Source organism: Coenobita brevimanus, chromosome 7 (genome assembly GCF_032717465.1).
Source record: "Coenobita brevimanus isolate Jiangsu-jjx chromosome 7, ASM3271746v2, whole genome shotgun sequence".
Classification (NCBI taxonomy): Eukaryota; Metazoa; Arthropoda; class Malacostraca; order Decapoda; family Coenobitidae; genus Coenobita; species Coenobita brevimanus.
The window spans coordinates 37108348-37171352 of record NC_136960.1 but is presented as its reverse complement, the minus strand read 5'-3'; the positions used below and the strand labels follow the sequence as shown (position 1 = coordinate 37171352).

General features: G+C 41.4%; 1 protein-coding gene across 2 annotated transcripts; it reads left to right on the top strand.

Moving 5' to 3' along the window:
* The first annotated feature begins 15333 nt into the window (after positions 1-15333).
* PRL-1 (protein-tyrosine phosphatase 4A family member PRL-1) lies at positions 15334-42925 on the top strand. 2 transcript variants are annotated; one of them, XM_080276095.1, is made up of 5 exons: positions 15334-15541; positions 23955-25015; positions 30543-30674; positions 31714-31880; positions 39696-42925. In XM_080276095.1, exons 2-5 carry the CDS (start codon positions 24887-24889, stop codon positions 39808-39810), a joined length of 543 nt encoding a protein of 180 aa, XP_080132221.1. In that variant the 5' UTR covers positions 15334-15541; positions 23955-24886; the 3' UTR covers positions 39811-42925. The 2 variants fall into 2 exon arrangements, with proteins under 2 accessions (XP_080132221.1, XP_080132212.1); XM_080276086.1 differs by lacking the exon at positions 15334-15541 and adding an exon at positions 21000-21164.
* The last annotated feature ends 20080 nt before the right edge of the window (positions 42926-63005 follow it).

Genomic DNA, 63005 nt, shown 5'->3' with positions numbered 1-63005 from the left:
TGTGTGTATGTATGTGTGTGTGTGAAAGTACTAACCTGTGTGTGTGTATGTATGTGTATGCGTGTGTGTGCAAGTAATAGCCTGTGTGTGTGTGTGTGTGTGTGTGTGTGTGTATGTGCAAGTAATAGCCTGTGTGTGTGTGTGTGTGTGTGTGTGTGTGTGTGTGTGTGTGTGTGTGTGTGTGTGTGTGCAAGTACTAACCTGTGTGTGTATGTGTGTGTGTGCAAGTACTAACCTGTGTGTGTATGTATGTGTATGCGTGTGTGTGCAAGTAATAGCCTGTGTGTGTGTGTGTGTGTGTGTGTGTGTGTGTGTGTGTGTGTGTGTGTGTGTGTGTGTGTGTGTGTGTGTGTGTGTGTGTGTGTGTGCAAGTACTAACCTGTGTGTGTATGTGTGTGTGTGCAAGTACTAACCTGTGTGTGTATGTATGTGTATGCGTGTGTGTGCAAGTAATAGCCTGTGTGTGTGTGTGTGTGTGTGTGTGTGTGTGTGTGTGTGTGTGTGTGTGTGTGTGTGTGTGTGTATGCGTGTGTGTGCAAGTAATAGCCTGTGTGTGTGTGTGTGTGTGTGTGTGTGTGTGTGTGTGTGTGTGTGTGTGTGTGTGTGTGCTTGTTTATTCCTTCGTATTTCATTATTTTTTTCTCAATTTCTTTGTGTTTAGTGGCTTGTTGTCGTCTCTTATGCCATTTTAGATTTTGATTGGAGTCTCTCTCTCTCTCTCTCTCTCTCTCTCTCTCTCTCTGCCAACTCGTGATGTAAGCCGGAATATCAGCACATAATCCAACACAAGTAAATCGTTTCGTAAGCATTTTTAACATGCCTTGAAAAATTGTAGTAGTTGTAGTGGTGGTGGTGGTGGTGGTGGTGGTGGTGGTGGTGGATAGTTGTTGTTTTGGTGGTAGTAGAGTATGTACAGTAGTAGTAGTAATAGTAGTAGTAGTAGTAGTAGTGGTGGTATGCAAGAAGGGAGGCTTTGTTTGCATCCGACACGATGAAGTACGCGACCTCACTGCCAAAATGCTGCAGGAAATATGCCATGATGTCACGACTGAGCCAGCTCTGCTACCCCTGGACGGCGAGCACTTCACCCACAGAACAGCAAACACATCAAATGATGCCAGAGTGGATGTCAGTGCTCGAGGTTTCTGGACACGTGGGCAGAGGGCGTTCTTCGACATCAGGATATTCGATCCCATGGCAGCATGTCATCGTGAACTGTCTCTCGAAGCTGCACACAAAAGGAATGAACAAGAAAAAAATAGAAATTATCAAGAAAGGATCCAACATGTGGACCACGGTCGATTCACTGCCCTTGTGTTCACGACATCAGGCGGGATGGGTCCAGAGGCAGTGAGGTTCTGCTCGAGACTGGCAGAGGTTCTTTCTGAGAAAAATCGTCAACCGCAGAGTTCTGTTATGGCCTGGATGAGATGTCGACTCTCATTCTCCCTCGTGAGGTCTGCTCTGCTTTGTTTCAGGGGCACAAGATCATCAGCCCTCAGGCGGGTGTGGATTACGAAGCTACAGTGGTCGAGAGTAGCGGTGGTGGTGGTGGTAGTAGTAGTAGTGGTGGTAGTAGTAGTAGTGGTGGTGATTGTGGAGGTAGTAGTAGTGGTGGTGGTGGTGGTAGTAGTAGTAGTAGTGGTTGTAGTAGTAGTAGTGGTGGTGGTTGTGATTGTGAAAGCAGTAGTAGCGGTGGTGGTGGTGATGGTGGTGGTAGTAGTATTAGTAGTAGTGATTGAAGTTGTAGTAGTAGTAGTAACAGTAGTAGTAGTTGAAGTACTAGTAGTGGTAGTAGTTTCTGTTATTATCCTAGGTTCATCTAAACGTCAACCAGTGGACTGCAGGCTTACAGTCCACCATCATCCTTTCGGGGGATAGGGAGGGGGTTGAGGGACGTGTGTATAACCAGGCAATGGCGCCGACCAGTTATGTAATGCCACGACGTGAAGGCGAAATAAACACCTAATCCTGGGTGAGCGAATTTTCTAGTTTGGTCTGGTTCTCTCTCTCTCTCTCTCTCTCTCTCTGTTGTGTGTGTGTGTGTGTGTGTGTGTAAGGATATATATATATATATGTGTGTGTATGTGTGTGTGTGTGTGTGAGTGATAATCTGAGTGTGCTTTCATGCCAGTATATATTTATAACACCTCTACTCGTTGACCCTGTTTGCTCTCTCTCTCTCTCTCTCTCTCATCTCGGAATACCTTTAAATAATGATACAGACAGACAGACAGACAGAGATGAGGAGGGAGAAGAAGTAAGGAGGAAAGTGATGAGGAAAAGTTTTAATTGATAGGAGAGAGAGAGAGAGAGAGTGAGAGAGAGAGAGAGAGAGAGAGAGAGAGCAAGAATAATATCGACATGATCATATTGGGGAGTGTGCAACCGCTTCCTACACTCTGTTTACTCTGACTTGGCCTAAAATCACCATCCCTCCATCTTCATTGCGACATGTAGCGGTAGATTAACGCTGGAATTTTATGGTGATCAGGAGGATGTGTTTAGCAAAGAATTTAGAACCACAACATGCGTCTTTCCGCCACTGGTTCAGGTGGAATTAGCGGCAAACACGAAATCTGGGACAAGTTAAGATGAAGGACCTGCAGTGTCTTCCGTGATGTTATTTTCTGTTTTTGTTACTCTGAGTCGCGTTGACGATGTGCCAACACGTGGTGGCGTTGTGCACACTGGGTGGAGCAGCTGCGGCGTCCACGCAGGAGCCAAACATCCTTATATTTCCCTGCACCTCGCCGTGGGAAGGACCCTGGTCTGACCCTGGTGAAGCTCTGTCTACCACAAGGGGGCACCGGATCCCTACACGGTGTATGTACTGTATTGTACCTGAAGGACGACCCCACAGAAGTAGTTGCTTACCTGTGGTTGACTGGTCTGCTTGGTCAGACGTTGGGGTTAAGCAGCAAATACAACTGCAACTATTTTTTTTTTTTTTTTACCCGTTTGGCACTGACCAGACTATTATATGAAGTCCTCGACTGTTATAATCACCACCACCACCACCACCACCATCATCATCATCGTATTTCTCGGGTTATGCTAATCTTCTCAGGTCTTGTAATCAGAATAAAATCATCAGTAGAGCAAACAGCGTCATTAAAATGGAGAAGGTTTAAAATAAAAGTCGTGTGCGACCCCCAAAGCATTGTGTTAGTCTGGTGTTTCCCAGTGCATCGGCAGCCAAACCTCTTGTCGGCAAAGCGGCACCTCGTGACTGTAAACAAACCCCTTGAAGCGGTTGGCATAGCGAACGTGTTTGTGCGCCACCAAAGTGACCCCGCGCGCCAAATCCCGTGGAGCCACAATGCGTTTCGAGATTGAGTTCTTTTTCATGTGATTTTAATGCGATTTCACTTTAATGTGAGAATTTGATCCCTTCTGTGATGATATTATGTAGATGTCCAGATTAATCTTTCGCGGTGATGTATCCAGAATGCGGTATTGAGAAATTTTCTTATATTCATCACTAGGATTACGGTTTTGTGGGCGACCAAATTGATCTCCCGCGCCGAATCCCTGTGTATCCAGAATACGTTTTTGAGAATGCGTTCAAACTGGATTCGAAAATGTGGTTATGTAAGAAATTGATAGGCGACTGTACGTGTTAAAGTGAACCTGTTCACTGCGATGCCATTCTGTGTTCCACCAGAGCGATCTTGTGTGCCAAATCCAGTTTCATCGAGAATGCGTTTTTGAGAGTGCGTTCAAAATCGCTTGTAAAATGTGATTGTATGAAAAATTAGTCCTGAGCGTTTATTTGATGAGGTGGATTGCAATGGCCGACGGATTTATTTATTTATTTTTATTTATTTATTTTTTGTGGTAAGTGGGGGAGCTCATCATCCACTCACTCGATGTAGTGCAGCCTGTGACTCTACACCGAATGGCAAGCCGAATAATTTCTTGTAACCCAGGAAACCATTTACTACGCTGAGTGGTAATCATATAACCCAATGACGCCTGGTGATCTAGTGGTTTAAGGTGGTCCCTCCTAACTCGCTGAAAGGAGATGGTGAACGAGAATGCGTCAGTCTGCAGTCCACCGGGTTCACTTTCAGATGAGCCTGGGGTTGCACCTACTACTACTGCTACTACTATTAATGATAATACCACCACCACCACCACCACCACCACTACTACTACTACTACTACTACTACTACTACTACTACTACTACCATTACTACTACTACTACTCTTATTATTACTACTACTACTACTACTACTACTACCACTACCACTACCACCACCCTCTGCTGTCTTACTGGAGTCAGCCATGTCGATATTGAAGGAGTTAATAATTACACGAGATGACAAAGGTGCAGTATATAAAATGAATCGCACAGGGAAATGCGTTGAGAAGCTTGGGATGTGTAAATGAGATTTGCATTCAATGTACCTCATGTTCTCTCTCTCTCTCTCTCTCTCTCTCTCTCTCTCTCTCTCTCTCTCTCTCTCTCTCTCTCTCTCTCTCTCGTTATTAAACCCGTGTTGGGTAGTTGATTTTGGCACTATGCTCCCTACCTCCCTACCCTCCCTCCCTCCCTCCTTCCCTACCCTCCCTACCTACCTTCCTCCCTCCCTCCCTTCCTTTCCCTCCTTCCCTCCCTCCTTACCTCTGTCCCTCCCTCTCTTCCTCCCCACCTTACCTTCCCCTCTACCATTCTTCCTAACTACGTCCCTCCCTTCCTGTCCCCTCCCTTCTTCCCCTCCTCCCTCCCAGCCTTTCTTCCCATCTATCTGCTTATCTCTCTCTCTCTCTCTCTCTCTGCCTCCTTTCCTCCCTCCCTACGTATCTCCATCTCTTTCTCCTTCCCTCCCTGTCTCTCTCCCTACCTCCTTCCTTCCTTCCTTCCTTCCTTCCTTCCTTCCTTCCTTTCCCTCTTCTCTCTTTCCCTCCCTCCCTTCCTCCCTTTCCCTCCCTCCCTTCCTCCCTTTCCCTCCCCCTCCCTCTCCCTCTCTCTTTCTCTCTCACTTATAAGTATTGCGTCTTGGCATATTTCTCCGGTACACCCTTTACAGCCGGAGGTCCCTGTCTTCCTCTCTGTCTTTCCCTCTGCCTATGACCTCCACTCTCCTAAATACCAGTGGGTGGGTGGGTGGGAGGGTGGGTGGTGTGTAGGTGGGTGGATGGGTGTGTGTGTGTGGGTGGGTGGATGGGTGTGTGTGTAGGTGTTTAGGTAGGTGTGTGTTTGTGGGGGGGGGTGGATGAGTGTGTGTGTGTGGGTGTTGGGTGGATGTCTGTAGATTGTTCCTGTACTTGGTTTTATTTCGTTCAGGTATCAGTGAAGGAAAAAATGTAATTCAACTTGATAATTGTGTGTTGACGTGGACAGGATGGGAAGGTGTAGTGTAGCGGCCGCCATGACACCTTCTATTACACCTACACTGATAGATAGATAGATAGATAGATAGATGGATAGATAGATAGCTAGGTAGGTAGGTAGATGGCTTTGATAATTTCTCGATCATCATCATCATCATCATCATCATCATCATCATCATCATCATTATCTTTATCATCATCACTGACTTCTTTCCCGGTGTGCTTAAGGGGACGTGTGTGTGTGTGTGTGTGTGTGTGTGTGTGTTTGGCAGGGTGAGGATGCAGGTGGGTGATGGGAGGGCGTGAAAAATGTGTGTGTGTGGGGGGGAAGGTGTATTGTTGGAGTGGGTGGGTGGGTGCATGAATGTATAAATGGATGGATATATAGATAGAATATTTAGGTGGGTGGGTGTGTAGGTGGGTGGGTGTGTAGATGAGTAGCTGTGTAGGTAGGGAGGTGAGTAGGTGGGTGGGTGGATGTGTAGGTAGGTGGATGGGTGTGTAGGTAGGTGGGTGTGTAGGTAGGTGGGTGTGTAGGTAGGTGGGTGGGTTTGTAGGTAGGTGGGTGTGTAGGTGGGTGGGTGGGTTTGTAGGTAGGTGGGTGTGTAGGTGGGTGGGTAGGTAGGTGGGTGTGGGTAGGTGGTAGATGAGTTAACGGCAGAAAAATGCATATTAGTAAAGTGCCAAGGCGAGACACACACCTGATAATGGACGGAAGCGAGAGAGGATGTGAATGTAAACAATAGGTGATACGGACATTGATTACAGGTGGTAATTGGAGCGAACAGGTGGCCGGGAAGGTGAGATTGGTTTGGTTAGATTGTAGTTGATTTGGGCAGTTTAGATGAAGGGATAGGTTAGGTTAGGTAGGTAGGTAGGTAGGTAGGTAGGTAGGTTAGGTTAGGTAGGTAGGTAGGTTAGGTAAGTTAGGTAAGTAGGTTAGGTAGGTAGGTTAGGGTAGGTAAGTAGGTAGGTTAGGTTAGGTCTAGTTTGATGATGGTTTAGCGTTGTAAGTGTGTAAGTGTAGTGTGGGTGTGGGGTGTGAGGTGGTGTAGGGGTGGGGAGGTGGGGATGGGGGAGGGATAGCCATGGGGGTGAGTGGGGAAGGTGTGGTGGTGAGGGTGTGGGTAGGGGGAGGGGCAGGGGTGTTTGGGGAGATATATAGGGGTTGTGTGTCGTGTTGTGGGTGTGGGGAAGGGAGTAAGGTGGATGGGGGAGGGGAGATAGGGGGTTATGGGTGAGGGAGGGTGGATGGGATGGATGGATGATGGTTGTGGATGAGAGAGAGAGAGAGGGGGGGGGATAGTGGTAGGGGGTTGAATAGAAGAAAGTGATGGTGACAAAATGAGAGAGAGGTGAACAGTGAGAGGGAAGGGGGTGAGGTAGGGGGGGAAAGGAGGGGGGGAGGGGGAAACCAGTGGCATCGGGCCCATTCTCTCTCCCCTCCCTCCTCCCTTCCCCTCCCCCTGGATCCAATAGAGTGCCAACCCGTCTCCCTGGTCACTACCCCCTCCCCCGCACCCTGATATATCCCTACTCAGTAACGCACGTGTGGTTGAGTCAGCTGCACCAAACAGGCAAGCAGAGAAATAAAGCCAAACAAGATTGCCAGATTATAAGCAAGAAAGATGATGATGATGATGATGATGATGATGATAGTAGTAGTAGTAGTAGTAGCAGTAGTCGTAGTAGTAGTAGCAGTAGTCATAGTAGTAGTAGCAGTAGTCGTCGTAGTAGTAGTGGTAGTAGTAGTAGTAGTATCTATAAAGTAGAATTATTTTGGTGGAAGCAAGAAAAAAACAATAACAAAAAATCGAGAAGTATCCTTATGAATTTTGGTGTGTGTGTGTGTGTGTGTGAGAGAGAGAGAGAGAGAGAGAGAGAGAGAGAGAGAGAGAGAGAGAGACCCTTTAAAAATAGTAGATATATGTGTGTTTACGTAAATATTAAAGAGACAAGAGAAGTGCCATTTAAATCTATTAATATTCCTGCCTCAACATTTAAGTCGCTGAGGCATATTTACGTCTCTCTCTCTCTCTCTCTCTCTCTCTCTCTCTCTCTCTCTCTCTCTCTCTCTCTCTCTCTCATAAATTTACAAGTGATAAAAGTAGCATTTTATTGATGTTTACATGGAAGATTAGAACATCCTCCTCCTCCTCCCCCTCATCATCATCATCATCATCATCATCCAAGATTTTCACACCTTGTCAGATAACGATTAGGTTTATCTCTCTTGCTAAATCATTATCAGCAAACTCTCTCTCTCTCTCTCTCTCTCTCTCTCTCTCTCTCTCTCTCTCTCTCTCTCACACACACACACACACACACACACACACACACACACACACACACACACACACACGAGCGTGCAGTAAATGAAGACATGTGTGGGAGCAGATAAAGTAAAAGGTAAATGTGTGTGTGTGTGTGTGTGTGTGTGTGTGTGTGTGTGTGTGTGAAGCAGTGTGCGTGAGGTGGATGTAAGGTAGTTCTGCGCAGTGTCTGTGTGTATGTATGTGTGTATGTACGGTATATATGTATGTATGTATGTCTGAATGTATGTATGTATATATGTATCAGTATGTATGTATATATGTATGTATGTATGTGTACGTATGTATATATGTATGTATGTATGTAGGTATGTGTGTATGTATGTATGTATGTTTAGCGTTAGAAATAGTTGAAAAAAATCAATAAAATAGTCAATAATCTTTGTCTTACCTGCTGATAATATAGGCTATGCTCTCTCTCTCTCTCTCTCTCTCTCTCTCTCTCTCTCTCTCTCTCTCTCTCTCTCTCTCTCTCGTTAAATTATGGTTATTGAAAGTTTAATATTGGGTGTAGGTGTAGTGAGGGTAGTGTAGGTGTAGTGAGGGTAGTGTAGGTGTAGTGAGGGTAGTGTTGGTGTAGTGAGGGTAGTGTAGGTGTAGTGAGGGTAGTGTTGGTGTAGTGAGGGTAGTGTTGGTGTAGTGAGGGTAGTGTTGGTGTAGTGAGGGTAGTGTAGGTGTAGTGAGGGTAGTGTAGGTGTAGTGAGGGTAGTGTAGGTGTAGTGAGGGTAGTGTAGGTGTAGTGAGGGTAGTGTAGGTGTAGTGAGGGTAGTGTAGGTGTAGTGAGGGTAGTGTTGGTGTAGTGAGGGTAGTGTTGGTGTAGTGAGGGTAGTGTTGGTGTAGTGAGGGTAGTGTAGGTGTAGTGAGGGTAGTGTAGGTGTAGTGAGGGTAGTGTAGGTGTAGTGAGGGTAGTGTAGGTGTAGTGAGGGTAGTGTAGGTGTAGTGAGGGTAGTGTAGGTGTAGTGAGGGTAGTGTTGGTGTAGTGAGGGTAGTGTAGGTGTAGTGAGGGTAGTGTAGGTGTAGTGAGGGTAGTGTAGGTGTAGTGAGGGTAGTGTTGGTGTAGTGAGGGTAGTGTAGGTGTAGTGAGGGTAGTGTAGGTGTAGTGAGGGTAGTGTAGGTGTAGTGAGGGTAGTGTAGGTGTAGTGAGGGTAGTGTAGGTGTAGTGAGGGTAGTGTTGGTGTAGTGAGGGTAGTGTAGGTGTAGTGAGGGTAGTGTAGGTGTAGTGAGGGTAGTGTAGGTGTAGTGAGGGTAGTGTAGGTGTAGTGAGGGTAGTGTAGGTGTAGTGAGGGTAGTGTTGGTGTAGTGAGGGTAGTGTAGGTGTAGTGAGGGTAGTGTAGGTGTAGTGAGGGTAGTGTTGGTGTAGTGAGGGTAGTGTTGGTGTAGTGAGGGTAGTGTAGGTGTAGTGAGGGTAGTGTTGGTGTAGTGAGGGTAGTGTTGGTGTAGTGAGGGTAGTGTAGGTGTAGTGAGGGTAGTGTAGGTGTAGTGAGGGTAGTGTTGGTGTAGTGAGGGTAGTGTAGGTGTAGTGAGGGTAGTGTAGGTGTAGTGAGGGTAGTGTTGGTGTAGTGAGGGTAGTGTTGGTGTAGTGAGGGTAGTGTTGGTGTAGTGAGGGTAGTGTAGGTGTAGTGAGGGTAGTGTTGGTGTAGTGAGGGTAGTGTTGGTGTAGTGAGGGTAGTGTAGGTGTAGTGAGGGTAGTGTAGGTGTAGTGAGGGTAGTGTAGGTGTAGTGAGGGTAGTGTAGGTGTAGTGAGGGTAGTGTAGGTGTAGTGAGGGTAGTGTAGGTGTAGTGAGGGTAGTGTTGGTGTAGTGAGGGTAGTGTAGGTGTAGTGAGGGTAGTGTAGGTGTAGTGAGGGTAGTGTTGGTGTAGTGAGGGTAGTGTTGGTGTAGTGAGGGTAGTGTAGGTGTAGTGAGGGTAGTGTAGGTGTAGTGAGGGTAGTGTAGGTGTAGTGAGGGTAGTGTAGGTGTAGTGAGGGTAGTGTAGGTGTAGTGAGGGTAGTGTAGGTGTAGTGGGGGTAGTGTAGGTGTAGTGAGGGTAGTGTAGGTGTAGTGAGGGTAGTGTAGGTGTAGTGAGGGTAGTATGGTTCACGACCCCTACAGGATGTTGTCATTACACATCAAGTGAATGACGGATGAGACACCACTGTTTTCTTAACCCTGGCCTACCGTCACGGTGTGGTGGTTGTGGCAGTAGTGTGGTAGTAGTAGTGGTGGTAGTAGTTGTAATAGTAGTGGTAGTAGTAGTAGTAGTAGTAATAGTAGCGGTAGTAGTAGTGGTGGTAGTTGTAATAGTAGTAGTAGTGGTAGTAGTTGTAATAGTAGTAGCAGCAGCAGCAGCAGTAGTAGTAGTAGTAGTAGCAGTAGTAGCAATAGTAGCTGTGGTGGCATTATTATTATTGTTATTTTTTTTCTTGTTATTACTATGAGTTACTTGAGAGGAGCATGTGGAGTGACATGGAGGGACAGGTTGACGAATGAAGAAGTGAAGGAACGTTGTGGGATGGATGTGGATGTGGTTGAGAAGATTAGGAGAAATACACTGAGGTGGTTTGGACATGTGAAGAGGTGGAGGGAAGGAGAGGGAGGAGTAGACCGAGGATGAGTTGGAGGGATGGAGTTGAGAGGTGTACAGTATTAGGGAGGGGGGAGTGAGTCGGGGGGACGGCAGTCAAATGGTGGGTGAGAGAGCGACTTGGAGGCGTTTTGTCTGTGCCTACCCTTTGCGGGATTAGGGCGTCGGGCTATAGATAGACAGATAGGTAATTAATGTTATTGTTGTTGTTATTATTATTATTATTATTATTATTATTATTATTATTATGAAAGCAGACATACAAAATCAGCGTCAAAGATGGCTGTCCTAAATAATAATAAATAATAATAAATAAATAGCAAATAAATAAATAATAATAATAATAAATTGTAAATAATAATAAAAATACAAAAAATAAAAATAATCTCTCGTCCGTAAGATGACAAGGATTCGAATGACGTCATGACAGTTTATTTTGAGATGAGAGAGAGAGAGAGAGAGAGAGAGAGAGAGAGAGAGAGAGAGAGAGAGAGAGAGAGAGAGAGAGAGAACCAAAGCACGCCATCAACAGATTTGTGTGAGAATTGAGAGAGAGAGAGAGAGAGAGAGAAAATAAAAGTACTACTACTGCTACTACTACTACCAATAATAATAATAATAATAATAATAATAATAATAATAATAATAAACCAGTTGAAGCCAAACAAATTTCGCATAATAATTAATCTGAGAGAGAGAGAGAGAGGGGGGGGGGTTGCGTGAGGATGTGTAACCCGTAGTGGGAATTGATCTGAGCCAAGGTAACTATGACGTGTGTGTGTGTGTGTGTTATGTATGTATGTGTGTGTGTGTGTGTGTGTGTGTTATGTATGTATGTGTGTGTGTGTGTGTGTGTGTGTGTGTGTGTGTGTTATGTATGTATGTGTGTGTGTGTGTTATGTATGTATGTGTGTGTGTGTGTGTGTGTGTTATGTATGTATGTATGTGTGTGTGTGTTATGTATGTATGTATGTATGTATCTGCATGTGTGTGTGTGTGTGTGTGTGTGTGTGTGTGTGTGTGTGTGTGTGTATGTATGTATGTGTGTGTGCATATATGTGTGTGTATGTATGTATGTATGTATGTATGTATGTGTGTGCATAATGTGTGTGTGTATGTGTGTATGTGTGTGTGTGTGTGTGTACATATACTTAGCGTTCATAAATAGTACAGTTAAAAATATAGATTATGACTGAGTTAATAATATTTCTTTCGTGACTGTTAAATTTAGGGTGACCACAGCTGCTCTCTCTCTCTCTCTCTCTCTCTCTCTCTCTCTCTCCCCACACTCACCTTCCTACCTACCTACCCACCTACCTACCTACCTATTTACCTATCTATCTATCTATCTATCTATCTATCTTTCCATCTGTCTATCTATCTACCATTGTCAATCCATCTATATCTGTCTATTAGTCTGTCTGTTCATCTGTCAATTTGTCTATCTATCTGTCTATCTATCTATCTATCTATCTAATCTCCTTCACATGGCCCAGATTTTCGTCCGTATGTCATTATTTCACGTAGCTCAGTGGAAGAAGACGTGCTATGGCTTTATTCCTTTCCGTAGCACTTCTTCGTGACTAGCATCGTGTTCTAGTGTTAATTTCGTGTTACGAGTCAGCATTCATGATGGAGAGATGGCAATTTTAGGCCAAGTTAGAGTTAAATGAGTTCATGTTATTATTATTATAATTATTATTATTATTATTATTGTTATTGTTATTATTATTATTATTATTATTATTATTATTATTATTATTATTACTGCTACTACTACTACTACTACTACTACTACTACTACTACTACTACTACTGTGACTTATTGCTTTCATTATTATTATGACTTATTATTATTGCTATTATTATTATTATTATTATTATTATTATTATTATTACATTACTACTACTACTACTACTGTGACTTATTGCTTTCATTATTATTATTATTATTATTGTTATTATTATTATTATTATTACTACTACTACTACTACTACTACTACTACTACTACTACTACTACTACTACTACTACGATACTACTAATACTACTGCTGTTATTATTATTATTATTATTATTATTATTATTATTATTATTATTATTATTATTATTATTATTATTATTATTATTCTTTCTTTCTAACTACTATATTCACTTCAACTTGGCCTAAAACTACCATCTCCATCTTGAATGCAGAGTTGTAACCACAGATTAACACTGGAATATGATGCTAGTCACGAAGAAGTGCTGTGGAAATGGGTTAGAGCCGTAATATTGTCCCTGCCACTAAATCCGTATGAAATAATATGCAAAAGGACGAAAATGAGATGGAGGGATGGAGTGGAGAGGTATATGAGAGAGAGGGCAGTGAAATGGCGGGGGACAGGGCGACGTGGGGGCGATTTGTTTGTGGGCAACCAGTACGGGATTGAGGCGATAGTCGAAAATCTGGGCCAAGTTAAAGTGAAAGGAGTACATAAATACGCGATATTTTCGTGGCTGGTGGAGTGGTGTGGAGATAGGGTGAAATTCTTAAGATAGTTGGTAAGAAGGTGAGCCAAGACTGCCCCGTGAGAGAGAGAGAGAGAGAGAGAGAGAGAGAGAGAGAGAGAGAGAGAGAGAGAGAGAATTACTGCCAACTCTAATCACCTCATCGCAGCAGACACCGTTGCTATCAGATATACACACAAATATTTACCTTCGAAAAATCAGTGTTCCCACCTTTCAAAATGTCTACATTGATCATTTTCGCAGTATCAGCGTAAATAGCGTTTTGAATAATTAAATATCGTGTGAAAATTACTTTGGCATAATATCCAGTAGTTTGCTGAATAATATTATTCTTCGATATAGCTGTAAATACGGAAAATAATAAGCCATCTTTCAAACTCTGTAAGTACGAAAAGTAAGATGCTATTTTTCAAACTCTGTAAAAAGATGGACGGTCTTCGCTGTCGTACTGTCCTTATTTACGGCGAAATTGAAGCTTAATATTGTTCATCAGAGGAAAAGATCGTAAGAGAGGAAAAGAGAGTGAAGAGGAAAAGATCGTAAGAGAAAAAAAGAGAGTGAAGAGGAAAAGATTGTAAGAGAGGAAGAGGAAAAGATCGTAAGAGAGGAAAAGAGAGTGAGGAGAGGGAAAGAATGGAGAGGAAAAGATCGTAAGAGAGGAAGAGAGTGAAGAGAGGAAAAGATCGTGAGAAGAAAAGATCGTAAGAGAGAAATAGATCGTAAAAGAAGAAAAGATCGTAAGAGGGAAAGCCAGTGGAGCAGCATCCTCTCCTGTATTTTGCGTAAGTTACAAGAGGAAAATTGTTAAGTTATCGCAGCGAGAGGACGTGACGGAGATAAGTGTGTGTGTGTGTGTGTGTGTGTGTGTGTGTGCCAACTAACCTACTTCACATCAATATTTGCCTTTTTTCCTTACTCGTCTGTTTTTTTATTATTACTATTGCCTCCGCCATCGAAGTTGGGGGAGGTTACGTATTCACCTATGTTTGTCTGTCTGTCTGTTTGTTCACACGATATCTCCAAATATTTTCAATGAATTTCAATTAAATTTTGTGGAAGGGTGGGCCACGGGACAAGGAAGAAGTGACAATTTTGGGGCGGGTCCGAATCCTGAGCCTTTTTAATGGCAACGGGATTTATTTATTTATTTGTTATTTATTATTATTATTATTATTATTATTATTATTATTATTATTATACACTCCCAGAATAGTCTGTTTGTTATTATCTGACGGTACAGGGCCCATCCCGAAACTTGCATGAATTTGTATGAGCTTTAGTTACGAGGCAGGAAAGCGTCTCCTTGGTTACTAGACACATACACCTTCCAGTCTGACTATACTTGGTCAACAACTTCTCTAAAAGGGACCAGGGAGTTATTTGTCAGGGTACAATAAACGTGCGTGTGTGTGTGTGTGTGTGTGTGTGTGTGTGTGTGTGTGTGTGTGTGTGTGTCAGTGTTCCACTTTGCATATGTATCCTGTAGTAGTAGTAGTAGCAGCAGCAGCAGCAGCAGCAGCAGCAGCAGCAGCAGCAGCAGCAGCAGCAGTAGTAGTAGTAGTAGTAATAGTTTTTCCCGGCCTGGTGCAGTTCACACCTTACCACGTACCATCACACCCACATTGCCTCCTGTTCACACCGCCGGAGTGTCCATAATTAGGTCAAGGCCATTCAGCGGACCAATCAGCCCTTCGTGACCAGTGCAAGTATCGGTGTAGGTGTCGCCGGCCATCATGGCGGCCACCCTCACTCCCTCACTTGGCGGTTTCGTGTTGTGTGTGAGTTTCGTCCCCTGACTAATTGCAGTGCTTTTATATCCCATTAAAGATTGCTGCACCACCAGCCAAAGCCATGAATATTGGCAGTAGGTGTATGTATATATATATATATATATATATATATATATATATATATATATATATATATATATATATATATATCACAAAATGTTTGCAAATATCATTATCTTAGTTTCCATACCGTTATTGAGCCCATAAAGACCAGTTCTGGCCAAAAAGCCGAATAAAAGAATTTCGCACACTTTCGCGTGTGGCGATTTCCGCCATTCCACGCCGTCGTGTTGCGTAGCGGATCGCTTTTTTTTTTTTTTTTTTTTTTTAAAATAAACCCTGGACTTATCCCGACCTAATGCCAAAAGAATTACGTCGATATCTATTACCGTTCCCTTGAAAAGAACGAACAAACACACAGACACAGGCACACAGCTTGACTTTGTGTATTATAATGTTGACATTATATGGGTTACGAAGGAATGCCGTATTTAACACTTTTTCTTTGAAATAAGTACCGTCCCTCTTCCAAAATCAAAGCAGCTATTTTTCTACACCAAAAATATTGTCATGTGGCGTCGTGGGGGCATAATTGTAGGGATGAGCCAAAAGCAAAGCAAGTGAGGCAAATAAGAGTGAGGACAGGCGAGGAAAGACACATTTTGGCAACATGCTCACAATGAGATCATGAAAGTGTGTGCAGCATTCCTCTCCCCCCCCCCCTCAGCCGCCATCCCAGCCAGTGGAGTGACCGCCAAACATTTCAACCGAACCCAGCAGTTACCGACAACCAGCCGAAGGTGATGGTCGTTGGTGTGTTTGGATGCATACGAGCCTAGTGCAATTCCTGTGTGAAAATAAATGCATAAATAAACAGTGAATAAATGCTTACACTTCAGTTTCATGTGGACAAAAATATAGTGGATTTGGATTTAAATGTGTATTTGAATCTCGTCTAAGGACGCGGTTTGAATAACGGCCAAAACGAGCGCCAATGTCTAAGGTTAGTGACTCTAAGAATATTTGAAGTTTCCAGTTTTGAACCTCTTCAGCCCGAGTACATTTTCTTTGTTCGTGCCACCAGCTTGCAGTCTTATTCATCTGCTGGCAGACAAAATGAAGTCTTTCCGAAATTTAAGAAATCATTTGGAAGTGGCAAGAATATACGAAGAAGGACGTAGTTTCTGGTAATACGGGTATTGTGTTACCTCCAGACTCATTCCTTCAGCTTCGGACGATGGGGTCTGTGAAGATCATATCTGATTTATTCAGTTTAAAAGCCTCAGCCACGATGCGTAAAACTGGTAACAATGTAAATAAAATTATGTATGTCATCAAAGTGAAAAGACAAGAAGCGGTGCCAAGGCGCAGCAAACCCGTCCCCGGCAGTCATAGTGTTGACGTATAAACACAACAGGATATCTAGCCAGTCAGATTTGGAGTAAATCGGGTGAAAAATGACGATTCTATGCCCATTTGAAATTTAGGCCCGACTCACCTGACATTGACCCTCCCCCACAGCTAACTGGGGGGTGACCCCTCCTGATGTAATTAGGCATGTCATAGGATGCAGATTTGAAAGATGCACCTTTAGGCTTTATTCATGTCGACATGACGATTTTGAAAAGGCAGAGGTGAGAAAAGATTTTTTTTTTTTTTTTGCCGTCGGCCTTGGCCTTGGCCCAGTTTGGCACAAAATTTAATCAGGTGTTTAGGTTGTAGCCCATCATCCCTGTAATTTTAGTCAAAATCGCACCAGAAGTTTTCGCGTAAAGTTGTTAACAGAGACAAACAAACAGACAAACCGAGTGAAAACAATAGCCTACCCGTCTCCGAGCCCCTCCGGGGCAGGGACGGGTAATAAATTACCACCACCACCACCGCCAATTCCCACCATTACCACCACCGCCACGAATCTACCGTTACCACCACCACCACCACCAATCACCACCATTATCACCACCACCACCACAACCAATCACCACCACCACCAATCACCACCACCACCAATCACCACCACCACCACCATCACCACCACCAATCACCACCACCACCAATCACCAATACCACCACCAATCACCAATACCACCACCATCACCACCACCATCACCACCACCACCACGACCACTACCACCACCACCGCCAATCACCAATACCACCACCATCACCACCACCACCACCACCAATTTCCACCATTACCATCACACCATCACCACCACCACCACCAATCACCACCACCACCACCACCACAACCACCATTACCACCAATCACCATCACCACCACCACCACCACCACCTCTACCACTAATCCCCACCATTACCACCACCACCTCTACCACTAATCCCCACCTTTACCACCACCACCACTACCACTAATCCCCACCATTACCACCACCACCACCACCAGTCACCACCATTACCACCACCACACCACCCCAGTAAAATCGTCTGCTCTGCTCTGAACTGGCACAGTACGCTAGAGCAGGCTGCAGCATGCAAGGGCTTGAAGTAGCTGTGCTCCAGTGTTCATAAACTTATACGAGTCACTTCTCTCTAAACAGTCGATTTTCTCCTCCTCGTCCTCCTTCACGTCCACCTCTTCCTTTTTACAGTTTCAGCTGCATGTTAAAACCCATTCACCAAGCGAACCCCTTTTCCTATACTATTCTTATATATATATATATATATATATATATATATATATATATATATATATATATATATATATATACCGGTATATATAAATTAGTATTTCTTCCAGACGATTTTAATCAGTTTTTTTGGGCACGTCTTGTTGTGATGGGTTAATGAAGGCTGCTGTCCTCTGTGATATTTTTGCCGCCACTATATTCACTGTAACTACACTCTGTTCACATTCACTTGGCCCAGTTTTTCGTCATTTTGCAGCTTATTTCACGTAACCTAGTGGTAGAAAAAGACAATAACACTGCACTACATCCTTTCCATAGCAGCTTTTCGTGACTAGCATCATATCCTGGTGTTAATCTCTTGCTATATCTCAGCATTCAAGATTGAGAGATGGCAATTTTAGGTCATGTCTAAGGAAAGAGGATGGGCGTAAACTTGCCAGCCCTCCCTATGTCTAATCATGAGATGTAAGAAGCGACTAGCACTAGAATATGTTGCTTGTCACGAGGAAGTGCTACAGAAATGATATTGAACAGTAGTATTGTCTTATTCTTCCACTGAGCTATGGGAAATAAGCTGCAAAAGGTCGAAAATCTCCGCCAAGCAAAAGTGAATAAACTCTAGACGATGTGTAGCTTCGCGGAAACATTCCTCCCCCCACACACACTTCGCGGTAAACATTCTCTCTCTCTCTCTCTCTCTCTCTTTTTCCTATAGATGGTGCAAGTGATATGACGTGCCGGTGTATATTATCTGTGTGCTGGTGTGTGAATGACTGATAATACCTACGTCACTAACCTACTTCATCCCCGTCACTTTTGTTTTCAGTAGGCTTCTTTGATCACACATATCAACACTAACGCTGCTCAAAGTGTAAGAATGGCCAGTCTGGACATTCTGAATGGCAATATTTGAATTTTGTTGATGTATCTCAAAGTACAATAGAAAGATAATTGTTTAACTTTCGAAAAATAACTCGTTCCAAAACATTTTTAAACATTTCTCGCAGTGTAAGATTGGTGCATCTCGAAGTTTAGAAAGGTAGTATTTAACTTTCGATTATATTTTCGAAATAAATTGGAACACTGGTGTTCGACATAAGATTAACACTATATAACGCTTCTGCCTGTGTAAGAGTAGTGTACCTGGAAGTAATATGAGAGGTGGTAACTTACAATAGTGTAGCGTGAATTACATACAATCCGGTGTAAAATGGTGTTAACCACTGACAGACAACAGAGGCGAGCCGATATTCACAGACATTATTTACCATCACTTCACGGTAAGGACAAGAAAAAGATAATTCAGAATCTTGGTTTTGTTCCTCGTGGATAATTATATATATATATATATGTATGTATGTATGTATGTATGTACGCATGTATGTATGTATATACACATGGAAGTCGAAATTATTGTGCGTAATATTAGGCTATCTTTCCTGCGGAAAGAAAAAAAATGCAGAACCTTACGGTGTTTGTGATACTAGAAAAAATCTCAAGTTACGAGAGGGGATCAGTCGTGAATATTGTTCTCCATCAACCGTAAATATATTTGTGAATCCCCTCGTTAAATAACGACAGGGAGTCAGTCGTAAATAAGTCTGTAAATCCCATCCATCAATCGTAAATGTGTAAATCCCTCTCCTTAAGTAACGATAGGGAATCCGTCGTAAATACGTTCGTGAATCCCTCTACAATCGTAAATATGTTTGTAAATCCCTCCTCATACGATTGCAAGTTGCAAGGTGTAGGTAGATCGTGGTTGCACCGAGGTTGTAGTGAGGCTGTCGGGGCGATATTCTCGTAAGGTGAGGCCTGCTAGCACCTTCCCCTTAGCGATTTATGCACTTAAATACACAATAACTTACAATTATGTCATATTTATGCCATACTAGCATCGATACAGCTCGCATAGGCAAGATGCAAGTGAATACTAACGTGCCAACACTGCAAATAAGTTGCTAAGAAAGAAGTGTTAAGAAACTTCCCTAAGAAAATCCGGGCGTTGGGTGCACTGGTTTGCTTCTCAGAAATTCTCGAGAGTTGGAGGGGGTGAGGGTAGCCTAAATGTAGCCATGATGATGTTAGAGTGGGTTGTAGCAAATAAATCATGATGTATTTAACTCAGTAGTTTGAGCATGCCGTTTGTAATTTGTTCTTAATGCTACCATACTCCGTTTGTTCCTGCTTTGTCTAAAATTGCCTTCTCTCCATCTCGAATGGAAAATGTGCAGCCATGAAGTTGTCGGACTGGATAAATTAATACATATTAAGCCCATCAGCTTCTGCCGTTGCTTTCATCAGATGGAACTAAGCCACTTCCGCAGATTGAGTTACGGTTGCATAAAATTTAACGTCATCTGTGAACTAGAAACGAGTCTCCTTGATTACCTGTCAGATCCACCCACCAGTCTCCCTATACTAGTTCATAAACTGAGCTGCAAAAGAGCAGTGAACTTCTGTTATGAAAACAAACCAAGTTTAGACAATATTCAATTTAGGAGCACACTATAGTGAAGGGGTTAATGAAGGCTGCAGCTGACCCATCAGACCAAAGCTTATCGCCAAAGATCAACAAAATAAACTAACTCTTGCACACGTCATGCAACATTTGACATACGTCTGTGGGCTAGAAGTTTGGTGCAAGAGATGTCTAGAAGTTACTAGTCATTCGTTTTTTTTTTTTTTTTCCAAGTTTATTCTTGTTATATCCAGTTTTAGGACAGACTTTTCTTACTGATATTAGGTACACGCTTAATTAATCCCTGTAATGCGAGAAGACTGAAGTAGAATAAAATCGTCTGAAAGTGGCAAGATCAACAGCAAGAATACCTAAACGTCACCGTAATGAAGAGATTAATGTGAAGTGCTAGATGTGATGCGATGTTAGTTACGTCTTGCGCAATCTCGAGGCAAGTATTACTCATATCTGCCAGCACAATTCCATGGAAGGATCAAATTTCTCACGCGTTAGTCTTAAACCACATTTCGTCATGACTTCTGTGCGCATGCGCCTCTTCGTAGAAAGTATTAATAATTATGTAATAATGATTATGGACATGTAGAATTTGTTTACAATCAATTGTAGGTGTTTAAGGTATTTTTTTTTACATTTTTAATATGGCGAATGTTGATGAATAGTCAAAATTGCAAAATCATACGCGAAAATAATAGACAGTGAAGGTGTGGGTTGTGAGAAGAGATGCCAAACCAAAGGTCGCTAAACTTACTCGACAAAGGTGTTAAAAAGCTGCTAAACACAAAAATCTGAAGAAAATCACCAGTAAATCTGATGATATTACCAAAATGCCCCCAAGCTGTAGTAAAGTTATGTAAAGAACGTATACCAAATAGGAAGATGTAATTCTCCAATCTTGCTAATAATTGCTAAATTAGCCGTACTAGACCATAGTTGCCAATTTAGCTCTGCTTAGTGATTAACATGTCTAGCACCGGATTTTGAGGGCCAGTGTATGATTTTAACTGTATTCTAGGGTGTTAGTCAATATCAAACTGTATTTAAGAAATTTTAGCGTTTTTTTATTTATTTCTGGAGCTTGTAATTGTGGGTATAAGGCTTTGCTGTGTATCCTTTTCAGTTTGATTACCAGTGAATTTTAAATCGTCTTATACAGTAAAAGTTCTGTCAGCTGTTTTCTTCTCCGGTGGTTGTTTGACAGTAATTTTTCCTTTTCCCGTTTCTTCTGTGACATGCATTTCGTACACGTAGCTACTTTCTAGCGACTTCTGATATGGCAACGCTACTACGAGATTGGCGCATGCGCATTGGTACATCAGTTGCCATCAGCGCCTCCCTCTCGAGTGAACAGCATCGGGAAGCTAATATATATTGTGGGCGACTGATGCAAAGCCAATGCATCACTTTTGATACCTGTTTTCGACGCACCCTTCTTCTGTGTCCAGGAAGTTAATTGAAACATGAAATTTAAATATTGCGGCAACAACAACGCACAGGTAAGCGAAATTGAGAGGGCCGTCATAGGGCTGGGCAATGGCTACTGTGGAAGGGGTCCGACCAGTGTAGCAGGCCTTATTTTTTACACCCTGTCACTGTCTCGCAGCCTGGCATTGAATCCCACTGAGGATGAGAAGCGAAGGGTAGATTTGTTATTTTGAAATTGTGAAGGGGTAATTTAAGGCCATAGGTGAGGAATAATAGCCATTAATATCTGGTTGTCGAGGGCTCTATCCAACCTAAATTTCGACCTCGGGCGGGGAAGAATTACCCTCTGAAGTAGCTCCCAGGGGTCCCAGGACTTCACATTGTGAACTGTTGACTATATCAGAGTTTGTGAGTGCATAGCCGGTGGAATTTTTTGGATAAGGGTGATTTAATGCTTGGAAGTTAAAATGGCCTTGATACGTCCTCACCCAATGATCCCTTGCCCTTTGTTTGATCCTTTATTCCATTCTCCCAGTTTTTGAGTCACCGGTGCTCTTTCCTCGTTATTTTTTATTCATAAGGCGTCCCGTAATTCATGTATAAGGTATTTATGGCTGAAAAGTGACATACTTGAAATGAGTTGGGTGGGGAACAGGTCACATATGCCATCTTGCAACAAGTAACCTTATTCTCCCAGTTCTTAAAGCCTGGATGCTTCTGTCTGTATATTTTATTCACATTAATTTCCTTTTTTAGTGTATACACCAAGGTTATTTATGGGTGGAAGAGAAAGTATGGTTTTGAATTGGAATTGTGGAATAAGGTCTTAATACCATCTCAGTTCATTAATTCCATTCTCCCAGTTTTTGAGTTCAGAGTGGTCCTGCATGCCTCTTATTACCTGTGTGGTTGTTATAGGTCACATCAAGATTATATATAATTTAAAAATTGACATTATATAGGAACAGTCTGGAATAAGGTTGTGTAACATTCCATCCATCCTAAATTCAATGCAACCAGTTTTGGAATCATGGGTGCTCATTTTTTTATTTATCTATATTGTACAGTTCACATTAAGGTTATATATGGTTGAAAATTCCATGGCTATGTATATAAGTATGGAATAAGGTCAAATATGCCACCCCACAATATATATATATATTTTTTTAAGTGCTTGTAGCCTTTGTTTTTTGTTTTGCTTTTTATTTATGGAGCTTGCTGTAGTTCTTATTAAGTGTATTATGGTGTTTTATTGTCAATATATAGCAAGATAAGGAACTGAGGTCACATATGTCATCACACAAAGCCTCTCATTATTTCACAGTTTATGCTGAATAACTTGATGGTTTCAGTGAATGTTTGTAGGTACCTTTCTGTTTTGCATCTCTAGAGTGTTTATTAATATCAGAATAATAGTTGAAAGTAAAGAACTCATAATTTCTTTGTTTTCTGGCAGTGAAATTGTAACTACTCTTACCATAAATGTATATATTTCTTTTTCATATTGCTTGCCATTGTTCACATTGACGTCTTATTGTCTATATAGGTGAAGACTGGGAAATCAAAGATCACTTATGCCACTCCACAATGTCTGTCCATAGTGTGTCTTGTTTCAGTTGTAGAGTGACTGGGTGGTTTTTGTTAATCCGTAAACTGCAGCTTACTTGAACAGGTGACCTAACTGATTCACACATATATTTAATAGAGACCAACTGTGATGGATTTTCGTATGCTTTTGTTTTCATCATGGCTAAAGCAACGGGTGTAGTAGATACTGACCTGGAAATTTGCCTTCTGATATTTCAGTATGTCTTCTTCCATCTTATGCCCGTAAAATGTATACTTAATGAAACTGGAAATACCAGTGTGTGTGTGTGTGTGTCACTTTAGTGTTTTTACAACTGAGCTGGACCTATTAACATTTTCTTCACTTGCAGCTGACCCCTCCATACAGTTCCTTGTCACGTTGAATTCATTGTTATACTGTATTACTGTACAGTTTAATTGTAGGAGTGTAGTCCTTCAAAATTTATTTTATCTATTTCTTTTCTGAAAACTGATCGTCTGTAGCTTGTTATTTTCCCATTACAGCTATCTACTGCCAGACATTAATCCCGTATGGGATGGCCACAAACAAATTGCCTCTATGTCACCCTGTCCCCTGCCATTTCACTGTCCTACTCCCAGCTCACACCCCCCTCTCTCATGCAGCCTATGGTATCTCTCCATTCCATCCCTCCATCTCATCCTCAGCCTCCCCATCCCTGTTCCTTCCTCCACCTCACTCACATAGGCCTACACTCTCCTCGTTAGTCTTGCTCTCCATCCTTCCTACAAGGCCAGACCACCTCAGTGTATTTCCCCTTACGCTTTCTATCACATCCACTTGATTCTGAATCAGTCTTGTTTGTTTATTTCTTAACATTGTCCCTACCACGTCATTTTATTTGCTTTACGAATCAGTTGACTCATGAAGAAGTGAAAGAATATGTGGGGTGGATGTGGATGTGATTGAGAAATTTAGGAGAAATTCACTGAGGTGGTTTGGACATGTGGAGAGAATGGAAAATGATAGACAGACTTAGAGAGTGTAGGTAGGTGAAGTGGAGGGATGGAGTTGAGAGGTATATGAGGGAGGGGGGAGTGAGTTGAGGGGAGGGCAGTCAAATGGTGGGTGAGAGAGTGACTTGGAGGCATTTTGTCTGCGGTGACCCTCTGCGGGATTAGGGCATGGGGCAATAAATAGATAGATAGATAGACGAATCAGTTTTCAGTGGTGCGTTTACATCTGTCCTTCCCATCCCGTTTTATTCACTTGTCTGTGTTTTGGTCATCTATAGCTTGTTTTTTTATCCTTTCAGCTGTCCAGTGGGCGAGGCTACACACTTATGGAGCTACTTAAGGGGTCTGGCGAGTTCTGCAAGGCACAATATCACATCAAATAAACAAAAGCGCCACCTTCCTATGTCAGTTTATGCACGTATTTTTCCGAGTGTCCGAGTGTGACTAGTGGGAGAACTTGGAACTTGGTGATGGGGTAAAGTAAGGGCTGCGTTTGGGTCCTCAGTGGCTGTGTTTGGGTCCTCAGTGGCTGCGTTTGGGTCCTCGGTGGCCGCGTTTAATTGCCTAGTGCTGCTGCTGCCGCTACCGTTGCTACCACCATTCAGCTTCTTGTTTTTTTTGTAAGAGGGGTCCCTTCACTGTCATCTTTTGGCACCCACCCACCCACATCCCTTAGCAGAATCAAAATTGAAAGGTCAGCCTGGTGCAGAGGGTTTGCAGTCTGGCTTCCCCACCGCCACAGTCCTCCTCTTTGTTTGCGCCATCTCAGTGGAAGCAGGCATTTTTAGCATTCTGTTAATATAGCCCATGAAGAGCCAAAGTGCGCATGTTCCAGTCTGTGTATATATAGTGTGTTTGTGGAACAGTGTATAATATCTGATTATCACAACCTTTTATAAATAAATATATATATACATACATAATCCCCATTAAGATATAATATATATATTTATATATATTATATTTGTAACATCTGAAGAGATCTCTGGTGACCTCAACCCCACTCCCAAGAGGTTGTGTGTGGCAGGTATCAACCCATTATACTCAGCCAACCTCCGCCTTCTTCCTTTGCAAGCTTTGCTGTAACTGTACTTCCAGTCCCACAAGAATAAACCCCAAGCGAGGTGAACACAAGCCTCACAACCTCCCAAGCAAGTTACAGGAGCCTCTCAACCTCAAGCCTTCAGGAAAGAGCATTTTACTCTCCTCTTTTTTTTAATTTTTGAGCGTTATGAGTGCAAACAGCGGCAACATGAGATCGAAGAGCATCCGCCCCGCCCCCTCAGAGATTGAATTCAAGAACATGCGCTTCCTTATCACAGACCGGCCCACGGATGCCACCATGCAGTCATACATAGAGGTGGGTGACCTGCACATTTGGAGTAATTCCTCACTTAACATGCAGGTACTTATTTTTATTTTATTTTTTTAACACTAGCCTATACCCAGTAGTTGGTTTGGTTTTACCTGGCGAGGATCCGTAGCCTCTTTTTAGCCCAGTTCATAGCCAAGTGTCAGGTTGGAGGATGAATTTGACTTTTAACCAAGGTGACTAATTCCTACCTCATAGCTAAAGCTAATTGAATTCCATGCTGTCACAGCTTACTAGTATTTACACTTGAGAGTATCAGAGTTCTGTTGAATGAAAACAAGCTGACTGTAGAAAGGTGTTTATTAGCTTATAACATGTAGTGATGGGTCAGGGTTGGTGTAACTTTAAATGTGTTACATCTTCTGTGGATTGCGTATAAACCAACATTTAGTGCATACTGGTACAGTATCTACACATTCAGTCATAATGTTGATGTTTAGGTACCGGTATTGGTAGCTTTTTGCAGCATTGACAATTTTTTAGTACGGTACCATATGCTATACAGTATTTAAAGTTATTTACTGTATTTGTGTACCAGTGTTTATTTTTCGTTAAACAACCCATGTCACTTCCCAAGAGTGTATTGTTGTTTTTAGGAAGTCATCTATGGGTGTTAAGTGAGGAATTACTGTAGGCTATGTCTACTTTAAGAATTTCATTTATATTCTAATTGTTCATCTGCCTTTACTTGGCAAAGTTATTAATTTTTGCAGCTTTATCATGTAGTTGTGACAGATAGATCATACTACATCTGTTCATCCTTTCATTATTGCATCATGATTACATCTTACTTTAATTTTAGAGCTTGTGTTAAACTCTGTATGCAGTTAGGAAATATGGCAGTTTTCGTCAAGAGTTAAAGTTAACGCACAAAACTGTTCAGTCATTCTCATGGCTGGCCTTGACCAGAATAACTCTTGTGTGGCATTTGTTAACCATGTTTTTGTGTGTTTATATACTGTAGCTTTTGTGCCTCAGGTAAGTAGCCCTGTTTACAACTAGACTTAGAAGTGAAAGCCATGTTACCTTGTAGGAAGTTGTTAATTATTGTAATATTGTTTTTTAATAGCTGAAGCTGTGATAGGTGTGGGTGCCTGTTATCCACTCACTTGCAGTAGTGCTGCTTTCTGGTGACTACAGTACACTGAGTGACAAGCCATACTGTTTCTATAAACCCAGGAACCATTTACAGTACTATGTTGTGTGGTAACCATATAACTAAATGATGTCTGGTAGCCTAGTGGGTTAAGGCACTTCAACTGTATTGAGCCACTAAGGATTTATATTAGAGGGGTGGTGTGAGTTTATTGCTCACATAATTCCCTTCAGGGGATAGTTGGGCTGAAAACCCTTTCCATAAATGTCAGGACAGAGTGGGCTAGCCCCGGGCTTCTGTGCTCATGGTGGGGCAGAAAAGGATCAGATGGAAGCTGATGTCACCCTAGTATGGTATTGTGTATTTTGACTCAGGCACAGTTTTTACCAACATAACAGATGTTAATAAATGTTGGGCTCTTTTGTTAGGCATGCTCCTGATAGTTCTCCCAATGTGCTTTCTGTATCCTAATTTTTTGGATCATACCTCACTCCATCCTTGGGCAGGAAAAAGAAGTCAGGATGATGTGGGCCAAAAATGGAGGCGATTCCTTTAGAGGATGTGGCTTCTCATTGTTGATAAGTTTTGCTTGGGTGATAGTGTGGGGGTCAAGGTGTTGAAAGAAACTTAGAGAGCTATTGCCTTTAATAACAGTGAAAGGACTGGTTTGCAAGGAAAATTTTGTGGTTCATGAGAAGTGTAATGTAGGCAGCTAAGGATTATGTTTGTAGTGTTGAGCACACTGAAACAAACCGGAAGAAGTTACAGTACCGTCTGTTATTACACCATATGGCGGGACAGAATGGTGTGTGCAGGATTAGGAGGAGGATCCGGTATTGTTTTAGTGAGGTGATGCTTACAAGTTGTATGTGATTGTCTTTCCAGGATTTGGAGGGCATGAATGGTGAGTGAATGTGTGTGTGGATCATTCACTTGTGTAGACTCAAGTTAGTTTCTCCTGTCAGTTTTTTCTTGTTCCTTGGGCTCTATATCACCCCATCCTTGGGTGGGAAAGGAGGTTTGGATGAAGGTGGTGGTGGTAGTGGTCTGTCTTAAGCTCAGTATGACAGTTTGGAGGGAGCAGAAATGTACCAGAAAAAAAAAAACATGATAGAAGAGTGGGTGGGATGGGAGGTGCAGATGGTGGTGATTTAGTGGTGAGCTTAAGCTGAATCTAATGCTGTGGAGGCAGTAGGAATAAAAGAAAAAAAGTTACAATACTGAAGATTTTAATGCCTTGAATCCTGGTAACATTTTATTTAGTTTATTCTTATTGCTACCGGGTGATTTTATGCAACTTAAGAAAGGCCTCTCGTACTGGAAAGGATTGCTATACCCATTTTACTCTAATGTGGCATAAAATTACTCGCCCTCACACTTGAATACTGTACTATGCTGAGTTATGAGAGATTAGCACTAGAATAGCATGATAGTAACAAAGAAGGGCAGTGAAAAAGATATACCTGTAGCTAAAGTGTTCCTTATGCCACATAGCTATGTGAAATAAGCAACTAAAGGACAAAAATCTGGCCAAGACCAGGTAACAGGATTGTTCCTACAGTTCAGAGTCTATCTTAGCCTGTATGAAATAGTCTGGAGATGGCAAGAGTAAAATGAAAGACATTCTGTGTCAGTGGGTTGATGGGAAAAAATCATCAGTGAGACAACATCTGCTATTTTGGCTAATATGCCTGACAAGAAGGGCTTTTATTTTCTTTAATGTAACACTTCACCCATGTCTGAAGTATCGGTAGTCCTGAAATGGATGAAATGTCTGGCATTTGATGATAAAAGCCCTTACCTTCTAAGGGTGCTTTTAATTAACCAAGGCAACTTCTTATGTAGACATATGGTAACTTCCTTTCTCATGACGACAGCATCTTGCGTGTTTGTTCTTTCATAACTGGTTTGTGTCATTAGAACTCATGTAGTGTGAGGGAGTGTGTGTGGGTGAATAGTGATGAGGTGCCAGTAATGGGGGCGGTCTCCACCTTAACTCAGCCGAAGCTTTTGTCCTTTTGCAGTTTACCGTATTTCTCATGACTCAAAGGCAGAATAAGACATTATATACTACTGTTCAGCACCCTTTCCAGAGCACCTGTTCGTGGCCTGCACCATGTTTTGTCCTTTTTGCAGTTTATTTCTCATAGCTCAATGGCAGAATGAGATATTACTACAGCTCAGCATCCTTTCCCTATCACTTTTTCATGACTGGCACCATAGTTTAGTACCTGTATTGATATTGTGTTACAGGTCATTGACATTGTTAGACAGTACTACAGCTCCATTTCCATTCCTTTGATCTCTTTGTACCTGCATCTTTGTTACATCTCTTAATTTTGTCAAAAAGTCAGTACTGTGGCCCTATATTCTGGGATGGCCTGTAAGCCCGGAGGTTGTCATTAAGGGTTTAACCAGTATATTGTATTATTACGGTATCATTCTCCCTAGAATGCAGTAGGGGTGGATGCTACTATCCAAGGTGTCCATTGTCTTGTTTTCTACTTTTCATTGCCCAATTCTCGCATAGTGTATCTGGTCTCATGGTTACAATATGTATAAACCGTCCAGTGTCCATGAGATAATACCGTACATTTGCATGCACCCCAGACTGGCCCTGGGACTTTTTCAGATTTCAGCAAACTATTTCTTTTTCATACAGATTTGAAGAGAATCATCTGGTACACCTGACAATGTGTTTTTTAGTGCCCCAAACCCATCATGTGATTTACTATGATTCCTGGAAAAATTCATAAAATTACTGTGCGTGCACCATGTAAACATATGGACAAAAACATTCGAGATGAAGTGGCCGCCTGAGTGCATGTGATGGTAGAGTAGGGTTGTGTAAACATACCAGTGACTTTCATTTTCTTCTCATAGTTGTTTGCAGTTTTTTATGGATTGTGCTAATTCGACCACCAGCACAGGAGGTTGTCGCTTGATGCCAACGGTTTGTAAAGGGTTAAGCTGCCATAGAAACATCACGTACTGTACCAGTATCCCTTTTTCACTGAACTACAGTACAAGCACTTAGTAAACCACTGATAGGTGTGTGTTTAGGTACCGATGTAAAACTTAGTAATAACCCTATATTCAGATAGCTACCATCATAAAACATTAAACAGCATAACTTATGAAATTATAAACAAAGCATTTGGCTGGAGTTATTAATGAAAGCATACTGGTAACTACATTTTCCTCATTTATTTTGGCTATTGTTACATTACTTGTAGCTTGTTCTGGCCCCAGGCTCACTTGATTGTGAAATCAGTGGACTGCAGTAAACCGGTCACTTCAGCCTAGTGCTCCCAGAGAGCATTTGTAGCGGCATTTTGTAAGCATTGTGTGTGTCACGAGAAGGTGGTGAATTATACTCGTTTTACTCTGTTTTGTTCCAAAATTGCCCTTTGGCCATCTTGAATGCTGAGTTGTAATAATATATTAACATCAGCATGTGATGTTGGTCATGAAGGTAAGAATGTAGAGTTATAGCATAGTTTTTTTCTGCCTTTGAGCTGTTTGGTATAAGCTGTAAATGGATGAAAACCTGGGCCAGGTTAAGATTGAATAAGTGTAGTGTGTCGTGTTGTGGAGGGCAGCATTATATGTGTTGTATTTTTTTGTCGATACTGAAATAGAGAAGAGGTGGCCACATCATAATCTGGATAAATGATCTGATGTCTAATTGTGACACAACGAAACATGTCACCTTTTACATTCTAGCATAGATGATCTGTATATTACCGAGACTGTAGTTGAATATTAAATTGGTTTGTTGTGGCAAAAGAAGTTGCTAAAATTCATTAGATTGAGGTAGTTAACAGCATCAATTGTTTACCGTGCACATCATGTATACAGTAGATATATATAGAGAGAGAACGAGACATTATTTTTTTTTTTTACCCAAGGATAAATTGAGGTCACATCCAAAGGGCCAGAGAGAAAAAAGGAAAAAAAAAACAACAACTAACCAGAGTCAGCCCAGTTGAATGGACCACACACTCATTCACTCACCATTTTAGTCCCTGGAATCCTGACTCCACCTGACGGGCCTGAACATCACATGCTTCGTACCAGTGATGAATTAGTGCCATAAATCAGGCAGCTATTGGTTCAGGAAAGGAGGGATGTTGAATGCCTGAACACTTCCTTGCCAAATTCTTCCAACATAGCTGTCTATCTAACTATTATTTTGTATGTGTCTACTGGTATCTATTGTCAGATGCTTCAATCCTGTAAGGTGTGGCCACAAACAGACCTCTGTGTTGCCCTGTCCTCTGCCATTTGGTTGCATCCCTGTAAGTCACACCTCCCTCCTTCATCTCCACTCCATCCCACCATCTCATCCTTGGTCTCTCCTAGTCAGACTCTCATTCTGTATCCTCTGCACACAGCTGTAAAGCGATAATTTTGCAGGAGTTGGTGAAGCATGGGGTGCATGATGTGGTGCGGGTGTGTGAGCCAACCTACAAAACGGATGAACTGAAGAAGGCTGGCATAAATGTCATGGATCTGGTGTTTGATGATGGCACATTCCCTCCCATAGAGGTGAGTAAACAGCACTTTTTTGTCCTTTTGTCCATACGTTCATTTATAAATCCTCCCAACATGCATGTGTCGGCATTGATCTTTTGACGGTTCTCCTTGCTGCTCATCTCCAGCAGCCTCTCTCTTCAGTTTCTGTTGCTCAGACCTCATCCCATTTTGAGGTATGCAGAAGTCAGAAGTACTTCATAGAATATGAAGCCAATTTGTCAGATAATTCTGAGATTCCTTCTGCATAATATCCCCAGTGAACTTTTGCCACCCCAAATTATCTGTGTACCTGCATTCAGTTCATTTGTACATTCCACCTTATTGCATTTTCCTATGCCTGTCTGTTCATGAGATTTCTGCTAAGCTGTGTAGAACAGCCTTGTGCTGTCCAAAATAAAGTGTTCTGTAACCAGCGCTCAAATAGAAACACCTTGTGGTATTGTGTTATGGGAATGGCTTAAACTGCTGGTGTGGGTGTGGGAGTCAGAAATGAATAAGTGATGTGGGATAGCCACTGACGACATTAACCAAGTTGCCTGTACAACACACAAAAAATTGGCCAGTAGAGTGGAAAAGGGGTGTTATCTATTGACCACCCTGTATAATGAAAGCCATCTAAATCCTTAAGAGTCTGAGGTTACAAAAAATACAACTGCTGGTGGAGGTGTAGCCTGTGTAGTTTTAACTATAAATAAGCTTAACTAGGCATACATATTTAATTCTTTTGCAGCTTATACTGTATACTATGACTCTAAATCTTGTCCATATTTTTTCTTGAACTGGCATCATTTCATTGTTAATCTCTTGTCACATCTCAATAATCAAGATGGAGAGATGGTGATTTTTCATCTTTACTCTTTGTTTTAACTAGGTGTATATTCACCATGTCGCAGTCTTGGATATTGAGTTGTTACAGTACATTAACACTAGAATATTTTGCTAGTCACAAAGAAGTTCTGTGGAAAGGATGTTGAGCTAAGAGAAGTAAGTTTGAAAAGAAAAAAATTCTCTCCCGGTTAAGTTGAAGAATGTATATGTGTGTCATGTGCAGGTGGTGGATGAGTGGCTGCAGCTGCTGCGACGAAGGCACAGTGAGGACCCTGGGTGTACGATCGCAGTGCACTGTGTGGCTGGTTTGGGGCGTGCACCTGTATTGGTGGCCATTGCACTCATAGAGCTTGGACAGCGTTATGAGGATGCTGTTGAACTCATTAGACAGTAAGTGCCAGTCCAGGTATTAAGACATGTTGTAGTATTGTGTGATTCCATCGTGTAAGTTACCAGTGGCATTGTGGGAGGTAATCAGAATGGTGATTATTGCGAGCAAGCATAGTGAAACATTGTTTATTCTACATTAGCCAAGAAATGAGCGGCCCAACACGACACTGCCCAACCATGATAGTTTTCAGAGGCTAATAACTTTTCTGCCATGTGAGGTAATGAAGAGATTTTTTTTAGCAGGTAGTAGATACATTCAGTGAATTTTGTTTTTAGCTACCCGGTATATATTTACTTATGAGACCAAAGAAACCCCCTGGAATCCCAGCTTTCCAAGGAATGTACCGAGGGCTTCAATGGGGTGCTCCTGAAAAGCATGGTATTCCGGTAGATAGCACCACCATTTGGACAAACACATTCCCCACGGTGTTTAAAAAGCATATTTTTTTTGTTAAATATCTACACTGTTGTGTGAAACTGTGAATTGTGGGAATGTCATATACCGTAATACAAATAGAACACGTGTATATAACGTAGTGTGAATTGTTTATATTTATCATAAACGAAAATTAAAATATCATTGATGGCATGTGATGGCAGCCCACCATTTCAGTGGTCCTATATTATTTAGTGCAAGTTAGGTTCTTAATACATAGTTTGTTCAGACTAAATTACACCTAGTTGGTATCTTGGCTAATTCAGTCTCTATATGAGCAGAAACTTATGTTGAGTAAATACTGGGACTCAACACCTTCCTCATTCCCTACACGCACGTGCACCACAAGACAATCTCGTGCTGCCCCTCAGACCCTCCAAATCAATTACAGAACCTTACTTCATCTAACCTAACCAGACCACAAGTAGTCTAAATTGCATTATTTTAAGCATTAGTCCTCATGCGTTTGTTTTGAAAACAACTCTCCCGTGAAAAACTTAAACACGGGACTGTCTTGTGATGTGCATGCGTGAAAGGAATGAGCAAGATGTTGAGTCCCAGTATTTACTCAACATAAGTTTCTGCTCATATAGAGACTGAATGGGTCAAGATACCCATTAGGCGTACTTTACAGTCCGAACAAACTATGTATTAAGAACCTAACTTGCACTAAATATAGCAGAAATTAACCCACCCAGTCCCGACATTTTTGGACCTTTTTTTTTTTAGGCTCAAACATTCGCTTTTGGTGAGAAACATCGAAAATTCATAGAGAAATCGCTCACCTGAGGTTTAAAATACTCGATCCAGGTACAAGTACCTCCTTACTTGACTGGGTTTTCTAACAAGGTGGCACCAAAGAAAACGAGTTCTGTGGGAGGGTAACTATTTTATCCACTCATAAACAGTATTTATTTATTTATTTACTTGGTACAAATTTATATATAGTACAAGAGTATATTGGTTTTCAAACAGTAATATAGGCATTATAAGCATTGTTTCACTCACTACTTCATCACCATTCATGACCTTTTTTTCCCACATTACCTGATCATCATTTCTGACTGTTTCTTCCTCTAATGCTATGTAAACTTTGTCCTCCACATTGTCATGGATTGGGGAATCACTCTGGCCCTGAATGTCTTTATTGGCCAGGTCACTGGTAACAGGTGAATTGCCGAGACAATGACGTGCGGGGGGGGGGGGAAGAGGTTATGCGGTGTAAGGCATTGTCCCTGCTTGGCATCTTGTAGAGGAATAGAGGAAGGTGTCCCGTGTATATGTGCCAAAAATCAGTCGCGAAATCACTCGCGAAAATTGAAAATTGTGCAAATTAGGGACCTTGCAATGTTGCCGTGTTAATTTACGTCTCCGGGATATGAGTGCACATCATGTGAGGATGTGAATTCACGTCTCTGGGATGGGGCGGGTTAAATAATATAGGACCACTGAAGTGGGGGGTTGCCATCACATGCCATCATTGATATTTTAATTTCCGTTTATGATAAGTATGGCTGTGGCTGAGAAGAGACGTGCATATGAAGTGTGGCTGCAGAGGAAGGATGAGATGTCATATGAAAGGTATAAGGAAAAGAGGAATAGAGCGAGAAGGGCTGTGCGTGATGCTAAAGTGGCAGCAGATGAGAGGTGGGGTAGGCGGCTGACAGAGAATTTTCAACAGAATAAGAAAATGTTTTGGAAGGAGGTGAAAAGGGTGCGAAAGGGAGAGTCTGGGAAGAAAGAACGAGTAAAAGCAGAGGATGGAAGGATGTTAATTGAGATGGATGCAGTAAGGAAGAGATGGGCAGAGTATTTTGAAAGATTGTTAAATGTAGAGGAGGAAAGGGTGGCTGAGATTGTGGCAGATAGAAGGGTGCAAGGAATAAATGTGTTGGGAGAGTTGAATGATTCTTTGATCACGAAGGAGGAAGTGGAGAAGGCAGTAAAGGAGATGAAAACAGATGCAGGTATGGATGGGTGTGCTGTGGAATGCCTGAAGGGTGGTGGAGTGACTATTGTTGACTGGTTAGTAAGATTATTGAATGTGTGCTTTGAGAAAGGTATGGTGCCAGTTGACTGGGCAAGTGCTTGTGTGGTCCCGATGTATAAAGGCAAGGGTGATAAGTATGAATGTACTAGCTTTAGGGGTATAAGTCTGTTGAGTGTTGTAGGTAAAGTGTATGGTAGAGTGTTAATTATGAGAGTTAGAGAGGGTACAGAGGGAGTGATTAGTGATGAGCAGTGTGGCTTTAGGAGAGGGAGGGGATGCGTTGATCAGGTGTTTGCTGTGAGACAAGTGTGTGAAAAGTATTTAGCGAAAGGCAAGGATGTGTTTTGGGCATTTATGGATTTAGAGAAAGCGTATGATAGAATTGATAGGGAGGCTTTGTGGACTGTTTTAAGATTGTATGGACTTGATGGTAGGTTACTAAAAGGGGGTGAAAAGTTTTATGTAAATAGTAGAGCGTGTGTAAGAGTGGGAAATGCTGTGAGTGATTGGTTTCCCGTGAGAGTGGGGCTGCGACAGGGATGTGTGATGTCGCCTTGGTTGTTTAATATTTACATGGATGGTGTTGTAAGGGAGGTGAATGCAAAAGAGTTTTAGGTGGTCTGAGTCTGGTAAATGTTGATGGAGGAGAGTGGAATCTGAAGCAGCTGCTGTTTGCAGATGATACTGCACTGGTGACTGATTCAGAGGAGAGATTGAGACAGTTGGTAGAGGAGTTTGGAAGGGTGTGTGAAAGGAGGAAATTGAAAGTAAATGAGAATAAGAGTAAAGTGATGAAGTGTACGAGGTTGATAGATGGTAGGGGGATGAATATAGTTTTGAATGGTGAGTTGCTTGAGGAGGTAGATTGTTTTAAATATCTAGGGTCACATGTTGCTGTGGATGGAAGAATAGATGCAGAAGTGAAGTTTAGAATAAATGAAGTAGGAAAGGTGCTGGGAGGAATGAAAAAAGTGTTTAAATGTCGTTCGCTTAGAATGGATGTAAAGAGAAGGCTGTATGAGGGTGTTGTGGTACCGACTGCATTATATGGGGCTGAAACATGAATATGGGTGTAGCAGAGAGGAAAAGTTTGAATGTAATGGAGATGAGATGTCTGAGGAGTATGTGTGGAGTGACGCGTATGGATCGAGTGCGAAATGATGAAGTGCGAAGGAGAACTGGAGTTGTTCGGGAGATGGCTGGTAGAGTTGAGCAGAGGGTGTTGCAATGGTTTGGGCATATGGAGAGAATGGATAATGAGCGATTGGTGAAAAAGATAACTAGATCTGATGTGAGAGGTGTAAGACTGAGAGGAAGACCACGAATAGGATGGATGGACAGTGTGAAGAGAGCGCTGGATGCGAGAGGGATGTCTGTTGAGCAAGGAAGAGTGGCTGTGCGTGACAGAAATAAATGGAGAGAAATTGTGAATGAATAAGTGATGACGCAGCCCTGAGGGGATATTCTCCCGCTTTTGGTCTGATCAGCTAGTCAGGTCAGGTGCGGGTAAGGGGATGGGTCTGTTATGATGTGGCAGGGGTAAACCAGTTCTGCTGTCGGGCCCTGCTGTGGATGTCACTGATTGCATTGCGCAGTTGACCCTTGTGCGGTGTGATGCAGTGAGGATCTGTCCGTTCTCCCCTTTGAGGCTAAGATGCGAATAAATGTGTTTGAATGGATGAGTAAATGGAGAGTGAGTCGTCCTGTCTCGGCTACCTCCCTTTCCTTGGGGGAAGCAGCCTAGGTATATAGATAGATAGATAGATAGTTTATGATAAACGTAAATAATCAACGCTACGTTATATATACGTTTTCTATTTGTATTTTTTATGTTGTGGTGTATGATATTACTATGATTCAGTTTCACACAACAGTGGGGAATGTATTTGTCCCAGTGGTGGTGCCATCTACCGGAATACTAGCTTTGAAAGCTCCCCATTGATGTGTTCCACAATGAAACAATTTACAAAAGATTTCCTGTTAAACAGTGGGGAATGTATTTGTCCCAGTGGTGGTGCCATCTACCGGAATACTACCGGTAGCTTTGAAAGCACCCCATTGATGTGTTCCACAATGAAACAATTTACAAAAGATTTCCTGTTGATTGCATTGTTAGTGTGTGTGTGTGAGAGAGAGAGATTATGGAAATAAATGTTTTTGCTCAGTTAATCCTCTGTTATTGTTCGACTACCTCACAGGAAATTTTGAAAGTTTACACAAAGTTGAAATTATTATGGTAAGCGTATGTACAAATGCCTGCGTGCTTACAAAGCACGCTTTACTGGTTATTATTCATCAGTTTGTTATTGTTGTTTATAAAGGCTTCAGTGTGATTGCATACATTGTTCGTGGTTGATTAATAATTTTTTATTGTTATTATTATTATTAGTTATTGTATTTGTATTAACAAATATACTGTAATAGCGGTGGCTGAATCGGTAGAGAGACGGCCTGCAGTCCTAATGGACCCAGGTTCAAATCCCAGCTGGGGCAGGGAATGGTTTAAGGATTTGAATTTCATAAAAAGCAGACTTTCCAGATCTACCAGAAGACCAGCTGACATGTAAAAGAACCCCTGCTAATACCAGTACACCAGTCCTGTATGAGACGGCCCTAGCATGTACTCAGTATGGATGGTGGGTGTTAGCATCGAAGTGGTGACATGTGGAGGTGTAGGAGGACTACTAGGCCTTGGGATAGGCTACTGCCCCCGAGATATAGGCCCTGAAGCCTTTGCCCAGAGTCGGACACATAAAAAAAAATATATATATATTACAGGTATTATTAAAAATTAGGTCATTTTGTGATTACTAATATATAACATACATGGTGTTGATCCTTTGAACACATTTTTCTTTATATGCCTCTCTCTCTCTCTCTCTCTCTCTCTCACACACACACACACACACACACACACACACACACACACACACACACACACATGGTGTTGATCCTTTGAACACATTGTCCTTTATATGCCTCTCTCTCTCTCTCTCTCTCTCTCTCTCTCTCTCTCTCTCTCTCTCTCTCTCTCTCTCTCTCTCTCTCTCTCTCTCTCTCTCTCATGCACGCGCGCACACACACACCTCTTGTACTGTCAACATTTTATGCTTGGCTTATGATGTACAGTACAGTATCTATCTATCTATCTATTGCCAGACACCTTAATCCCGTACGGGGTGGCCACAAACAAATCGCCTTCACGTCACCCTGTCCCCTGCCATTTCACTGCCCTGCTCCCAACTCACACTCCCCTCTCTCATATACCTCTTCACCCCATCCCTCCATCTCATCCTTGGCCGCCTTCTCCCTCTCCCCCCCTCCACCTCACTCACATACACTCTCCTCGTCAGTCTCTCACCCTCCATCCTCTCCACATGGCCAAACCACCTCAGTGTGTTCCTTCTAACACTTCCTATCACATCCATACCACAATGCTCCTTTATATCCTCATTTGTCAGCCTCACTCTCCATGTGACTCCACAGGCTCCTCTTAAATAACTCATTTCCACTGCTCTCACTCTTGACTTGTGTCGTTCCAACAACGCCCAAGCCTCACTTCCATATGTTAGAGTTGGTATCACAATATTGTCATTTCGTAACTTTTCACTTCCATGCGCACTTCCCTGTTTGTCACTGCTTTCAAGGAACCACGCTCCAAGCACTTCACGCTTCAAACTTCCATCCTTACTCATCACACTCCCCAAGTACTTAAACATACTCACATTTTCCAATTCCTCACCATCCAACTTCACTGTACATTCACTGACTTCACCTTTCTCAGAGACCATCACTTTACTCTTCCCTACATTTCACCTTTAGATTCCATTTCTTACACACTCTCCCAAACTCATCCACCAAGCCTTGCAGCTCCCCTTCGTCTTCACTCAACAGTACAGTAGAACCCTGGAATTCGTATACAATTCGCTCCTGGAGGCTGTACGAGTTGCGAATTGTTTGAAAACCAGATAATTTTTTTTCCGTAAGAAACAGTGTATTTTGCATTAATCCATTCTTTTGTATGGATGAAACGGTAGATTTCGCCATACCATAATGAATGGCAAGATCGGAGACACGGGTTCCACTTTCAAACTTTGCAAGGAGTTCTTTTTTCAGCTCAATTGTTGTTCTCACAGCTTTTCTTTTAGCTCCAGCTGACTCACTAATCTTCTTAGGGCCCATCATTATGTACAATTTTCTAACAAAAATGCGTAATTTATCACAAAGTTTAATGGAGCCTGTATGACTGATGCGCAGCTGGCGGAAGACAAAACGGGAATGGCAGACACGTGGCACTTACGACGCTGCGTCTCTTTGTGTGAATAGCGGTTCGCTGTACAAAAACTGGAGCGATTTTTTGACCAAAAAAAACTGTACGAAAACCAGGTTGTACGAGTAGAGAGGCGTACGAATTCCGGGGTTCCACTGTAGTTGCAAGTGGGGGCAACCATCATCCACTCAATGTAATGTTGCCTTTAGGTGATTCGTCACTGAATGACAAGCCACATGGTGTCCTGTAACCCAGGAAGCCATTTACTGTGCTGGGTAGTAAGCATATAACCAGATAACAAGGTGATTTGGGGCTTACTGTGGTGACTGTTAACCAGGGTTGTGGAGTCAGAGTCATGGAGTCATCTATTTTTGGATGGAGTTGGAGTCGGTAACATTCCCATGACTCCGAGCGTTTTGGTTCTGCAATGGTGTCGGTCATATATTTTCAATATTTTATTTAGTTTATTTTACAACCACATATATCGGTTTGTTTATCATGGAAGCACTGTAAGCAGAGACTTTAAAATAAGATTTAAGAATTGCACATGTCAGAATTCATGAATATTGTTCATTAACCTGCATCATGTCCATGTTACGTATTATTAGTACAATATGTATCTATGTGCTAGTTGTACTTGTATTATTTCTGAAGTCGGAGTCAGAGTGGGGAAATATTATCACTGACTCCACAACCCTGTTGTTAAGTGGGTGGAGAGGTGCAAATGTGGTGTCCATCTGGGAGCCAAACCTCCTCACACTTCCCTGCACTAGGGAACATCATTTCACAGGGGTGATTCCTTGCCTGCAGTTGATGGGTCTACCTTGGCCTGACAGATTGGGGTTACCCTACTACTACTACTACAACTACTATTGCTACGACTACTACTGTACTACTACTATTGCTACGACTACTACTGTACTACTACTATTGCTTCAACTACTACTACTACTACTACTACTATTGCTTCAACTACTACTACTACTACTACTTGAACTACTGCTACTACAGCTTAATAGTAGTGGCAGCAGTACTGGCTGTGGATAATCAGGCAACATTTCTCAGTACCAACACATTCCTCTCAATGTCTGTGGATGTCAGGTAACGTTTGTGTTTCAGGAAGAGACGTGGAGCCATCAACGCTAAGCAGCTGGCTTTCCTGGAGAAGTACCGTCCCAAATCCCGGCTCAGGCTAAAGAATGGCCACAAGACAGGCTCATGCTGTGTGCAGTAAAAAGAAGGAAAAAAAAGTGCTGGAGGTAGAGGATTCACACTTACGATCATCTCCCTGTCGTAACTATGATGTGTCTTTTGCAGGAAGGACTAGAGAAGTTTTAGAGTTGGACCATAATGCAAAAAAATGTACTGCAGGTTGAGAATTCACACGTACGATTATCTTTCTGGACTAACTTATTTTTTCCAGGAATGATGAGATATTTTGTGGGCCAGGACATTGATCCACCAACTAAATTACTCTCATTCCTCATTAGTAACTTGCTTTCCCAGGAAGGACAAGGGAAGATTTGAAAGCCATTTGATTCCCCAGCAAAATTACTGTCAGTTCCCTCTTGTGACTTTTGTGTGTTTTGCCAGGAAGGTCAAGGGCAGGTTGAGAGCCAGATCATACTACCTAACAACATTGATTCACCAACAGAATTACCATCAGTTCCTCATTTGTACATCAGATGGTAAACTTATAATCAAAGGGACGCCTGGTGGTCTGGTGGGTTTCAGTGCTACACCCAGATATGGCACATAAGGGTTTAAATCCAAGGTGTGAGTGGGATTTAATGCTCCTATAATGCCACTAAGATGAGTGACTGAATATTTCTCTTTACCTCCTTTACTTGGATGACGTGTTTTGGATTTTGGTTTTGCTGCCTACAGATAATGTTATTCAGCTTTGGGGAGATGACATGTAATGAAGGGGTTGATGGGGAGATGACTTGTAATGAAGGGGTTGATGGGGAGATGACTTATAATGAAGGGGTTGATGGGGAGATGACTTGTAATGAAGGGGTTGATGGGGAGATGACTTGTAATGAAGGGGTTGATGGGGAGATTACTTGTAAAGAAGAGGATGATGAAAACTCTAACTCACCTCCCTAGTTAGAAAAGTCTCTCTAAAGTTGCATAAAATTGTCTGAAGGAATCCGGAGGTGACTTGTAGTGATGGGGGGAGAAGAGAAGACAATGGAAAGAACAGGGAAGCTGGGAGGGAGGAAGAAAAATGAGAGGTGAAGCTGGGAAGAGAGGGAAATGGGAAATGATGGTTGAAGGGGAGAGAGAAAAATGGTAGAGTAGGAGGAAGAGCTACACCTAACTTCCCCATTTTTTACAAGTCTCCAAGTCTGCTTTAAATTGTGTAAAGGAAGCAAGAATAAAATAATTGCATCATGTGATTGAAGAGGTAAAATGTCAGGGATAAACAGCATTACCCTGGGTCCCCAAACTAATCATACTTTGGCCCCATGTCTCTAGTTCTTCCTGCAAAAAACAAGGTTGAACTACGAAGGGAAAATAGTCGTATGTTTGTCAGTGAATCGTTTGTCCCTGAATAGAAGGCTTAATCGTAACAACGCTCCCATTGCCACACTTATGCTGTGAGTCCTGGACTCGTATTCTCGTGGGTTAAGAAGGCTCTGTAGCACTTCTTCCTTACTAGCGCATTTCTGTAGCTGATGCATCAATATATTCTCGTATGTTATTCATGTATTCTGTGTGGGTAGAGGAACGATATACCGCTAATAACATGCAGGAAAATTGATCTGTTCCTGTCTGTTATTCCTGTTTTCTGTGTGGATAGAAGAAAGACATACCATAAGTAACATACATGAGAATTTATATTATGCAGAATAGGCAGATAAGGAAGAGATGCTTAAATGACCGCTAAGTTGGTAAGTATATGGGTTCTGTAGTGATGATGATGACGATGAATTCTTGTTGCCAGGGTGAAAAGTGTTTTTTGGTTTATTTTTATATTTTTTAAGTTGGTATGTGTGCAGTAAGTCCTTGGAATAAGTCACCTTTTTAAATATTTTTGTGTGTGTGATGGTGCCTCGTGGTGTAGTGGGTAGGATGCTCCTGCTGGGGTGACGGCCTTCAGTAGGTTGGATCCCTAGGAGGTGGCCGGAGAGGTTTGAGTCATGTACTGCCATCAAGGGAAGTAAACTGGTCATCTGCCCTTACTATAATGGACTACAGTAGCCTAACTTTGACTCCCTACACCTCTAAAGGGTAAAAGGGGATTGACAGCAGTTTTTTAATTTCACTGAAAGTCCACAGTGGATTACAGAAGACAAGGCCTGTGAAGTGGGTTAAGTACTCCAGCCAGGTGTGACATATGAAGGGTTTAAATCCAAGGAGTGGTTGGGGTTTACTCTTGACACACCGTACTGCCTCTTGGGTGAGTGACTAGCCATTCTTGCCTTAAATCTCTGGACTAGTCATGGGCCCTGACACTCCTGGTGGGCCAGTAAAAGAGTATCACTGAAAAGATGCTTCCCCCACCCCTTCCCTGCCCCAGTTTACAGTATCGGTTTTATGCACAAGGTATATATTTTTTTAACACTCAGGATCCCAAGAAAAGAGGATAACTGCAGTAGGCTGTTTGGTCCATACTAGGCAGCTCCTTAAGAGTTTGACTGGACTGCTAGAATAAGACAAGGGTAGTAGCAGAGGCACATCTTTGATTTATAACAAGGACTTAATGCACTGTGTACCTTTTTTAGCTCCTTCACTCTGACATTTTTATTTTTGCCATATACAGATGATTTATTCAGCTGAGGAGGGATTGTTTGACCTTAAGGGTGTGGATGTGGTCTTCATTAATTCCTTTAATTCAAAAGTTCTTTTCTGAGCTGAATAAAAGTCTTTAAATAGCAAGAATAAGATGGAAAAAAAACATTGGACTGAAAGAGTTAAATAGGACAATTTCTGGTTAATCTTATGCTCTCGTGTCTAGAAAGAGTTAGCAGGATATTTGTATATGACGTGTAATATGTATTTTGAATTACCTTTTGACTTGAAGGCTCAACTTGTCAGTGCTGTATACCCCTTCAGTCCGAGCGATATTGTTTTTAGTTTATTATTGCTGCTGCCAGACGACCTTGTTGAACTTGGGAAAGGTGTCTTATATTGAAGGGTTTATTAATGCTGTGTCTGACCCCTCAAGTTCATAAAGGCTTTCCTAAGCTTAATAAAATCATCTGGAGATAACAAGAATAATAAAAGAGCTAAGTCCTCGGGCTGAAGGAGTTAATTGGGGAAGAAGTTTCAAAATGTATGTTATGCAGATGACCTCTGTATAATTCAGGTGAGGAGTGAGAAATAAAAGATTCCATACCATGCTCCTGCTGGATCATTTCTTGATTTTTACCCCTTCAGTCCAATAATGTACTTCTGGCATTATTCTTGCTGTCTCCAGACGGTGTTGGTCAATTTTGGGGGAATGAATTGAAGGGGTAAATTGGGTACATGTCATCTCTTGCCTCTCCAGTTCTAAAAATCTCTCCAAAGTTAAGAAAATTGGAGGCAGCAAATATAAAAATAATTTGTCCTCTTGCTGAAGGGATCGAGTTGAAAGCTTTTTAATCGTGGTTGAGTTTTTAATCATAAGTACAGTAAGATATATAAACAGGTACTATCATATTGCGATCAAAAGTTCACCAACACTACTTTGCCGACTGTGGCGATGGAAGGTGTTAAATGAAGTACAGTATTCTGTAAAGACCCTCGCATAAAAGCACGTATAATCACCTCACTCACAAGTCTTAGTAGTCAGGCTTTCCCTTCTCTATTTTGGTCATCCCCCTCTTCTGGCAGATATTTTAAGTGAATCCCAGACTTTTTTTATTTTTTTTTATACTCAGCATATGTTTATAGTGTCTTTGTTTTCATTATATCTTGTCATTCTCTCTCTCCTTTGCCATTTCTGTTCCATTGTTTGTCATGGATCTTTGCTTTGAATTAGTGCCATATATTCTTTGATAGTGCTAGGAATCTATTATTCATTTCAGTTCCCAACACAGTCTTTCCTTCAGCATAGCTTCTGCAAAGATCCTCACAGGTGAAGTGGTTGGTTTCCTGCAGTCCACAGGGTTCACAGCTGGATGAGACTGGGACCACACCAACAACATAATGTTTTTGTGATGACAGTATGATGCACACAACAAGAGTATGAGAAGGTAGGAAGTTCGCTGTTGTGATAGCAGTATGATGCACACAGTGGAAGAGTGTGAGAAGGTAGGATAGCCTTATGTCTGGGGAAGGAATGAGATGTATGATAGGGTGTAGCATAATACAGTAGTATTCAGTGAACCTCCTCAGTGTGATGATGTACTTAATAATTCTTGCTACCTCCACATGATGTTACTCAGTGTAGGAAAGAATTTGAGTGATGAAGGGGTCAGTGAAGACTACCCTCTAGTTCAAAGTTGACCTTGATATTACAGTACTGTGTAAAGACAGCACTAGGGTGACTATCATTGACCCTTGGATGTATTGTACTATCATGAGAGTGAAATGTGGTAACAAGCTTAGCAATTAAACAATCATCACTCTTAGGCAAGAAATGTTAAGCCACAAGTACTGTACAGTCACATGGCGATTCTGTTACATGACTTAGATTCTGGAGACTTGAATGATGAGTAAATGGAAGTGTGACCCATTGGATTGGGCAAACTTGGGCTGTCTGGGTGTGCTACTCACCCTGCCCTAGGGTGGGAAAGGAGGTCTGGATAATGATGATGAATGACTCAATGTAGGGTTAGAGTCCAAACCAAGACTCATGCATTGTTTAAAACCTTTTTACAACCCCCCCCCCCCTTTTTTTTTTTTTTTTTTTTTTTTTTTTTTTTTTTACCAGCTTCCAACAAGCAATGAGAAGTGATAGCTAGTTTTAGCATTTGGTTTAGTTTCCAGTCCATAGAAAGCATCAGCTGGCCAACCCCAGTAAGGGGTCTATTATGGGGAAGCATAGAATATTTTTTGTTTGTATGTGATGACAAAACTAAAGCAGAGAGTACATCACTGGATTTAAGGGGTCAGTAGTTTTTGGGTATGTGGAATAAATGGAAATTACTAACTATGGGCTCAGAGTCACACAAGCAGAACTTTTGTAAACATTTTTTTAAATATATATAATTCCTGGTGTCTAGTTTCATTCAGCAGTTGGGGAGAAATTAGGTAATTGTGAAAGGACAGTGCAAACCATATAAAGCCTGGTTACTGTAGGTGGACTCAGGTTTAACAAATATGTGCAGAGGCGCTGAAGATAAAGCAGAAAAATCTCCACCAAACAATAGGTTATGATCAGTTCCCTTGTAGTTTAGGTTTTGATTTGCAAGACATGCAAAACTTCTGCACTTTTATATATACAGTATATATATATATATTTTTTTTATCATCATCATCATCCGGGTCTCCTCTCCCACTTATGGGCAGGGTGAGGAGTAGCAATGTCCAGACAGCACAAACTTGCCCAATCCAAATAGGCCACACTTCCATTCACTCATCATTCAAGCCCCCGGCATCCTGGCTCTACCGGATACACAAAAAAAACCTTCTCCACATTGTGCAGCTTCACACAAATGTATCCAGTTGAGTCAATCCGGACGCTGCCATGCTCAGAAGTGGTGCAAAAATCCGTGATCATGCATTTCTCCTCACAACATTCATCCAGCCAGCTTGATCTCGTCAGTTCCCTAGCCTCACCGACTTCCAAACCTCTCTTCCTCAAACACTCATCCACTATATCTCTCCACCTTCTCCTTGGCCTACCTTGCCTCCTCGGTCCTTCAAATTTGCTCAGGTAAACCTTTTTCACCACTCTGTTGTTATCCATTCTTTCAGGTAAACCTTTTTCACCACTCTGTTGTTATCCGTTCTTTCCACATGACCATACCATCTCAGGACACTCTCTTCGACTCTGGTGTCCACCGACTTGCTCACTCCACACCTATCACAAATCACACTGTTTCATATCCTATCCTCCCTCTGTACTCCACATACATTCCTCAACAGTCCCACCTCCACTGCTCGTACTCTTGACTTTTCATTTTCATGCCACACCATAGTCTTGCACCCATATGTTAGAGTTGGCACTAACACTCCCTTGTGTAAGCCTCATGCAGCTGCAACACTCAAGCCTTTGTTTCTTATCAAGGCCTTCATTGCACCAGCTACTTTTCTTCCTTGTGTCACGCTACTTTCAACTTCTTTTGAACATCATCTTCTCTTTTCTATCGCTTTACCCAAGTATTTGAACTCTCTCACCAATTCCAGTCTCTCTCCATTCACTGTGACATCACGCTGGGAGTCACCTTCTCTCTCGATAACCATCACTTTACTCTTCTCTACACATACTCTCAAGGCATGATGCTCACTGACATCAACAAAACTCTGCACTAGCCTACCAAGTTCCTGTCCAGTACTTGCAAGCAGTACTGCATCATCAGCATACAACAAATTTGAGATGTTCCACTTATCACCATTCATTACGAACGCCATACCTCTCTCCATTACTCGTGTTTTCACTTCTCTCATCACCCCATCCATATATATATTGAACAACCATCGGGACATCACACAACCTTGTCGCACTCCCACACCGATTGTGAACCATTCACTTAGATGGCCATTAACCTTTACACATGCTTTGCTCCCCTCATAAAAACTCCTGACAGCACCTAGCAGTTTACCATCTACACCATACATGCACAAAACTTTCCACAATCCCATTCTGTCTACTTTGTCGTATCCTTTTTCCAGATCCATGAATGTCATAAACACCTTATGGTCCATCTCACAAGCCTTCTCTGCTATCTGTCTCACTGCAAATACTTGATCCACACATCCTTTGCCACTCCTAAAGCCACCCTGTTCATCACTCACTAGGACTTATGATATATCTCTTACTTTCTCTATAATAATTCTTCCATATACCTTCCCTACCACACTCGATAAGCTTATGCCACGATAATTCTTGCACTCACTTCGCTCACCTTTATTTTTGTACTGGGGTACAATCACAGCCTTTTTCCACTCTGCAGGCAGTTTCACTCATCCATGCCTTCTTACATATCTCCAACAAGCACTTCATTCCACTCTGTCCACTACACTTAAGCATCTCTGCATACACCTCATCAACCTCAGCTGCTTTCCCATTTTTCAGCTGTTTCACAGCTCTTTTCACCTGTGTGAGTGTCACGTCTCCTGGCACTGCATTCCTTCTCTGCACACCCCCAAAACCAATCATGTTTACAGCCGCCCTGCTCTCTCTATTCCCATTCATCAGGCTTTCAAAATATTCTTTCCATCTGGTCCTTACTTCATCATTTTTACTATCTATCTATCTATCTATATACCTAGGCTGCTTCCCCCAAGGAAAGGGAGGTAGCCGAGACAGGACGACTCATTCTCCATTTACTCATCCATTCAAACACATTCATTTGCATCTTAGCCCCAAAGGGGAGAACGGACAGATCCTCACCGCACCACACCGCACAAGGGTCAACTGGGCAATGCAATCAGTGACATCCGCAGCAGGGCCCGACAGCAGAACTGGTTTACCCCTGCCACATCATAACAGACCCATCCCCTTACCCGCACCTGACCTGACTAGCTGATCAGACCAAATGCAGGAGAATATCCCCTCAGGGCTGCGTCATCACTTATTCATTCACAATTTCTCTCCATTTATTTCTGTCACGCACAGCCACTCTTCCTTGCTCAACAGACATCCCTCTCGCATCCAGCGCTCTCTTCACACTGTCCATCCATCCTATTCGTGGTCTTCCTCTCAGCCTTACACCTCTCACATCAGATCTAGTTATCTTTTTCACCAATCGCTCATTTACAAAACCAAAATATAACTCATGAGAATGAGACTTGGGAAACTGCACACTCCCTTGCCTTTGGTGGGGGGGGGGGAAGCCTGAGAATGTTCTCATCATAACCAAGATTTGTGTTTGTTGAAAGAACAAGAGGCAAGTCTCACCACATTTTTCCTTTTCTGACCTCTTAAGAAAAAAAAAAATGGTTATCACAGAAAGTTCTTGTGACAGAGACTTGATTTTGCCCAAGGAATGAGATTTTGGCCAAGACTACAATCTGCTTTCCTTCCATGTGAACAAACTGTAGTGACAACAGAATTGGTAGTAAATTTTCTTTGCCTGACTAAGCTGTTTGTGAAGAGAAAACAAGAGACATGGGTAGATTCCACACTCCTTGTCGTTCCTACAAGACCAAATTGTAGTAATGACAACGTGGCTTTTGCATGAAGAACGGCGGTATAGATTCCATACACCTTGCCTTCCTTGGAAAAACAGTTCATAGGGCAGGAAGGTGATCATAAAAGTGTAAACCTGTCTGTGTTGATACTTCGTTTTCTCCTTTGGCAGGCTTGAATATTTGGAGTCTGTGGAGATGTGTATTTAGTGTAGAACCTTCAGCCTTCCACAGACTTCAAATACCAGAGTCCCTTCCACAGACTTTAAATACCAGAGTCCATTACATTTAATGCAGAGGGTAAAACCTTGATAAGTTGGAATCTATGGGGCACTAGCATTTTTTATTTATCTGGGCATTTTTCCCTCAAGGCTCATATAAATTCCCAGAAAACATACTTATTTTGAGGATTAGCTTTTCTGAATGATCAAAGTACTTCCCTTCAACTGATTTAGTATGACTCTGTATTAGCTAGAGTCTGACACTTTTCCCTCGGTTGCTTCCTACAACAAATCAAATGGCAGTGCAACCCGTTTGGCCTAACTATATGCTTTGGATTTCATTCTTGTTGCTTCCAGGCTTCTATAATCCACTTAGGAGAGGCATTGTAAGTTTTAAGGGTTAGGTATGGCAATGACTGCCCCCGTCACTACAAAGAAACCTCAAAAGTAAATTAATTGGGCTGGAGGTAATAAGAATAAAATAAGAAATAGGTCGCCTGATTAAAGGTTTGAAAATATTATTGGAGTGTATGTGTATCTACAGGTAACTACTTATATAATGTAACCAACACTGTAGGTGGGAATTGGCTCTTGTATTGACATTGTATACTCCATACCAGCCATCTTGTCTGTAGATCCACACCTAACGGTTGCTTTTATTAGCTAAGGGATGTTTTGGTGGTAGGTGATTGCAACCATCATCTACTTACTTAATGTAGTACTGCCTACTTCTTTCTTCATCTTTCTTTTTCTTTTTCTGTGTCTTCTCTCTTCCTATTTTTCCCAACTTTCCTCACATTTTATTACTCTTCTTTCTTTTTCAGGTGGCTTGACATTGAGTGACAAGTGTAATGGTTTCCTGTTCGCTAGGAAACCATTAATAGTGCTGGGTGGTAGCCATATAACCGATCCATATATGTTCCCTATATGTCAGCAAGTTGGTTGGGAAAGGGTTAGTGCCTCTCCTTGTAAAACAACTAACTCAAAGACAAACGGCCACCCCTTACGGGACTGTGTCATCTGGCCATAGATAGGTAAATACAGTACATAGATTTTTCTGTACTTTCTAATGGTCACCTGCAATTGTCCAAGGTATTTTTCTTCCAGTTGACAAAATGGTGCTTTGTTTCCCATAGTATATTCATATTTAACTGTAAATTACACACAAACCTTCTGTGAGTCTCTGATGTGGTATTTGGACAAGTTGGTTGGCAAAGAACGTGGGAGGTGACAACTCAGCAATTACTGTACTATTCCATATCATTTTTATAAACTCCAAGAACATAACCTCTCCCACATTTAATATGACTTACCAAGGTTTTACTGTATTTTAGTAGGAGTTGCATAATATATTGAAAATCATAATATTTCTCAATTTTATACAGATAATTAGTTGAGATGGCAATTTTTAAGAAGTTGAAGTATTTGTATATGTATGTATATATATTTATGTATGTATTTAAACATCATGATGCGTTATTAACCCCTTCATCCTGAGTGACATCCTTTGTAATCTGTTTTTGCTGCTACCACAGGCATGGATTATTGCCCACCTATTTTGGGAAAGCTAGTGATATTTATGTAGTTAAAAAAAAGAAAAAAAAAAAAAAAAAGCATTTGGTACTATGTCAGCATGAATCCAAACTTGTGGTAACTCTGCAAAGACTCCCCCCACCCACCCCTACCCTGCATAGTGCTGGCCCTGGCCCTATTACTGGCAGCTTTCGTTCAGCTCAGGAAAAGACTTGTGTACTGAAAGGGGTTTTTAGAGGCTGTATCTAACACCTAAAATTTTTAAAAATCTGTCGATAAACTGAATAAAATCCTGAGAATATAGCAAGAACAAAACAAAATCTGTGGCCCTGGGCTGAAGGGGTTGTTTTTATTTTTGTTTTCCAGTATGTAGGTTTAATGTTTGTATTTAGTACCGGTATATACATCCGTTGAGCTTCATGTTTTATGGTTGGAGAAAGAGGTAAAATGGTGATGATGATGACTGTACCAGCAGTTGGACCTCAGGTGTTGGGTGGGGAAAAAAATAGTTCAGAATTGTGATGAGGGTGATGATAATGAGAGTGCCAGTATACATCAGTTGAGTCTTTCATTTTATGGATGGGAACAAGAGGACAAGATGATGATGATGGTGATGGTTATGGTGATTACTCAATACAGTACCTCCAGATTGTTTTATTCAGTACTCAAAGTACTTCTGTTCAAGGAATTGATGATGGATGTGTCAAATTTCACTTCATAAAATCCCTCAGACAGGATAAAATTGTGTGATGATAGCAAGAATACACAACAACAACAAAAAAGATGCAATTCAAGGGATTATGATGATAATCATTTTGTTCCAACCTTGTCAGAAAAGGTTTCTGATGAACCTTTCATTACGATGATGCATTTTTTCCCATACTCTTGCTACCTTCAGTTTTATTCACATTAGTAAAGGCTTTTCAAGGAGGAGAGGTTATTCCACTCACTACAGGAGAGGCACTGACAAGGGGCCTACATGTGGTGGTGCTGTGTACCCTGGGTGGAGCGACTGCAGCATTCACCCTGGAGCCAAACCTTCATATACTGTACTTCCCTGCACCTCAGTTTAGAAAGGACCCTGGTCTGACCCTCATAAGGCACTGTCAACCACAAGGTGGCGCTGGATCCTTACATGGTGTGCAGTCAAGTCGCCTATGGCGCGGACTTCTATGCCACGGCAAGGTGCCAGATAAAAAAAAAAAAAACGAACCACGCGCATAAACTACCTAAGGTGGTGACGTGGCAAGGTTTGAAATGTGCAGGCAAATTCCCCTGGTGGCGCGCTCCCCTGTTTGTAAACAAAGAAGATGGCGACCACTTCAGCTCCATACTACAAGTGCTCCAACTGTGGACTTTTTTCTGTCTTATGAGGAGGTTAACCTTCACCAAATTAATTGTGTTAAGTAATGAAACATTAAAGATTCTTTGGGTTTGTGACTAGTTTATAGGTTTGTTCGTAAAACCGCTACGAATGAGTTAGTGACGAAGCACTTATATCTGAGCTAAGACAAAGTATAATGCCTCCCATCATCATCATCATCACGTATATAAGAATGATTATTAGTGTGTTAAATGTGAGTTTTGTTGGCACCTGAGCCTACAAACTTTATCAAATAAACTTTTTCAATCAGTGCTTGACCAGGCAGCCTCCGCCATCTTTAATGTTTTGGTCGGTCAGCTGATCTGTGTCTACTTGGCTGAGCATTTTTTTCGTTCGATCTGCAGCGCGTGGTATTGTCCAAGTAGACACAAGGCTGATCACCCTCCTGTTTTTTGTGCCTCTTGTTACGTGTAATACATCACTGACTGATTGCTTGATTGTGTGCGTGTGTAAATTGGGAAAAATGGGGAAAAGTGGAGTGAAAAGGGGGGAACTTTGGGCGAACATCCAGAACCAGATTCCATTTTTCCCATAGGTTTAGTTATTTGAATGGAACAGTTTTCTATGGCACGGGCGCAGTCCAGAACCAATTAACCGTGCCTTAGGCAACTTGACTGTATGTACTGTGCTCTGTCTGTATGACAGTCCTACAGAAGCAATTGCTTACCTGTGGTTGACAGGTTTGCTTGGCCAGACAGACTTGGGTTAAGCAACAATGATATTGTCTACCTTGCAGTTCTTGGTATCTTCAGACAGTTTTAATCGTGTCAGGAAAGGTTTCCTGAACTGATGAGGTTATATCATTATCTACAAGAGATCTGGTGTAAAGCTGAATAAGGTTGTCTAGTAATGGCTTAAGTAAAAGGAAACAAGATGGGGTGTGACTAAAGGGGTTAAGGTCTTGAAAAGTAAGCTAAGGGATTTTTATATAGCCAAAAAATAAAAATGATAAAGTGTTAGGGCAGTGTTATTAAAACTGAATGTGTGAAGATTTACACATGTTCCCTGTTTTTGTCGATAATTTCTGGAGCATGCGATGATGTCTGGGCCTTGCATATCACTGCTGACAACGCTGCAATGTTGGATGCAAGCTGTGGAGTGTCTGACCATTTTTTATCAGTGCAGACTACCGCACAATGTAAGATTTGGAGTCAGGCTGATAACACTGAATAATTACAGGTGTTCCATGGATGTCTGTCAAAAATTATGGACATAACACCATGATTCATTCAGTTTTCATAATATTTGTTAGTGTTAGTTCTTCATAATGTAAGTGTCATCTGGTGTTGCGAACTGCTATGGTTTCTCACGTTTTACTCAAGGGGGTTTGGGGAAATTTGTACATGTGGTACTGTATTTGTGGATTTGCTATCTTGTTTAGGCAGTCACCTGTGTGGGTCATATTTTGAGTGGAGTTATCATAATAGTAGTAGAAGTTGCATTGCCAGGCTTATCTGGACATGAACCCAATGGACTGCAGGCTGATGTTTCCCTTTTCCTGAACTCTGCCCTCCTCCTTTTGGGGTGTAGGCAGTCAACTGAGGGATGTTTGTCAAACCAAACATTTGAGCCACCTGGTTATATCGGTACCATGACATAAGGCATCGCTCTCCATCACCTGTTTCATAATACCTCTTCATTAGTAATTTATTCTGTACAGTACACCTCATTACCTTCAGTGCAAAGTACTGAGATATTACTTTGACTCAGTTGACAAGGTGTAATGGAATGCAAAGTATATCACAAAGAAATGGATGTTATGAAGTCCCTTATCCCACCAAGAATAACAGGTTAATATGTCAGGTATGTGCCCTAAAATATCAAAAGTTTTTACATATAATTGCTTGTGTAAATTTGAGGAAACTAGCAGATCACCTGAATAGATTACAGTGGAGTTTAATACGAAGTCTTTTGTTATGAACATACTCGTAATTAGAAAAAAGAAATAAAGGTTAACATCTAAAACGGACCATCTCTTCAGAAAGTCTTTATTGTCTGTCATCTTTTTTTGGCATCCTTTTTCTTGTAAGTTCATTGCAAATTAAGGGAAATTGCCTATGTGAGGTAGATTCATGATTCTAGGGGCTTGAATGGTGAGTGGATGTGTATGGCCCATTTCATCAGGGCTCGCTGTTGATCAGTTCTTCCACCATTATGTTTTTGTTTTTCTTTACTTTCTGGACCGTACCTAACCCCATGTGTGGGTGAGAAAAGAGGCAGGATGATGATGATGATGATGATAAAGTTCTACTGTTATCTGTGAAGTTGATGTGCAAGTTTCTCTTGTTTTAAAGCAACACTGATATTGTTTTAAAGCAACACTAATATTCCCATCTCCAAAAGTATTGAAATTCTTGGCGTCTCACTTCACAATGCCCTCAGCTGGACCTCTCATGTTAGATCACTTGCTAAAACCGCCTCAAAGAAACTTGGATTATTGTACAGAGTCTGTAACTTCTTCGCTGATGAGCAGTTAGCTATAATTTATAAGAGCCATGTGCGCTCTCAGCTTGAATATTGCTCACCCTTGTGGAATGAATTTGGAGAGGTTGCATTAAAACAAGTAGATAAAATTCAGAACAAAGATGTTAGAATTATTAACAACCCTGCCATTACAAATAAACTACCTCCCCTGCAAGTAAGAAGGAATGTTGCCTCCCTTGCATTATTTTACAGATATTTTTTTGGCAAATGCTCAGATGAAGTTGCATCCATGGTGCCACCTCTCCTTGCCTTCCCTCGTGCTACTCGGGCATCTGGTAGCGCTCATGACTGGAATGTCACTCAGTCATATTGCAAAACTTCTGCCTATCAGAATTCTTTCATTCCTCGAACTGCATCTGTCTGGAACTAGCTTCCCCAGAGTTGTTTCCCTCCAAATTTCAACCCACAGCTGTTCAAGTCTAACTGTTACAAATATTTTATGAACAGAGGACACTAGTAATCTGGTGTATGGATTTTTTTTTCTTTTGTTTTTCCTTCCTCCGTTCTGTTATTTAAAAGATAAAAGAAAAATGTATGATATTTCATGAGAACTTATCCCTGACCTGTTGTGATGGTTGCCTGCACTGAAAACATGAGGAATGTGTTTTATTTATTTGTTTATTTATTTTTGTCATATGTGTGTATTGAGTATTTGCACATTTTGTTGTCCTGTGTTGATGGTAACCAGAAATGAGATTTAAAAAAAAAAATTATTTTACATATTGTATTTCATGAAAGACTGACTAAGAGGGTGTATGTAGGTGAGTTGGAGGGGGGGACAGGGAGGGGTAGACCGAGGATGAGGTGGAGGGATGGAGTTGAGAGGTATATGAGGGAGGGGGGGGTGAGTTGGGGGGAGGGGAGTCAAATGGTGGGTGACAGAGTGACTTGGAGGCGTTTTGTCTGCGGCCATCCTTTGCGGGATTAGGGCGTCGGGCTATAGATAGATAGATAGATAGATAGTATTTCATACTATAACTCTTTCAGTCTGATAATGTGTCTGCTGTATTCTACTTTTCTCTGTAGGATCTTATTTGCCTTTGTATGGACCTTTTTAATTGGATGGGTTATATATAACCATGATTAACCTTTTCATTTGAACTGGGTTATGATATCTTGTTTGTTCATTTGTGAAGGTTCCAACATGCCTGCACATATTGACGTTAATTACCTGATGGCAGCTGTCCACACTGCGTGATCTCTCTCAGCCACTCTATTCTGTCAGTCCCCATCCCTGAGACCATGTTTTGTGACCTCATCCCAGGTCTTTTTTAAAAAGTCTGCCTTTCTCAGCTCTACCCTCAACATTCACATCTCTTACCAGTTGTCATTCTCCATCCTATCCACATGCCCAACCCACAGCACAGCAAGTGATCCTGCCTGAGTTGAGTAAAATCATGTGAAAGTAGCAAGAATGGAATTAAAAGATGTTCCTGGATTCAGGGGGGATGAGTTTTCATGCCAAGGTCATGTATAAGGGACCACAGTACTAAATGTGAAGATAAATATAAGTATTCCCTTATTATCTTCATTAAATATAGCACAAACCTCATTAGCTTTCCTTTTCATTAATCTCTTTGTCTGTTTATCTTTCTATCTATTGCCATATGACTCATTCCCATAAAGGGTGGCCACAAACAAATCATCTCCATGTCGCTTTGTCCAATGCCATCCCACTGTCCTGCTCCCAACTCACACACCCCTCTCTCATACACCTCTCCACTCCATCTCTTAGCACTGTTAATGTATTTTGTAACCTTGCTTATAATTTTGTTACCATCTTAGTAATTACACAAATGGCTTCCATTAATACATTCTATCTGTTTATCTATTGCCAAATGCCCAAGTCTCGTAAAGGATGGCCACAAGTGATTCGCCTCCAGGTTACCCTGTTTTCCTCCATCAGGCAGCCCTCACTAGCCCACACTGCTATCATGCATTTTCATATACTGTACCTCTCACACTGCCTTCACTCTTATACTTGTCTTACACAACCCTCACTCATATGCTTCTCCAGCCCATTCTTCCATCTCATCTCTGGTCTCTCCGTCACTCATTCCCTCCTTATGTGCACTTTCCCAGTCAGTCTCTCATTCTTCATTCTCTCCACATGACCAGACCATCTCAGGGTACTTTTTACACTGTCGAGCACATTCAAGAACTTTGCAGTACTGTTCTTGAATGCTTTAAGGGAGATTTTGTTGTGTAGGCTTTGATGGTAACAAAATCCATCACAAAATCAGGGAATATGGTAACACTGTGGATTAATAAAAAGGAAAGCAAATCAAGAAAAGTTTTCATGTGAATGGCTGCTTTTCCCAGGTCACCTTGTGTTGCTTTTCATCAGCTGTGTTGATGGACTCCCATGGCTGTGATGAGATTCCATACTCTGCTTGCCACAAAGGGATGGATTCCAGGACTTGGCTTTCGAGATTTCCTAACATCTTTGCCTTGGTGATTTGTTCTGCCCATTACACCTCACTATTTATGTTTTAGGCTGCCTTCCCTCCAGCTCAGACCAACCTTCATTCTTATACTGTACCTCCCCACCTCATCCCTCCACATCATTCTCAGTCTCCACCCCTCCATTTTTCATATATGATATTGATGCAGTCTGTCAGTATTTACACCATGAAAATAATGTACAAGGGAACATCAGGGTGTAATATTCTGCACATTTCACTTTGATATCCCCTTGTATGTAACTGATGCAAGTAGTGTTGACATTAAAACAATATCAACATGTGAGGAATGTTAAGATGCAATATACAAAATAACTAACAGAGGGGGAGATGTTACAAAGCCTTCCATGCCTCTTAGAATATTGGCCAGACTCTCTCCATGCAACCAGCCAACCCCCTCCTCCTTATTACAAGTGTATGGAAGATGGAATGTACTCAAGTTTAGGTTTATTTTTTTTTTTTTTCTTCCTCCAGAATGTACAGTCATACCTTGTTTCTTCTAGCCTCAGGGATTATTGTTGTTATTATTACTGTACTGTTATTATTACTATATTTTTTATGCCCATTCTCCTGGGTTGAATTAACAAGGTCTGAGTGTTATAGCCTGCCAGAACCAGTTAGTGATTCCTTACTGAACTGCTGCACAAAGCTGAACTCATATCAAAGTCTTGCCAGATGCAGTACTGTATATAATATTCAGGTGACAGTCCCTGATTTGGTATGTTTATACCCTTTATATCCAGTGTTGTATATTTTGGGGTTTTTCTTTTGCACAGTCAAATGCAAAAGTCTCTCCACCTCTCCTGTTTCTCTCACTGATCTTTGGATTCATAGACGCCTGAATATGAGGTACTAGACTGGACTGATGTGCATGTTACCATCTATCTGTGAGTGATTCTGCATCTTTGTTCCACTGATGAGGAGCCTACATGTGGGGCACAGTGTTCCCTAGGTGGAGAAAAGCAACAGCAGTGTCCACCCAGGAACTAAACCTTCCCATTTATCCCTGCACCTCATCATGGTAAGGACCCTGGCCCAACCCTAGTGGAGCACTGTCTGCCATGAAGGGGGAGCAGATTCCTCCATTGTGCCTGTATGGTACTGTACACATAGGACAGCCCTGCAGAAGCATTTGCCTACCTGTGATTGATGGGTTTGCTTGACCTGACAGACCTGGGCTAAGCAACGTTATCATCATTCGCACCTTTGTCCACTACATCTCATTCAAGCATCTATGAATCCAGCAGTGAGGGACATTTGTATTTAACTGTACCTCCAGAATATTTTGCTAACTTTGGGGAAACAATGTGTAGTGAAAGGTTTGGAAACAGTGATCAGCTCCTCCTCAGCTTGAATTCTCTTCCCAAGCTGTACAGAATCACTTGAAAGTAATGAGAACAAACTTGTTTTATTTTGTCACTGGATTAAAGGGGTTATGAGGCAGAGGTGAGTTTGAATGATGTTTCAGATGGGCGGTGGTAGATATTTGTATTTCGAGCCCCTCTCCATTCCCCCACCCCTAGACTTTTATTTATTTTTTTTAGAGGTGAATTTGAAAAGGTGTTTCAGATGGGCAATTGTAGATGTATTTTGAAAGCCCCCCCCCCCTTTTTTTTTTTCTTTTTTTTTTTCTTTTTTTTTTTTTAAGTTGACATTTTGAAAACCCACAATTATTTCATGATAAACATTTTGAAACTTTTTTTTTTTTTACGAGGAGGGGGAATCAACCGATGAATTTTTTTTTTATTTGTAAAGCCAGCCACTGGGTATGAGAGCTGGCCCACAATATTTTCTTTAGAGAACGATAGGAATTTTATATAAAAAATGTCAGTTTCGTGCTTTTTTTTTTTTTTTTAATGATTAGATGATGATGATGATGATGATAGACCAGTAAGTATTTGTGTGGATATGTATATGTCCAGGTGAGTGTGTGTGTATGTTTTTGTATATGGAATAGCATTTTCATGTGATGTTTTTATGGACTTGCATGTAAGTGCGCATGTGTGTGTGTGTTCTGTGTTTCTATATAAGCTCACTTATGTGTGTGTGTGTGTGTGTGTGTGTGTGTGTGTGTGTACATATCCTGGTAAATACTTTCATTTATGTATATTAGTTTGTGATTCTTTGGTCATTATACTGTACTGTATAATTTTATTGAGTAGTCAATTTTCTCCTTAAGGAGACTTGGGTTGTTAATGCAGTGGCAAGACATGTAAACTGTTCCTCATATTATGTGTAAATTCTACGCCGTTATACTCTTTTCCGTTCCACTTGGCCTAAAAGTGCTGTCTCTCTATTTAATATGCTGTAACAATAGATCACACTTGAATATGATGCAGGTCACAGAGGGGTTCTGTGGAAAGGGTGTTGAGCCGTAACATTGTCTTTTTCTGCCTTTGAGGTATAGTACATGAAATAAGCAGCAAAAGGACAAAATCTGGGCCAAATTAAAATGAGAAGAGTATTTATGGACCAGGTCCATGCTCAGCCTGTAGTAGTATTGAACGAAATAAATATGTTCAGTTTATTCTGTATATGTTTCATGGTTATACATACCCAGTTATTTCTTAACTCTTTCTATCCAGTAACTTATTTTCATTTTAATTGCACTGTCTCCAATTTATTAGACTTAAGGTAGACCTCTTATTGAGAGAGTGAAAGAAAGCTGTATCTAACCCCTTCAGTTTGAAAAGTCTGTCTGTCTGTCTGTCTGTCTATCCATATATCTATCTATCTGCCCATATCTGTTGCCAGATACCTTAATAGCATAAGGGGTGGCCACAAACAAATCACCTTCATGTTGCCTTGTCTTCTGCCATTTGTCTGCCCTCCCTCCAGCTCATATCCAGCCCCCTCTGTTGTATATCTCCACTATATCCCTCCATCTCATCCTTGGCCTCACCCCCCTCCCTCTCCCTTTCCACCTCACTCACATACACTCTTAAATTCCGTCTCATTCTCCACCCTCCCCATGTGGCCTAAGTTGACTAAAATCACCTGACAGTAGCAAAAATAAAAGTAAAAAACAAGGGATTGAAGGAGTTAACTGTAGTATATATATTCAGTTAATGTACTTTTCACCCAGATTTCCAATGCGTGTATAGAAGTGAACAGTGGTGTTGTAAGACCTTTTGACTTTCTTCTTAATATGTACTTTTCTGATACAAGCTTGTTTTCCTGGTGGTGTAGGAGGCTTCTTAACACCTCATCCTTTGTGATTTATTTTGCACATTACACCTTAACATTCTGTCAATCTGTTTCTGCCTGTCTGTCTATCTATTGCCAGACATTAATCCTGCTTCCACACTGCTCTATCCTCTGCCATTTGGCTCTCCTCCCTCCAACTCATACACCCCTTTATCAAATATCTTTACTCCATCCCTCCAGTTATCATAGATCTCCCCCTCCCCCTCCTCCTTACATACACTCCCCTAGTCAGTCTCTCATTCTCCTTCCTCTCCAGATGGCTAAACTATCTCAGAACATTTCTCTAAACCTTTCAGTCATCCACAACACCACAATACTCCTTCACTTCCTCATTTGTCTGCCTGTCTCTCCATGTAACTCCACATTCCCCTCTCACGTAAATTTCCACTACTGTCACTCTTGTATGCCATTTATATAATTTTCTTATTGATATGGGTTCCCTGTTTAAGTACAATAAGGTAGATTGTGCAGAATGAATCAGTAAAGGTGTTACAGATCCCTAAATCAACATATAATACAACCTCTAGTGTGTTTTGTACCGTGAACATGCTGTGCTGTAACTTTGAAAATCAGGATGCTGTAATCTGTACTTTATTTTCCATTGAAGGAAGTTGAGCAGAATCTAGCACATTATGGGATGTATTCATAGGCTGTGCAGGAGACTTCACAACATCTCGTTTACAAATATATATTTTCCATGATACCATACAGTTGTATTCCTGAGTATGGTGCTGGAGAGGGGGGCCTTCCTTGCTGGCATTTCTATAACCAGATGGGGATTCACTGCCTGATTATACAAATGTCCCTTATCTCACTCGCTATCTCCCAGGAGGAGGATGGTGGACTGCAGTCCACTGAGTTCATGTTACAGATGAGCCTGGGGCTACAACCACTACTACAGTATGTGCTACTGTCCCCTTGTATGATAGACAGGCAAACTGTGTTGGTGCCAGAAGCTAAGTGACATGAATGAGAATATGAGGGTATAATATGAACATTAAAGCACCAAGAAAAGTATTTATTTTGCATATTACTCTTTTTTTTTTATTTTCATGTATGTTACTGAGGGCAAAATAGAGGAATAACAGAGAAAATCAGTGTATAAGTATGTTACTGAGGGAGAATTATAGGAATAACAGAGAATGTCAGTGTATAAATATGTATATTGGGTCAGTATGAAGGTGCTGTGAATTCGACTGTGTCAGCTAGAATATCACCCAGTGCATGAAAGGAAGTCTTGGCTGTTTCTTTCCATCTCTTAGTGGTTGCTGTAAATGAGGTAGGTAAGGAAAATATCAAAGTTTAAAAGTCCAGTGTGTTTTAGCCCTTGGAGACTTGTTGATGTCCTTCTTTATTCTTGCTGCTACCTGGTGATTTTATTCAGTTTAACAAGGACTTCACGTGTTGAAGGAGTTGATTAGGTTCTCGTTTAACATCTCCACTTTGAAGAAACTGATTTAATTCAGCTTATCAAAGGTTTCTCTCATTGAAGGAGTTGATTATGCCCTCATTTACTATCTCCAATTCAAAGAGTCTAATTCTGTTCACCTTTGGAAAGCCTTTCGGATTGAAGGGATTTAAGTTTGCATCTAACACCTCCAGGTCCAAGAGTGTATCCTAACATGAATATTTTTTATTCACCTTAGGAAAACCCTCTAGGACCAGAGGCATTTATAAAGTCTGTATCTAACCTCTCTAGTTCCAAGAGGTTTGTAAAGTTTTAATCTAACCCCTCCAGTTGAAGAAGAGGTTATAAAGTCAGAATTTAACCTCTCCAGTTCAAAAAGGAATTTATAATGACTTAATCTAACCCTTCCACTTCAAAAAAAGGCTATAAAGTCTAGAGCTAACTCCTCCAGTTCTGAATGGAGTTTCTAAAGTCAGAATCTAACCTCTCCAGTTTAATAAAAAAAAGAGGTGTATAGTCTTAATCTAACCCCTCCAATTCAAAAAGAGGTTTACAAAGTTTGAATCTGACCCAGTTCTGTATGGGGTATCTAATGCCTGAATTTAACCCCGTCAGTCCTGAAAGAGGTTTATAATGTCTTAATCTAACCCCTGCAGTTCTGAAAGGGGCTTCTAAATTCTTAATCTAACCCCTTCAGCTCAAAGAGTGTTATCAAATCTGAAACTAATCCCTCTAGATCAGAAAGGGATTTATAAAGTCTCTCTAATCCTTTGAGTCCTGGAAGCCTATTGTAAGCTAAATAAAACCATCAGTATATAGCAAGAAGACACCAATAAAAGGACATCCCCGGCCTGAGTGGATTAAATGATGATGCTGTATGTAGTTTAATAGCTATGGTGCCTATTTTATAATTGAAGATGTGTCCTGTACTTTTCATGTACTAATTAATTGTACACATGAATTATATGTTCTCTTAACTACTGTCTCATTGTTCATCATATAATTTTGTGACAAGATCAGAATGCAGTTATTGCGGCACTGGAACTTGATGGAGAATTTTCTGTATCTTTCTAGGTGATTTTGAAGATTCTCAAACATCTCTTCTGTAGTGATTTATCTGCACATTAACACCTCAGTATCCTTGAGTAAGTTATAGATGCAAAGTATGTCGATATTGAGATTAATTCGAGAATTTTGAAGGTTAACATTGTACACGTTACATCTCAGTATCCCATGTATTGATACAGATTGACATGAAAATAATATGAATAGAGTGTAAGAGGCTGCTAAGATTTAATATGCAAAATAATTCACTAGGAAGAGGTGCTAAGAATCTCTTTTGCCACCTAAAATATGTCCCTATCTTAACTCCTTCAATATGGTGATTTTTATATAGTTCTTCTTGCCTCCAAATTTATTTAACTTTGGAGAGGCCTCTCAGGTTGAAGGGATTAATGAAGGTTTTATTAAATGTTTCCAGCCCCAAGTCTCTCCTAAACTTAATCACAAGAAGTAGCAGGAATTAAATAATGCATCATGGAGGGCCTTATGTGACAAAATATGAGGCCCTGCACGCCACAAGGGGCAAAGCGCCATACCATCTGAAACCTCATCTTTTCCACCAACTACTTCCTCAAATACTACCCTATAACTGCACAAAGTCGCTTTGCTCACTTCAGACCTTCACCCTTACTGCACTAATTAGAATTGAGCAAAGCAAGTTTGTGAACTCATTGGGTAATGTTTTAGGGAGCAGCTGGTGGAAGAAACAGGTTTCAGCCGGTATGGCGCTTTACCCCTTGTGGCGTGCAGGGCCTTATATCTCCTGTCTGCCCAAGTGCAGCTGATCTGGTTGCATGTTTACGTTGTCACTCATCCATTTATTTTTTATCTTTTCACCAAGTTCATTCTACTTTTTCATCTCCTGTCTTTTTATATATTTCCTATTCTCACGCCAAGTTAATTCTGTCTTTTTCATTTCCTTTGTTCTTACATCCAGTTATCTTCTTCTGTTCTTCCACTGTGTTTATTCTGTCATTTCATCTCCTCTCTTCATACATCCACTCGTCCTCTTTTATCCTATCACCCTGTTTATTCAACCTTTTTATCGCTGTTCTAACTTTTTTCCTTTTTCTTTCTCAGTCAGTTATCTGGCTTTATTGAACTAATTTATCACTCTTCCCACACTTCTACAAGCTTTTCCTCTATTATCCTGTCAGTGTTAATTCTTCCCCTTTTCATTTCCTTTTTTCTTTAAATTTTCATTTTTTATCCTTTCACCCTGTTTATTGTACCTTTTCATCTTCTCTTTTCTTACCCTTCCTATTACTGTTTCTTTCCTCAATCAGTTATCTTGTCTTTCTGTACCATTTCATCTTTCTTCTTATAATTTCCATATAACCATTTCCACATTTCATCTTCTGTTATCTTCCTATCCTTGGCCTGTTTTATACATTTTCCTCCTTTGTTATCATGTCTTATTCTCTTCCCTCTTTTCCCACC

Excerpts from the sequence above, each read along its gene's own strand:
- PRL-1 (XM_080276095.1), top strand. The coding sequence starts at position 24,887 with ATGAGTGCAAACAGCGGCAACATGAGATCGAAGAGCATCCGCCCCGCC. Across the intron at positions 25,016-30,542 it reads CCATGCAGTCATACATAGAG|GAGTTGGTGAAGCATGGGGT; the intron begins GTGGGTGACCTG and ends ATAATTTTGCAG. Across the intron at positions 30,675-31,713 it reads GCACATTCCCTCCCATAGAG|GTGGTGGATGAGTGGCTGCA; the intron begins GTGAGTAAACAG and ends TGTCATGTGCAG.